At 38.2% G+C, this 62,700-nt stretch overlaps 1 protein-coding gene across 2 annotated transcripts; it reads right to left on the bottom strand.

The window, feature by feature from the left end:
• Positions 1–2,185: 2,185 nt before the first annotated feature.
• On the bottom strand, positions 2,186–30,793 carry PALMD (palmdelphin). Of its 2 annotated transcripts, none has more exons than XR_007507080.1 (8): positions 30,503–30,793; positions 25,153–25,233; positions 18,897–19,027; positions 9,513–9,627; positions 8,593–8,626; positions 8,393–8,503; positions 2,459–7,651; positions 2,186–2,363 (listed from the first exon to the last, which is right to left on the bottom strand). XR_007507080.1 is itself a non-coding variant. In XM_049809024.1 (8 exons), exons 1-8 carry the CDS (start codon positions 30,545–30,547, stop codon positions 2,320–2,322), a joined length of 1,653 nt encoding a protein of 550 aa, XP_049664981.1. In that variant the 5' UTR covers positions 30,548–30,792; the 3' UTR covers positions 2,186–2,319. The 2 variants fall into 2 exon arrangements, 1 of the variants encoding a protein (XP_049664981.1); XM_049809024.1 differs by having other exon boundaries at positions 6,560–7,651; positions 30,503–30,792.
• Positions 30,794–62,700: the final 31,907 nt, after the last annotated feature.

Here is a 62,700-nt window from a genome sequence, read left to right as displayed (position 1 = left end):
ATGACTGCTGCTGTATTTAGCCATTTCACACTTCTGATAATCTTCATTACTCTTCTCTATTTGTCTCTTCAGAGATGGGGTGACCAAACTCTACCCAAGTTGTAAATAAGAAGTGGTATGACAGAGTTCTATTTTGATCTGTTTTCCATGCCTTCCCTAATGACTCCTAAAGCTCTCTTCTTTTTCGTGGCTTCTGAGCACGGAGTTGATATTTTCAGAGGACTATCAAAAATAATGCCAAGGTATTTTACTTCCTAGCCAAGAGGTTTGTAACAATGACTTAACAGCCACTTCTTGTCCTGTGTATGGTTAGGGTTATTTATAATTTTTTTTATGTTACTTTTCATCTATTTGTAGTGAATTCATCTGTAGATTTACTACACATTCACTATGGTGATGTCTCTCTTCACTCTCTGTTCTTTCAAACTACTGTGAATAATATTATGTTGGCAGCAGCATTTTTGCCCCCTTTTCCAGATCATTTAAGTTTAATAGCACATTGTATTGGGGAATGCAGGGGATGAGTGCTTCTGTTAGAAAAACTGTTCATGACTACTACATATCACTCCTAATCTGTCATTTTTTTGGTGTATCCTGTTAAGAACCTTTTGAGGAGATGTAAAAATAAATAATAATAATAATTAAAAAAAGTTGAGGGTAACTCCCTCTGCTTTCAGAACCAACAAATAACAGAAGAAACCTAAGACACACACCCCCACACTATAAAACAAACAAACCAGGATAGACATAGAGAAAGTGTAATATAGTGAAATTTATTTGTTCTTATCTACTATTCCACTCTCCACGTAACCATCTCTGACAAGTCCTAAAATTTGAGATTACTACCCACTTCAGACTGGGAGCCACCTAGTGTTTAGAGGCTACAAGTCAGCTAGCTGATTACTACCATTGTGCCTCAGTATGAGGTAGTAGCTTCAGTTTCCTGCTTTGAAACGAGGAAGACCGGCAAAAAAGTTATGATTGTTTTTTGCTGGTGCATAATTAGAGTCAGTTATATTAAAATAACACAACCTGAGCTTTATCTGTCTAGTGATTCAAACCGGGCTAAGACCTAGCAAAATAAAGCTATCATCCTGATTTCTAATGTAAGGATGTAGTGCTATGAGGCACTTTTCCCCCCCCAGAACTACGTACTGGAAAAAACTGACTTGCATGTGATTTTTCTAGGTATAATTGTACCTTATGGCTGCTTTAAGGGCCCTTAGCTCCTCCCTTATGTGGAAAGAATTAACCTGTTCTTTAGTGGGAGCCTTGGACCTTGCTGGAGAGCTGTGCCCAGCAGTGGCTGCATCTGTAACAGACCTTCTCTTGCAGCTGCAGGACAAGCCATTGGCAACTCAGTATTTCTGATGGGAGGCTTGCACTGATTTTTAGCTCCCTGGCCAGCTGAAACCTGTATACTAAGCAGTTTTGGTTTGTGTTATGGTTTTGGGGTTTTTTTGGTTGTGGGGGTTTTTTTTGATGGACAGGCACTGCCTGTCTGGCAACCACTTTCCTGGAAAAGCAGGGCTTTCTGAGCAAGCTAGGAGGTGAAACCATGCTTGGGAAGTAAGGCTGTTCATAGCGTTATGCACAGGATCAATCTGTGAGGTTGTGGGTGGACAGCATATATGTGGCATGGAGAAGGGAGCAGGGTCTGATTGCTATAGTGTCATACCTAAAATAGAAGGGTGGGTGCGCTGTGGAGGTCCAGAAGGTGGCCAAATATTTAAATGCTGACTTTACTATTTTTTGTTTTGCTGTCACTTAAAAAGGAATGCTTTAAATTTTGGATCAAAGTGGTATGCTTCAAAACTCAACTTCTATATTTACATTTCTTTCTGTTCCTATCACTCATGTCTATTTTCTTATTAACCAATGCTTTTACCAGAAAAATGCTGGGATGGCTTTTTCAATCAAAGCTGGGTAGATTGGCACACTTTGAAGTGAAACAATGTCCTGTGAAGTTCTGTGGAGATGGGTGTTTATCCATTCTGCGTATATAGCAACAACGTATTCCTGATTGTGGGAACAGGTATGCACATGTCTTCAGACTTGGACATACACTGCATTTATGGTCTTACGTAACTTTCCACTACTTTCAGCAAAATCTAGGATATGATTTGTGTGTATGTGGCAGTTGGTCAAATCTAAAAGTCTGTTAATGTCCATTGGATTATGCAGAGGGCAAAATAACCCAGATGCATAAAACAGAGGAGCAAAACAAGCATTATGATCCAAAAAAGGTGTGTTGAAGAAACTCTTCTTAGCTTTATTCTGCTTTGAATAGTAAATTTTACTTCCATGTCATTACAACTGTTAAATCACCTTTTTCCCCAGCTTTGCCATTCTCATCCTCAGAGCTGAAAAAAGAACACAAAGCCATTATATTTTAAGATGTAACTTTCTATTTCTGATCCTAAATCTCCTTATTTAGAAAAATGAAGAATACACGTACCTCCAGTGGTTAATCCAGCAGAATAAGCATTGGTTTAGTGTTATAGAAAGAAATCAGTAGAAGGCATTAGTTCTGGTAATTTTGCAATAAAGCGAGTATATTAAGAAATTACTCCATTATCACTATTTGAAAATTAGCACAGCTCTTTTCTAACTGTTTTGTTTCTGTTACCTTCACTAACGTGTTGCAGACAGTATTGTCCTTGACTACATGCTGACAGATTAAAAGCATGAATGAATAATTAAACAAACTCTTTGTTTAAACTAAACTCAGTGGGAGCTGTAACTGTTTGGAAGCCTTTTTCTTTTGTGTTGATGTTCACGGAAAACTTTCCTCTCTTCTTGGTGTCGTGAGTCAGAGTGGGAGTTAGTCATACTCCTGATTTAAGTCTGATGGAGTAACTTAGTATCTGTATAAACATCAGTATGGGTATTCTCTGTAACTGGGTATAACGTGGGTTAGTTTGAAAGTGACAGTGCAGGGCAGATGATTAAATGTTAACGTTATTTTTAGAACAGCAACATAATGTTGCTGTTTGATATGTAAGAGCCTCCCCCCATGATGCAGTTGATCTGAGAATGCAGTGGGAATAATCTCCAGCTCTGTGACCTGTGAGTTTGAAGAGTCACCCAAAATAGCATGTCTCGTTCCTTCATCCCGCATATGTCTCTGTACTGAGACAGGGGGTCAAAGCAGCTGTTTACTTGATTTATGCATGTCAGCAAATGTCCAACTCAAGCTATGTTTTCAATGCCGAAGTTGTTGCAAATCAGAGAAGCATCTGCGTGTAACTTTATATCATAGGGCCACTGATATTACGCTTTGCTCTTAAAAGACCCTGCATAGTGTTTGCAGACTAAGGAATTATGAAGGATTCAAGTCCTGGTTGTGGTTTGAGAGAACAATGTCTGATGCTTCACCTATAGCCAATAGTCTGGTTTTGCCTTGCTTTATGCATTACAGAAACAGATGGTATGCATGAATTTTTCTCTGTTAAAAAGGATTTTTTTTATGTTACATTCTTCAGTGCAAATGGAGCTAAGTCTCCATTGCGTTTTTTGAAGGTTGCACAGCTTCCAGTGGTAAGGAAAAAAAATTAGCTCATTTAGACTAGCTACCTGCCAAAAGCCTTGGACCTTTGCGTCCCATGAGAGCCTCTTCCACACTGTCAGTAGGTTTTACTGCCTATTCAGCTTCAGTTTTTCCTTTCCTTATTCGTTCCACTATGTTTAGCCTTTGTTCTGTGCCCCCCCAAGGACATTCCCTAATGAGTATTGAATCTTCAAAACATCTGCACACTAATTCATTTAAGTGAAATTTAAAGAAGAAAATAAGCTCTAATAATGCAAAACACTGGTGTCCTAACTATAGCATTGTCATCCTTCTCTCTGTATGTTTTTTCTGAGGGCACATACATTGAGATATTGGTCCCCCACCAAGCTCATGGGGAAAGGAAAATTGCTCCCATATGGAAAGAGATATGTTCTATGTTTCTGTCAGTTTGGAGGCATGCTGAAAGCTCCTAATTTGATCTGATATTTCTCTATATAGACTGGCACATGGAACAATTCCTCTGCCTCCTACTTGTCCTTGGCCATCACTAACTTTTTTCAGTAACTTGCTCTGAAGGTTCATTTCTTTCCCAAAGCAGGGTTGTTATATAAGGGACTGTCTCCCTGGTCTGTCCTGTGTGCTTCCTTGCTTTCCATTCTCTTTCAGAGAGTCCTAAGTGCCTCTTTAATGTTCAGATGCTGCAATTGCCTCCCAAAGCTTTCATTTCGGAGAGGATTATTTTTTCTGTTGTACAGTTTGTTGGTTTAGTAATGAATGATGAGGTACCAAAATAATTTTGACTCCTCTCTTTTCACTGGTGGTGTTTAGGGTGAACCTGCTAGGCTGGGCTGTTTTGAAAACAATTTATTTCCCTAAGAAAAAGCTTTGTGTAATAGATTGTTGTAGATTTAAGAGGCTTTCCTGCTTTTGTTTTCTTTTTAGAAGTCACAGTAAAATTACAGGACTGCTTGGGAAAAATCAAGTCATTTCCTGGCTTTTTCCACTGATTAGAATGTCCCAGGGAGTAGCAATAAATAGTTGGAGGGGTAAGGAGGAATATGGCTTAGTTCCAAATTCTACTGGGCATTTAAAACACTCACTTGGAGGCAGTTGCCAAACTGCTTTTAATTTAACTGGGACCAATTTTTTCCTAATTGGCTATTTTCTCCTTGGTAGAATACTTGTAAGTAAATGGGTAAGACCAAATACAGATTAACAAAACAGATTCTCAAATGTCTTTGCCAGATTTGCACTTATCCCCCTTCCCTGAAAGTCAGTGTTTGTTTTCCACTAACCTCAAAAGAGAAAGAACCCAGATTGTTCAGAGTGTGTCTGTGAGTGGCAGGGGAAAATGAAGTTTCAGATGCTTCTTTCAGGAGACAAAAATAGGCAAAGATTGTTACAGATAGAGGTGCTCAGTTAATGTCTCATGGCCTGTATATCCCCCCCCCCCCAATAGTAGTGCTAGCTATTAGTTACTTCTTGGAAACCTCTTTCTCAGGATCTGTTCAGGAGCACCCATGCAGTGGGCTGTAGGATGAATTAATTGTTTCAGTAGCAACCAGCTGGTGGGTGGGTGAGTGTCGCTTCTCTGTTACATGCCTATACATATATGTGATGGGTGAATTAAGGGACAATCACCCAAATGTAATGGGCTGGAGTAGTTATTGGTTTATTTTGCCTATGCCGGCTACTTCTGCTTTCAGTTGCTGGCATAAGAGTTGCTGGCAGCAGCCTTTGGTCCTGGAGGACCTAGGGAAGTGTGCAGATGGCAGGACTGGTGCTTGAGAGAAGCAAAGGTCCTCTCAAGTGATAGAAAAATGCAGTGGTCTCATTGATCAGAAAAGCTGGGCAGCACTGCTGGAATATTTCAGGCTGTTGTGTGCATGACTGCACAAGTTTGATACTCCCATAAATGGAGAGCCTTACTTACTGAACAGCTCTTCACAACCCATACGTACTGATGCAAAAATACTTGAAACTCCTTATGCGATCCAATGACTACCCTCTCTCCTGGCTTTACCTGTATTGTGAAGAAATGCTGGGCTGCCAATGCAGCTTTAGGCAGGGCCCAAACTTACAATTTTGCGGCCAAATTGCAAAATTATTCAGAATATAGTCTAGAAGAGGAGCAGGGAGAGAATGTGGGATCAGGACCCCTGATCTTCCTATAATTCAAGCACAGTATTCTTTCCTTGCAGTGGAACGTGACTACTGTCTGAAATCTGCTCTGTAAATACTTAAATACAGTTTAACTGTATGCATTAAAGTGCAACATAATCATAAAGAAGAGCTTTCTGTGTTTTTGAAAGATCTTGCTATTGTTCTTTCCACCTATTATTCTAAAACTTTATATTAAGAAATAGACACCTTGAGTATTAATAGAATACCAAAAGTGTTTAAAAAAATAACACTATTGACTAACTACATGTACTGATGAAAACTTTCATTACCTTTCAGAGGCTATAAAAATATCTAACTCAGATTAACAAAAAAAATGTAAAAACTTGCATAAACATTGTCAAGGCAAGGTTGGCAATGCTGATTCCATAAAAATGCAAAGTAAAACTGGTTATTAAACAGTCTTTCTGATTTAAGGAGCAATTTGGATTATCTAGGAAGTAGTTAGAATGCAGATAGACACAAAAACATTTCAGTGAGGAGACAGTGTTAAGAAGCAATGCTGTTAGTTACCTGGTAGAAATTAAAACAAATTTTGCTGATTGAAGTACTATTAATGGAACTTTTAATTGTCACTTGAAAGATAACCACTTTTAATCTTTGAAGGTTACAGAAATGGCTTTTCTGAGATAGTTTATTTTCCAAATTTTGATACGGTAACTAGTGCATTGCTAAAGATGAAATAATTCAACAGTACCAAAATGCAGATTGGCATTTGTTAACAAGCAAAGAGCAAAGAAATTATTAGTAATTGCATATTAGTCCATGAAACAATCCCAATACTAAAGTGAAACAGTTGCTAGCAGATAATAGTATCAGTTTGCTACATAAGTGAACAGCAGTGACATGATTTTTCTTTTCCATTACCTGTTAGTGAGTGATCTTCTGTACCATTGCCAGATACCTGGCTGTGAAGATGAGTATGGTGTGTTGGTGAGCTTAAGCGCTCCTCTTGTTCTCGCAAGGAGATGGAATTTTTGTGGGGTACCTTGTTCAGGCTTGCACCCAGACGGCTCACAGGGTTCGTCTGTGGGACTTCTGTGACTTTCCTGCTCGGTGGCTGATAAACCTGACTATAGTGGCCTATGGGATGATATGCTGGTTTCTCAGATTTGCTGTCATCATCATCGTCATCAATGATGACTAATTCTGCATGGATAACCCCATCATATCGTGACAACTTTTGGTCTGTTTCTGCATCGTCATCATCAATGCGCTGATAACCCATGAATATCATTGTTACTGGTTCAGAATCATCCACGTAACATGGTACAGCCTGGACAATGCTGTATTGAACATCTTCCTCATCTTGAGGTGCAGGGGATATTTCATTAAGATGGCAGGGGCTTAACCTTGTCTCATTATGTCTTTCACTTGTATTCTGGTAAGGTTTTAATTCCTCATACACAGCTTTTCTTTCTTCATTATGTGCCATCCTGTTCTCAGAATTAGTGTACACTGTCTTCTCTGAATGGGGAAGTACTGGAGAGGGAGACTTTGGCTGCGTTACCTTTGGAAGATCAAGCCCATTCTCTTTACGTTGCTGCATAAAGGGCTCTGTTTTGGAGGAGAATTCTGTCTGATGATTGCTAAATCCATTAATCTCTCTTCTGTGAGCATCTTCCAGTTTTGGTCCAGGGACTAATTTGTCTTTCTGAGGAGTAACTGGCCTGCAAAATTTGTTTGCAAACACAGGCTCATGATACTCTGTGGGAGACTGAGAATTTTTTTCAGTTGCCTGCCGTAGCAGGTCCTCCACCTCAACAGGAGCAAGTTCATCCATGCCATTTTGTGTTGTACTGCCATTTGGGGACACTGCATAGACTGACTTCCTGCCATCATCATACACTTTAATCCCTGTCTCTTTAAACTCCTTTGAGGGAAGAGGTATTGTTGATAACACTGTGTTTTCTCCTGTCTTCATGTCTTTTTCAACTTTAATTTCCATGGCAAACAATGCTGTTGAAAGAAACAAGTGCTTAAACTGATGATGCAGCAGCTGCAAGAAATATTACAGAAGAGTTCTGACAGTGATAGAGAATGTCTGTCAGAATTAATTATCAAATATGTGAAATTATTAAATACATAACCAATATATTGGATTCTTATTTTGAATGCTCCCTTCCATCCTGTCAAAATTTGAAGTGGAAAAAAATATTTTTCATTGGATCTAATTCTGTGAGGAAAGAGGAGCCAGTTTTCATTACGTGATTGACTGACTGAGAAAGCCAGATTTAACCTTGGCCCCTGGTGTTGTGTTGGGCAATAGCAGTTGAAAGAGCTCAACGTGCTACAAGAGTGAAGAGTCTTAAGCTCTCAGAAGGGTTAGGAGGCTTTGTAGTAGTTGGGAAATAACCAGACTACTGCTGGCTGCCCAGTAGGTATAAGCATGGATAGAAAATGTGAAATGTATAGTATGAAGGGAGAAGCTACTTAAGGTTATGCCAGGTAGAGGAACAAAGTGCTGGAAAGAAGTGTCAATGTTGAAAACACTTGATCCTTATTCTCAATGGCACATACCTTACACCAGTGTCTCACGTCTCAGTTTTGATGACCTCATTGATAACACAACACAGCTTAAATGAGAACAACATTGTCCCATATCTGTAATGTTTATCCTTCCCTTAAAGTGTATTAGATTCAATTTATAGGAAGTCTTTGCACGTATTGACACCCTTTGGAGTTACTAATAAGCAGTACCTTTTCTCTTTTCTTCATCATCAGTGGCAGCATGTGCAGCACTTCTCAGTGCGGAAGGCCTGAAATACTTGGGAAGGTCAGGTATGCTGGTGTATATGTAGTCTGCTGCCTCTGAATAAAGAAGATCCACAAAGCATTTAGTATGTTTTCACTGACTTCTACATGAACCTTTTTAAAAATTTTTTTTTGACTAAACATACCTTTTGCAACTCCTGCTTTTTCAGTCTTCACAGACTAGGAAAGAGAACCATTAACAATAAATGTCATTAGTCAGTTTTAAGATGTTAACTAGGCAGTGTTTTGCTTTACCTGATAGTTTTAACTTTTTGTGTGCACAGCTTCATACTGAGAAGGGGCTTAAAGTGGAACATGCTCAGTTGGAGCATGGCAGGGGAGAAAGTGAAATTTTTCTGGTCTTTTTTGCCAATATGATTCCAACTCACACAGGGAAGGATAGGACATTACAAAGTGTTAGTCAGTGACACAGCCTCACACTGTGGCCTGAACTGATTGGCTTCAAAGATTTTCAAAGGCTCTACTGTGGCTTTCTAGTTGTGCTTATCTTCCTACATATCTTTAGAGAGAGTGTGTAAGATCAACTAGAGAATTGGAGTTTAGTTTCATCACTATATTTTTCTGAGATAGTTTAAGACGATTTTCAAATATCAAAATGACCTTTTGACAAAGACTAATGATGGATAATATTAAGTCATGTTTCACTAGAACCTCTCTCAGGGACTTGAGGGAAAAAGCATGATACGGTTTAGCTGGGGACATCACCTGATGGAGTATGAATACATCAGCCTCTACCCACTCTGTACCTGTTATGTCTGTCTCTGGCTGAGATGCAAAGTTGCTGGTTAGTGCTAGTGTCAGCACTATTTTTTTTGAGACGTGTTATAGATGAATAATGATAGGAATTGCTCCTCCACTCCCATAAACAAGCAAATGGAGACATTTGGCCACTTGAACAGTCTAACATCTTGACCCCTCTTGTATCTGAACTACTGTCACTTTAGACAAAAGCTCATGACCACTCAGGATCCAGCTAGTTCCCCTTTTGCTGGTTTTTATGGTGAACAAGTAATGAATTCTACTTCTGGAGTAATTTGGCACTAACCTTTATTATGTCTTCTGTTGTTTTCTCAACAGACTTAAGTTTCTTTAAAATTGCTTCTTCCTTAGCTGAGATTTCCATTTCCTCTCTTTCCAGAGCCTCAATTTCCTTCTCCAGTCTGCAATCACAATTCCCTTTGATTTAATACCAGGCAGAGAAAAACATTGCCGATTCAATATATTGTGAATGTGAACATTAGTGGGGATGGTTCTACTTACACGGACAAATTTTGGTCTAATATGAGATCAGCATATAATTTCACATGCATCAGGAAATACTGTGAAATAGTATTCTCATTTTAAAAAAAAAAATCTACCTGCTGTAGATTCCTTCTGAGCCTACTTAGAAAACAGTGGCTGAAATTAACTTATTTTTCAGGAGCAAATAGATAGGGAATATAGGCCCCCACAGCATTTCTTCATCTCTAAGCAAATTTTCTGTCCTACATTTTCTCAAGAAATGTGATTACGCTGTTGTAATTAAGGTGTAGGAATCTAGTATACAGATGCCAGGATTATGACTTTGTTTCTTAATTTTGTATGTGTACTTGTACACATGATGAAAAGAAGCAAAGTCTTTTGTTGTAAAAAAGAAGAATGTTCTTGTACGTGGTGGTACTGCAAGGGCGAGAGTACATCACCTCATATGCTATATTTTATTAAATGTAGCCAAACTGTATTCAGGAGGGTCCCCCATGAAGGAAAGTTCTAGTCAATCTATAACTAGAAGCTACAATTCCAGAAGAACCACCTCAATCAATGGAAATCAAATTGTATTTGTGTTTCTGAGGGGTAGACCTTTTTTGATAAAATAATAATGGCATTTTCAAGTACTTTCTGTAGGTAAAACAGCTCTTAACCATTTTTCAATAGGAAAATTCATATAGCTAGAAATCATTATAATGATGTGCTTTGCAGGCTACGTTTATGAAGTAGTAACTTCAAAATTGTGTGGATTTTGAAAACTAAGCAGCCTGCATAGTGGCAGGATGCTCAAGAGACTAAAGTCTGAAGCTTTTTTGTTTTCCAGTCCGTCTGAGATTGAGAATGAAGAATTTACAAACACATGATGATGAAGGGGGTTTCTGAGGCAGGGGTGTGTGTGTGTTCAGCTCCAAGATGCCAAGACAGTTCTCCAAGGTTTTGCATGTGTGAACATGGGTCCTGGGATTTCAAAATTCTTTGCTTTGGTAAAACAGGTGTAACAGTGCTTGACTGACAGCTTGAAGCTTGATTCTTTAGGAAAAAAAATCTTGATTAAAAATGCAACATATTACTGTTGTGGGGTGGGTGTTATTGTAGCGGACCTGATAGACTAGACCAGAGCTTGTGTAGTTACAGACTTAAATATAGTAGTAAATTTTAAGGGCTCCTCTTTGGGGCTGTGTACTAAGGCTTTTACAGACATACAGGCATTCTTCTGAGTCACTCATCAGCATTTTGTGTACTTAATTATCTGTGAAAAGTACTGAAATCTTGTTTCTGGAAAGCATTCCTTTTCAGCAAAACAGCAGTCACGCAAGACACACTGGTTCAATGCACCTAGGACAAGCAGCTGGGAAGGTTAATGTTTGCAGTGTTTGCTCAAGTAATATACTTACAAGTATTACCAATGAATTTGCAAGAGAAAACTTGGTAGTTCACATAGCTGTGATAGAGGTTGCATCAGGTGCTAATAGCAATCACTTTCTAGGATTGCAATTAGGTGAGATTTCCAACACTAAGAAACAATTTTTAAGGGTCTGTTTATTAGTGGAGGAGCCTTGATTGTACCCAGGTCTAGTCAGTGAGAGCTTTGTTTTACAAACACTACAAGCCTACCTCTTATGAATACCAAATATACTAACTTTGGATATTCTCTAAGATATCAGGATATTCAGCAATTGACTTATCTCTGTCAGATTTTAACAGTGCAAACTATAAGTATCTCGCCAGTTAAGACTTGGCTTGGCAGTCAAAATTTCTTTTGGGCTATTGACTTCTGCTGTAGGTTTGTACATTATTTAAAAGGGGTCACAGCTCCCTTTCCCTCCCCCTTTTGTTACATGTTAAATCTGTTACATAGTTTCTTGTATGTTAAAGCTGAGTACAATGTTTAAGGCATCTTTTTCCTAATTAGAAGTTTTATTTTCTTAGCACTAAGATGTTTGATTAAATACTTCTAGACAGAAAGGTGCAGGATAAAATATCTAATCTCTATGTATGTGAGAGAGGGAGAAAGCTATGCCCAGTTAAAGCACACCTCTAAGTTAAAGTATCTCAGGCAAATTCTTTTCTCTGGTGACTAAGGCGGTGACTTAAGCAGGTGTCCCGTATCCTATTTATTTCCTCTTTCTAGTCAAGACTGTTGCTTTCTGCATAAGTGCATATTTGTTGGGTTTTAGATAGAAATTTGCCTTATTTGCCTAGTAGTTGGGAATTCACTTTTCCATGAAGATCTAGAATCAAGGCCAGATTTAACTCTGAACTGGGACTTGAACTGGGTCTCTGATGCTGTGAGTGCCATATAGCTTCAGTCTCGTGGTTCATCTACCTTTTCTTTTTGGGATCATTTTTGGAAGAACTTCTTTTAACTTAAAAGAAAAAAACAAATGTAAATTTCAAAACTTTCCATTTTTGAGTGAAACATGTCTTCCATTACTTTTGAATCCATGTCAGAAATTGATGACTGTAGAATTAAGGCAACTGTAACTGGTATCACTAGTTGCTCAGATCAGTCAGAAGAGAGTTACAACTAGATGATCTGAGACAAAGTTACATATAGAGTAATGATGACCTATAACCCTCATAGAAAAAATTGTTTTATGTTTTGACTTATTCTTTAGTATGTGCTAGGATCCATGATTATTACACCGAAGTCAACATTAATAATAGAAATCTGTCATCCCTTTAAAGTAAGCAGACCAGAAAAATTGAGTGTAGGCTGGCAAAGAAGCATTATTTATGTCCTTCTGTGTGACTGCTTGAGGAGTCTGAATTAACACTGTGGATCTTGCCCTATTTAAACTCAGATTTGTACAACTACAATAATAGGATACCATGTGGACTTTTATCTGTTAGTGAGAATATTCTCTTTTTTGAAACACAAAGGTATCACAGACCTCAGAACTGAGATGTGAGGAAAAATGCATTCGGGATGAAAGTAAAAGCTGAAAAAAATATTTAGAAGCAGATAACACTTTGGACCTGAGCTCTGCAAGATGCCCTTAGGACCCTGCTCAAAGGTACTGATTATAGTGCTAAAACTTAAAAAATTTGTAATGAGGGGGATGAATATTCTTGGAGGGCTATAAAAGAAAGTAATGCAATGACCATGTGCCATATTTCTGCACTTCTTACGGAATAGTATTTGTTTAATATATCAAAATGTTGTACTTTTACATGAGACTTGATTGTAATATTATCATAATGCAAAAGTTAATCATTAAAAGATGACAAACATAATGAATGGAAGAATCATTAACTTCTACTATGGGTTTATTTCAGTCTGGACTCTAAATGCTCATAGACACACAGGTGGAAGAGAAGAAAAAATCCTGGAAAGGTATTAAAAAAAAAAAAGTGGGGGTGGGGAGAGAGAAAGAGAAAACACAACCCCAAATAAATCAAAGATGATAAACCCCGTATAGTTATCTGGGAGATCAAGAAAAGTATTATTTAAATTTATGTATGCTGTCACACCCATACCAACACCCACTTCATATGGTAATTAAGAGGACTGATTCAGTGGTCAGTGGGGTTAGGGAAAAATTCTCATACTGATGTAATGGGTGTTGCATCTAGACCTTAAGTATCTCTTTTGCACTCATACTTACATATAGAGATAGATTTTTGTGCTTCATTTTCAGAGGATGTTGTGAGTGTGCATGCTGGAATTTGTTGAAAGGAAACTTTTAAAAGATGCACTTTGTATGGTTTGAAGAAATCTGAGTCCTTTTGACCTCGTGCAGTTGAAAAGTTAGGCCAGGATCTTTCTGGTGTGTTTAATCTTTAGAAACTTCTAAATCAATGACATTTTTATGAAGTTACATCACAGTTTGTATTTGTCTTGAAAGGGTCTAGGAGCTACACTAGCAATTATAAGAAACTATTTTTCGATGGTGCTTCTGTGTTTTGTAGAGAAAAGGAAGCATAACATAGCTACTGTATTAAATTAATCCTTTGGATATTTGTCCTTCTCTCCTTGAGTAGAGCTCATTATCTGAGAGGGTAAAATAAGCAGTATGGAGGTGTGGATGAAAGAAGGAGTCTTAGAAGCCAAGATACTAAATTGGAAGTTTCTCTGCGTGACTGCTGCTGGCCACCAGCTGATCTGCTGGGCTTGGCACCACTGCCACCCCAGGAGAAAAAATAAATGGCTTAAGAATGAAAAGCAGATAGGAGGGTACCACCCTGGAAAATACCAGACTGAGAGGAAAAGGCAGTTTAGCAAGTCCTCACACGTTTTGAGGTGAGTCAAATGCTTCAGCAGCTCTGGAGTCCATCTAGCCTTAGCCTGCCTTCATGTATCACATTACAAAACATTGAATAGACCTTAGTTAACATGATGTTGTTTGTGCATTTTTAAGTATGTTGTTTAGCAACTAATTCCATCAAGAATGAGTGCTTAGCTGAATATTAAATGAGAAAACGTGACTCATAATTCTTCATTCAGCTTGTACCCTGATCAAGGACATGCTCACTTTGCTCACTGTAACTTCTAACATGTAAAGAGGGTGAATAGGACAGATAATGTAAATGCTAGTTTTTGTCCATAACCACAGCATTCAGCTATTTGTCTGGAAGGTGGTTCAGGCCGTTTGCTATTCACTGTTTTGTTGCTGATACAAAGAATGGAACTCTCCCTTTTATCAAAAAATGCTCAAATTCAAACTGATTAGCAGACATACACTAGCTCTATTCAACACCTGAGTAAAGAATGTTTCAAAACAGAGGTCCCATTTAGGAGGGTGATGGAAAGGCCCATGCCACTACTGTAAATATTCTGCCTACAACTGTGATTGTCCTCTCAGCAGAAAGAAACAAAGACTGGTCTGAGTGTATTCAAAAAGTCTTCAAAGTGATGTAGATTTTTTTAACTGAAGACAAAACCACGTAGAATAATCATCAAAGTGGAATCTATCTGAATGAAGTGAAGTTTAATAATCAGATGCCCAGAAGAAAGAATTCTACAGAGCTTCTGAATAATATGTCTTACTGCTACTGCATGACATGTGTCTACATGATCAAGTTTAGCAATCTTTGATTTACAGGGCAGGTCAAAAATATGACTTCACATAAATGTAGTCAAGCAAGCTTTTGTTAGCTTGGGTGATATCTATGGCATAGCAAAAGCACTGTGCGAGTACTGTATGGTGCGTATTTTGTGCTTTTTAGTAGACTTTGTTCATACTGAACTCTGTATTATTAGGTTTCTGTATTGCTGCTGCCTGGTTTGAAACTGGGCTGGGTATGTCTAAACAAAATATAATGATATCTGGAAGACAGCATGGATGTTTTTCTAGAGGCCTTTGCTAGACAGCTATTGAAGAATGGTAGGAAGTATAATTTATAGCAAAAGATGCTTGATGTGAATAAACCTGCTTAAATTCCTAGTTCGGAAGGAAGTTCCCACATGACTCCAGGTATGTTCTTCTGCCTTCGTTCTCCCTATATAAAGTCAAATGTCCTTGTCTGAGTCCTCTGTGTATTGTGAAGATAAAAGCTGCCAAAGACTCTAAGGTATGTAGATTGTTTGGTTATGAGAGTAAGTATATCAGTAATGAAAATATTTCTTTTGATATCAAGGCCTTACAAACCTCTAAACTGTCTTTAGAACTTCAGCAATGGTGAATTAAGTCCTTAAAATTCAGTGTGAATCAGGAATGTAATTAGGAGCATTTCTATATCGATTTTCATTTCTAGGATGCATTATACCTGTGAAGTTGTTAATATAAGAGTGAAGACAGTGTGTCACTTTGTGTTAAACTTTTTGTCAGTTATTCTTTTCATTTTATGCTGATGTAATTTGTCTGATTCATTTCACTACAAATAAATCTGAAGTATTCCAGATGTATGTCAAGAAGTAGGAATCATTTTAAGGAGGAAGCAATTTGGTGGAGATTCCCAGGAGAAGGTCACAGAGAAGAAACATTAGTTGGTAAACACTGGTATTGACAACAAATGGCTGTGGAAATACTTAGTTTGGTATGAAAAAATGAATTGCCATGAAAGAGCACCATATCTAAAAATATAAGAAGAACCATTCCCAGCTTTTGTTAAGCAGGTGTAGTAAAACAAATAGCCTTATATTCTTGGAAAAAGAATAATATTTTTAGTAAGAGGAGGGAGGCCAGCAATTACAATCAAACATTTATTGCAGTTTTTTCCACTGTAGTGCTTACAGTTGCAAGTGAATTTATTTCATGTCATTTTCATCAGCATTTAAATTGCTGGTTTATGGTCAGAATATCAGCTATCTAGATAGACAAACAATACTTGTGCTTGTAATTAACTGAATCTGGAACTATGTAGGAAAAGAATTCATACCTAATACATTTCTCCTAAACGCAGGCATATAAATAGAAAGCATTAAAACAAAAAAAAAAAACAACAAAAGAACAAACCACAAACCAAAACAACACAACAAAACAAACCTGTCATCCCTGCATCCCACCTACATGGGAAAGGAATTCTAACATGTTTTTTGCTTTTGTGCATGCTGAATGTTAACCAAGTCTCTGGCAAAGATTTCAGTGGGAAGGTAACAGGCATATTTCTATACTTAGGCTGTTACAGGCTCAGGCATACATCAAGTGTATGAGTTGAGGAATCTCTGCCTTGTTTGGTATAATGTGTGTGCTCTTGGTCATGTGATGTGGTATTAAATGTGCAGTCTCCCCATTCACAGTATATCTGCATCTAGTCCTTGTAATTATCAAAAAATAGAGATGGGCTGAGATGTTACTCCAGGATTCATGCTGTGATTTAAGAAAGCAATCAGGGACAAATAGGAGGTTTCGCACTTTCATTTCTCCTTCCTTAAAGCACAAATGCATTTAGAAATCTTCCTTTAAATGCCTATGGGCATCTTTTAACAGACCTGAAAGCTTCTAATTCAGATAAACTTTAAAATTTATAACCTCTTGTCAAATTTGGATCCAATCTAGAATTAAAGCAGAGGGAATATTCCTTTGTGATGCTTATTTACCGGCATGAATTAAAGGAGTTTTTCAGGTTTGAAGCACCAGTTGGATTACTGTTTTACTATTTGTAATAGTGATAAATTCTAGTCATGATAAAAAAAATTTTATGTGGCTATATTCAAAGAAGTAAAGCTCACTATGTGTGTTCAGTTTTGGTCTCTGAGAAAATAAAAACTAAGGCCACTGAGCTGATGACAAATTCAGGACAATAATTATAAAAACAGTATCAAAAGACTCTACAACTGTAGTTACAAATGCAGGATTCTCTGAGACATGGAAATGACATTACATATGTGAATAATCAATCCTATTTGCTGAAATCTCCGAACTAGTATTGTAGGAAGGTTTCTAAGTCCTAATCCTGCATTCCAAGTCTTCCCAGGGATAGGACAGAAGGGACCCACTGCCAGCATTGCTGTGAGATAGCTTGATTACAGTGACTCAGGTGCAGACAACCCTAAAAGTATGTTGTGAGGTGACAGACTAGATTTAGATGCTGGAGATACAGTATGCTTCCTGCTAAAATGTTTCACTGTTTTTTAAGGCAGTCAGTATGTCAGGAGTTCAGTAGCTTTCCTTTTTGGTGGCATAGACATTTACAGACCTCCACTATAATGGCATTGCTTGTTCTTTACTTGGGTGTTGTCAAACAAATTGGCAACAGTATAGGTTATGTCAGGAGAATAAAAGCATCATTCCCACAACATAGTCACACACCAAATCCAGTTCTTGACTTGGTTCTGAGACTTAAAAAAACCCAACAGTCATTTTAAAGATCTCCCATCACCAAAGTACTTAGGGCATAAAGGAGATCTCGAGTAAACCTCCAGCTCTTACTCGAAGTCAACAGGACTTTGAAAATCTAGTCTATACTCCCAGTGCTTGGAGAAGGGCTGAACTTCCAGTGGGCTGGTGGGGAGTTACTTGCTCAGTGCAACTTCCCTGTTGCTCCTGAGCCAGCCCTTTCCCACAGGGCTCGCTCTTCTGGTGATGACACTGTCGCAGGGACCCCTCTTGCATGTCTTCATAATCACAACCTGCTGGGATGTTTTTAGAGCACAGTGTCTACCTCCTACTACTACAATAAAGAATTCTACAAGGGTGGGTGAAAAGCTGTTCTGTTGAGAAAAGTGCTTGCGAGCAAGAAGTCAGCGTAATTATAGGACAAACTAACACTAGGCTGCTGCCTGTCAGCCAAGAGAATTATTGTTTGTGTCTGAGGGATGGAGTAAGAAGGGAAGTGGGTGGCAGATAACTGGAGGAGGTAATCTTGGTGACAACTTTGCCAAAAGAGTGTGTGTAGGAGGACAGCGGAAGAAGAGAAGAGTATGGAGGAAGATGCTATTGAACTGAAATAGAGGAATAAGCCTCAAAAAAGGATGATGAAACTTTCCAGAATCTAAAGAAACAGGAACACTTCGTCTTTCTGTGGGTGCTAATGGGTAGTACCAGTCAGTATGCGTGGACCCAGGGAAGGAGCTGATTGTGTACAGAGCCCTGTGGTATTTGGGAAAGGCTAACTGCAAATAATAAGTACCTAGAATCATGTCCATAGTAAATAAAGGAGTCGTATGTGAGACTGTCTATGCAAATTGATGTTAGCCCTATGTGATAGGGATACACTAAGCAGTGAGATTGTAGGAACATCTCTAATAAAAGGTAGAAAAAAACCTTTGCTCTAACAGGCTTCTGGAAATTAATTGAGGACAAAACAGCATGGAAATTAAGTGAAAATAAGGCAAGTGATACTAATGGTGCTAGGCAGCTTGTACTGTTCTAAAGTGCTGTGTTATGGTAGAAGTCAGGTATTAAAGGCTGTGCAGGACCTAGTGAAACTGAAGAAGTTCTAAAACTATTTACTGTTATTTTGAAACTCTGATTCAACAATTTCTATCTCAGGACAAAACCCATGTACTGTGGCTTATATCTATTGACTATAGCATGGAATAGATATCTGGAATTGGAGGAACAAATATTCTGCAAGATATTTATTGTGTAGTTTGATAAAATTCACAGTATGGAAGCTTGCATTGTGTATTTTCTAATTCTAGCTGACTAGAAAATATAACAAAAATTGCTTTATTCTGCATGTAAAACTGTGTATGTTTAGCCCTTGCTGACATATTAATTTTTTACAAAATAAGGTAGGACTTTTAAGAAGGGACCATTTAAACCTGGACAGAAGGGCAGGGATACTACCCTACCTGAAAATGTCTTGTTCCAGCTCATCAGTCCGTTTTTGGTCCTCCCGATTCTGCTTTTGCATTTCTTCTTGCTCTTTTGGAGTGAGAGAACTAAGGCCATCCAAGAGCCATTTTTCTCGCAAGGCCTTTTTCTGATGGGGAAGAATACAGACAAGTAAGAGTACTTTAAAAGTTAGGCTAGTCAGTCATTTACTGTATTTGTCTTGATGCCATAGGCATGATCCACATTCTTATCCTGTATCTAGCATAAGGCAACCTGACAGCGGTGAGTGCCACTGAAAGAGAAATACTAAAAAACATTTGTGTTTTGAGATTGACTTAAAACCAAACTCGTTAAGAACAATGTCCCTTTTTATTAGTCCACCCAACAAATACATAGAGGATGTCAGTTGGTACCTGTAACAGATTAATATTTATAAGTGGATCCAGTGGTGTGTTTGTCCTCAATAAAGCAAAACAGTTTTATCAAAGCATACATATTACAGACTTGTGCGAAAGGCACCAGTCAGAAGCGTTATAGTTTTATTTCAATAGCCCTGATTTCTGGGGTCATGGCATTGCATAAATTCTGGGATGGAGTATAAAAGGTGGAAAGTTTCTGTAGATAAGATTGTATAGGGGGAAGAGATCTCTAGGGAGTTAGTGGTGCAATGCTATCTGAGGAGTTTACAAGGAACTTGGGTAATTATGGTAGTGAACTTGCATTTCATGTGGCGAGGATGTGTGGGGTAAAGAGCGGGACTAGAAAGGTGTAGCATGGGTTGCTGATTTCTGGTTAGTGTTTCAGCAAACCTGATATGTATTTAGAACTGCTGTTGTATGGGAAATCCAGGGCTTGCGTATTTAGGTCTTAACCTGTTTAGTACCTGTGGAGTTCTTTCTGTACAGCAGTGGCTTATAAATGGGTGTATTGCATGTGTACAGGTAAGTGGATCTCTCAGCTGTGTTTTCAAATTTTGAAAAATATGGCTGTATGCACTGATTGCTTCCTACAGCTGCTTTACAATATGAAAGGTGGCATCTGAAAGTTGTCAGAGCTCTCTAAAGTATTCCTGGTGTAAAAAAGAAAAATTAATGGAGATAAGTTCATATCTGCAGGCTAGAGATTGTAAACCATGCAAACTTTCATGCACTCTTTTTACTCCATTCAATCTAACTTGGGAATATTAATCTAGTTCCTGCCTTGGGGAAAAAGTGGGAGGCATGGGTCCCTAGAAAAACTCTTTCAATAGGGGGGAAAAACCCCACTCATACAAGGTTTTTAATTAAGCATGAATTTTCCATTTGTAATTTAGATTCCTTGAGCTGCTTGACTTCCATGTTAGGGTTTTTGGAGTTTTTTCCCTATATAGTTTCACTAATTGTAGTAAGTGGATGAAGATTAAATTGGGTTTTGACTACTGCTGCGTTGAGGCAGAGCTGTGCCCAGCACTGGTGAGAAGGCTGCATTAACCTCAGTGCTGCTTGCAGCAGCTGTTGGAATCTCTGCCTGCATCCTGTGTGTTGAGTCACTTAAACTGTTGCTCCCTACGCTTAGAGAATTTAGAGTTTAGAACTTAGAGTTTACTGTATACTTTACGTAAGGTTATTACTGAGGCCCAAGTGATGGAGGAGGATGCATGTAGGACTTGAAAATTGCATTAAAATGCAGTCAACTTGCTTGATGTGTGACATGCATGATGTGATAGAAACTGTAGCTAAATCAGGTTCGTTGGGAATTCTGTGGTACTCCATGGTACTATTTTTTTCCTCCCCCCACCCCCACCCCCCCCCGGAACATAGGAGCAAAGGAGCAATGTTTACAGTTGCCTTAGCCCCTGCAGGCTCTCTCTCAACACTGGATCCTAGGAAATCTGTGGGAAACAAGGGCTGCTCAAGACTGATGTCTTGAGCCTTGACTCTGGCTGTAGGATCACTTGGCAGCACTTACTGGCAGTTGTGTCTTAGGCAGAAATGAAATAAATGCAAATTTTAGTAGAATGGCTTTATCTGATCTGGTAGATGCATGTAATCTTGTATTGGCACAACTCTTACTGACCACAAAATACTGTTTTCTCAAGTTAGAGGGAACACAGTTATTAATTCCCTTTCAATCAAGCTGTTTAGATTTTAGTGATAAGCAGGGCTCCTAGAAGAAAGATTTTAATCCTGGCTGGAACTGAATTAGTGTAGCGTTGCTGTCTCCAAAAAGAAATCTATAATTCCTTGTGAGAGTTACAGCAAGACTGGCACTGTAGACCTCAGAAACTGATAACACCCATTGAAATCAACAAAGGCTGCATGTATGTATAGGGTTAGGCGGAAGAAAACAAACTCCCTAAATACAGGCATAACACAATCGTGTTGGTTTTGCCTTTTCTTAGAATAGTTTGCTGCTGCTCCCAACTAAATACCATGTAATCATTTTAATTTAATTAGCCACTTTTGAAAGAATGATACATGGTGTATTGTGGAAACAGCCTTTGAACATCAGACAGTTTCAAGGCTGCTCCACTGAGATGGGAGCACAAACCAGTGCAGGAGCAGCTGCTTTGGGGCTGTCGGGTTCTTTCCACTGTCTAGCATTTCCTTCTGCTTAAAGCATCTCTAGCTCAGTACTAGGTTGTTCATGTGTTATAGCACTTATATGAAAGCACTTTAATTTTGCATTAGACTAGGTATGTTAAGGGAAAGGTATACTTGTACCTTGTGCTGTGATAAGACCCTGAGAATGGCCAGAGTGTTGGAAAGCAATCACTATCTTTTGTAGTTCATGATCACATCAGGAGTACTGTGACAATATTCTGCAAATTCTGTGAATAGCATCCTATGCATGCTCCAGGTATAACTCCACTGTAATTCTTAGCAAGGCTGGACTAACACTGAAAGATTCATCCTGTGCTGGAAGGCACAGGTGTTTTTGAGTTTGTGAGTCTTGCTCTCCCAGTGGTATGGCAGTTCACCTTATGGCACATTGGGCGAGGCATAAATAATTTTCACAGTTTTCACAGAGGTTGTAGTTCAACACTCTTAACTCCTAGAATAGGAAGATACGTGACCAGCACCTACAAGGTAGCACTAACAGAGTTCAGGCATGTCAGAAGCCAAAAACTTAATAAGCTAAACTAGAAAAGCTCTTGTAAAATACATGCAAATCAGTGCTGACATGCTTTCAAGCAACTCTCTGGTCCTTTCGCTTGTTGCCTCAGTGAGAAGGATTCTAGATAGGAGGAAGAATTACTTGCTGGTGCAGCTAGAATTACTTTGGAATAAAACTTCCTTTGATTCCTCACTAGCAGCCCCCATTACCCCTTGTAGTTCCCTGAAGTCCTTGCCGCACAGGTGTGTGTTTTCTTGCATGTCCTCTACCTTATGTGGTAGAAGCGCATATGTAGGGAATAAATATTCCTTCTCCAGTGCTGTTCTACTGGATAACTAAGACCTGCTATGACACCTCACCTGTCTCTTTCTAGTAAGAAGTTAGCTTGGGGACAACAAACAAAGTCACTGGGAAGCTGGAGCAGAGATTCCTATTTACAAAAAGGAAGTTTAACAAACAAACAAAAAACAACCAAAAAAAAACCCCCAAACAGAACAACCTTTTAATAAACCTGTTGCTAAGGGTTATAAATAGGGATGAAGGACAACATGAGGAACAGGATAGTGATATCCAGCTAACAGGAACATCTCTATGACAGTGAGATTTACTAATCTGCAGTAGTTTCCTAAGGGACAGGTATGAGTTATGTTGAATAGGTCATGGAGCTCTAGATTTCACCATGTACAACTGGTAGGAGTATAAATGAGTGGAATCAACCTGACTCGCTAGGGAAATGAGCTCTCAATAAAATTTACTGAAGTGCCTAAACACTTTAGAAGTCTAAATCTCTTTTAAAGCAATTTCTGCACTAGATTCTTTTGTTGTTTGACTCCATTGAAATACCTGAATTAGTCTGAAGCATAAATGTTCATTAAAGGACAAGGCTTCTGGGGCATCAAGCAGAGGACGTTCATATAGTAATGTTGCATCTGATATTAAGTGACAGTCTTAGTACTCAGCTGGAAAAAGTAGTCTCCATTTTGGGCACTCAAATGGCTAACAATATGTGTGTATTTATACACCATATATATAGATTTAAATGTATGCTTTATCCCTCTTTGCCAAGTGAATTTCTTCTACAGATCCTTGATTTGCCTCATACACAATATGACTGATTTTAATTTTAAAACTGTTCTGTATGATATCTGTATGACTTCTCATAGAACAGGCAAACAAATCACACCCTCTGTCCTCTTCCAAAGGAAGAGCATTTCAATAGTATTTTTCCAGGAGTGTTTTAGCTTCTGTAAAATTCCATAAAACATCTTCAGAATAAGTGTAGGCTGGGTTTTTGTTTTGTTAACGTCTAACTTCATTGTGCCTATTAAAGTTAGCTGAAGACACGTACTAAATCTGTAAGGAAACTGCCCTCGGACTCTGTCTGCACACCGCAGTAGGGAAGATTAGCTGGTTATCCAGAACAGATCAGTTTATCCTTCTTAAAAGAAGGGCAAAGGAGTCATTCTGAATCTATATGCATAAAAACCTGAAAATAAAATTGCAGTACTCCATGTAACTCCATGTAACCATGTACTAAGATGGAGGAAGGCAGTCACATTTGCTACTCATTAGTTACAGGAATTGGAAAAGATATGTCTCTTTTAGGCAACACGTTACACAATTTGTCAAGCCTGTTCTTATGGTCACTACCTTCCAATAAAACCTAAGCCTGGGTGACTCTTGTGTTGGCTTGCCTGGCCCAGTGAACTGGTTTATCATAACTTCTCATTACTTTGGTGTCCTGGTTTCATCTGGGATAGAGTTAACTGTCTTCCTAGTAGCTGGTACAGTGCTATGTTTTGAGTTCAGTATGCAAAGAATGTTGATAACACACTGATGTTTTCAGTTGTTGCTCGGTATTCTTCAGACTATAGTCAAGGATTTTTCAGCTTCTCATGCCCAGCCAGGGCACCTGACCCAAACTGGCCAACGGTGTATTCCATACCATGGGACGTCACATCTAGTTTAGGAACTGGGAAGTGGGGGGCAGGGAATCGCTTCTCGGGGACTAGCTGGGTGTCGGTCGGCGGGTGGTGAGCTATTGCCCTGCGCATCATTTGTACATTCCAATCCTTTTATTACTACTGTTGTCAGTTTATTAGTGTTATCATTATCATTAATATTTTCTTCTTTTCTGTTCTATTAAACCGTTCTTATCTCAGCCCAGGAGTTTTACTTTTTTTTCCCCCGATTTTCTCCCCCATCCCACTGGATGGGGGGGGAGTGAGTGAGCGGCTGCGTGGTGCTTAGTTGCTGGCTGGAGTTAAACCACGACATTTGGCTTGACACAGAAGAAGAGAGTGGATGAAACCCAGGATCACATGTCTATCTTGGAGAAATCTGTTTTAAATATGTTTCTCCCACATTTGCTCAAGGAGACACACTACACTCTGATATTGGATTCAACATTCTATTCTTGAAACTGTTTATCCACTCACATGATTAAAAGGGTATGTAAAATACTAAGTTTTGCATATTTCTAGAAGCATAGATTTTTGTCTTATCTCCCTAAATGACATGTAATGCCAAATTGCAACAAATATTTAAAGAATGGTGGTGTTGGGTAGAAATCGTTGCAATTTCAAGTGTCTGCAGAGGTGGATCTTTTAGTTTCTTAGTAATTTGGACTTTGTAATCCTAGGTTTACCAGGCCATATTTCAGGACAATAGTTGCAGCATTTATGGTTTGGTTGGGTTTTTTTTTAAATATACAAAGAAACAGCATTATTTTACCAAAGAGTCATTAAGCAAGCTGACAAAAGGCTATAGCCAAATAAAAATAGGCTGCTTTTTTTCTCCACAAAAAAGTGCAATTAGACCTCAGATTGTGCTACACCCTGTACCAAGTGAGGTTGCTGTAGTGGAATTAAGGAGTGAACACACCCAGTCTGAAATGTGAGGCTTAATTTTCAGCTGTGAGTTATTCCTGGTTATGATCTCATTTTATGCCATGAAAAGTGATCAAATAACATTAGCTCCTGAGTGTAAATTTTTTTTCAAAGGGTGATGCTTATTAAAGTCAAATGGAGTCCTGGCAAAACTCCGAAAAGCTGTGGAAATTTGACAGTAAAAGCATGACTTAAATGCACAAAGATTTGCATTCCAAAATCCAAAACTTTATTCATGCTGAACGACTTGAGGCTATTATTAGTTACATAAATCCAACACTTTACTTACCTTTAAATGTTGATGTTTCATTTTTTCCTCTTCCACTTTTAGACGTTTCTGTGTAATTTCTTCTTGCAGTTTTCTTTTGTCCTACAAGTTAAGAGAACAATAAAATTTTGTTTAGAGAAATTACTTGTTGCTAAAAAAATTAAGTTGTTCAACAGGGTGAAATAAATACATGCAAATAAAGCCTTATTTTAAAGCTTATATGGTGCTTAGGCAGTGCATAATTCTTAGCAGCAACAGCTCGTGTTCTATGCAGGTATGGTTTCTATTACTCCTTCTCTGAAGTACATTTAAACATGTTAATGGCCACAAAGCAGAGATAATCCAAATTAAAAATAATTTACTACTGGGAAGGGTAGGGAAAGAAAATAGGAAGAAATAACATTTGAGCACAATCGTACATGCAAAATGAGGTCAGAAATGGATCCTGCCCAAAATTCCTAAGGCAGCCCACACATCGTTTAGGAGAGGAAAGAGTCTGCATGGTCTACACTGTGCATGCAGTTGTGATACATCACTAAATGAAATGGGCTGTTGGTGAATCCAGCACTGAGTTTATGTATCTTGTGGCTAATAGCTGAAATAAATAGGAGTAAACAAAGACTTAGAAATTTATTTCATTAGTCGAATAGTGGTAAAGATCAACACCGAGAAATGTAGTATACTTCATATATGTTGTTGTTGTTACCTCTCAATTTAAAAAAAAAAAAAAAAAAAGTCCGTGCAAAGGCTGGTTTTGTGGCTGCTGAACTTTAGAAGGGAAAACCTCAAGTAGCGCTGATCTATCATAGTGCCACCTTCATCCACTTTGCTACAGATTATAGAAAAAAGGAAATGGGTGAACAATTTCTGAATGCTGGCAACACATATGTCTTTGGATAGCTGCTGTCACGTGGAGTATCCTTGTGGCTCCTCTGTATGAGGCCAAACACTGATTTAGTACTTCGTGTCCTCAGCAGCCAGTGGGAAAGAAATCATGCCAAAGGAAACTAACTCCTACTCTTACAAGCTGTATTAATAGGCTATTCTCCTGGTCAGCCTTAATGCTATAAAATCCTGTTATTGGACATGGCAACTTTTGCACTTGTTTCTTGGTATGTTTTAGGGAAGTAAATTAAATATCTGTTGTCTTGTGCAGAAGTGTTTGACTGGGGGCTAATCCCCCTTTCCTTTCAATTAGAACAGATTACTGACAGTTTTTTTTAACAGTCTGTTTTCAGACAAGTATGGTTTCGGAGGCAGTTAAGTTTTTCACAAACATAGAAGAGGACTTGCCCTTTCAGCCCACTTGAGGAACCAGCTGTGTGTACGGAGTGTAGAAAGTCAGTAAGGAAGTGCTGGGCATAAGGCTGGGAGTTGTTCCCTGCTGTTTCCCTAGGATCTCGGATTTAGAAACAGGAAGAGCTGTAGTGTGCTTGGCTGAATCACTTCACTGTTACTGGAAATGAGCAGTGGGGCCACAGGCTACAGGGATGCTTTGCTGAAGCATAGGAAGTAGGAGAAAGCACCTGGCCTTGTGGAGATCAAGGGCAGGACTACAGGCTGGCCAAGCATGACTGAGGGTATGCTGGGGTTTAGTAGGGTGGATGAGTGTCAGTGATCTCTTCTTTCTTGCAGTCTGTAATGTGCAGTAGCCACCTATAAATGCTATCTGTACTTTACAGTTTTTCCTTGATGGTGTTAGTCTGCCTCTTTAATACACCAAAAAGAGCAGGTAGGGATCTTGCCTCAAGATACATGCTACCTTCATCTCTGTAGTGATTTTGAGTTTTGCCAATGCTTCTTAACACAGTTAACAAAGCTACTGATTTAGGATCACTACAACGTGTAATTTTTCTGCAATGTCCCTTTTTAGAGACTTTAAGAGCTTCTATGCTGGATTTTACTCAGCTAGTCCTGGTTTTTGGAGACATAGCATCTGGTCTTTGAACTCTACATCTTTCCTTAATTAGGAAATATTCCTGATCTCACTGTATAAACGGCCTTTCAATAACCCATCATTAGATAGCAAAGTGTGACAACAGCTTGTGTTTATAGATTGTTACCGTTCTTAGGAGAACTGCTTTTTTCTCTTTACTAAAGTTCTGGAGAAGATTCTTAGCCAGAGAATGAACTTTTACTTGGCTTATACTATTAAAAAATATTCTAAATCAATTTAACTATTCTTTTTGTACCAGTGGAGATGTGTACTAAGACTTTGAGCAGTCTGAAATAACAAGTGGTACACAAAAATACTGTGCAGAAAAAAAATTGGAATGTAAAGGCACAAATAAATACATTTTAAATTAACTGTGTAATAAGGAATCTATTCAGTAATGAAACTTGCCTGTTTCTTTTGTTAGTGATCTATGTTTCTTTTGCATCTGATATTTTTTGCTCTTAAAATTTTCTACTTGTATCTTTTGGTGTTCTAGCATGTTTTAATTTCACTGGTTGGTAATAAACATCCATTATAGAATTATCCAGATTAAATAGGTTGAAATAGATTGTCTTTTATATATCTAGTCAAAGAAAGCTGAAGGTCCAATGCCAGGAGCTGAATTTAAGGAACCTTTTTGAACCTTGTGTTGCCAGAATAATTTTTAAAACCTGTTAGGACACTTCCTACAGTGTATTCTGCTATACTTTGTCTGTAAATCATGTCTTGCTGTACAAAGCTTTGACTATACATCTGGTGGAATAAATGTTTATTCTTTGATAGCTAAGGGATCCATACTAATAAACTTCATACTCTGTCCCTGTAGATAGTCAGGTTGCTGGCAGAAGTCCTCTAATCCTCTCTTACTATGCTCTTGTTAATGTGGGCAAGATTTCTTTTTTATGAAAGAGCACCTTCATCCCTTCATCTCTGTTGTGCATCAATGCAAGGTGAGACTTGAGCCTTGGTCCTAATTTTTATTCTTACTGAAATGTGTAGGAAACTTACCTGACTTTTGAGCACAGAAAAGAATTGTGTTCTAAACTGGATCTGTCTGAAAGGAAGGGAAACACATCTATGGAGCAGTGTGTTCCTAGGAACCTTGTGTGCCAAGTCCATTAGTTTGTGTCAGTGTTCCACAGTGGTGCCAATGTTGGTCTGCTTGGTCCCATGGCAGATGCCATGTACTGTCAAAGCCAATGCAGCAGCTAATGTTTGCATACAATTTTCCAGAGGTGACGCTTGGTTATTGAGGCATCTTATCTGGAGGTATGGACACTTTAGTCCAATGGCATGAGACTGCAGAAATGTCATAATTCAAATCTTTAATCACAATTCAAATCTATCATTTTTGTTTTCCTATAGAATAGAGGATTTGATGAGAAAGGATTAAGCATGAGGTTCCTCTTTGTTTTGCTTTTGTATTTTAAGATATGACAGTCTCTCTAGCAAAATGGATGCATTTGATTTTTTTACTTGTTATATTCTATACACCAGCAGCAGGTGGAAGCTACATAACAGAAAAAAACATGTCTTTTTCAGAGCTGTGGGAGCAGCTAGATGCTGTGAAGGAGCTAGGCATTTAACATCAGAAACCAATCAGGTTTTAGCACAAGTGTAGTTGTTTACTGCTCTGAGTGCCCCTTGCTATCCTCTGTTAGATCCTTTACAACCTACATCTTGTAGGTAGCACTTGAAATTCCCCAGTATGTTGCTTGGGACAAACCTTCCCAGAGCCACTGATTAACTTGCGATTGTAATTATATTGTGTTGTTTTCTTGGACAACTCGTACTGCAGATTCTTAAACCTGATAACAACTTCACCTTATTTAGGGTCCTTCATTTCTGCAGTGCATTGTAACAAATACGCTGAGTGTTTCAATTAAATGCACTCAACTATGAAAGTAGAAGCAAATAGTTCCTTTACATAGCAAGAGTAATAAATGAAGGCATGGCCAGAATCTACACATGATTTTCTATTTCCTGTAATGCAAGGCACTAGAAACTGTCACAGTTTCCTAAAAAAATACTTCTGCAGTATTCGTCTGGAGGCAAAGATGCAGCCAGAGGATGCTAACCCTGGTTACGTTTGCAGGTGTCCTTATCAGGCAAGTGTGCTGCCCCATTCCCCTGCTAGATACCAGGAAGTATAAAAAAATTGCAAGGCCTGGACTTCGTTGGAGTGCCAAAACATTTCTTATCTTTTGAGCTCATACTCTAGAGACAAAGTCCAGTTATAAGTCTGGTTCAAACACCATTGCAGTTAAACAAACAAACATTCTAATCCCCCCTAAAATATTTCAAATTACCTTATTGTGGGCTTGAGTCAGGTCTCAAGTATATACAATAAATGTGCCTGTTGGCTTTTATCATGTGTCATAATTAAAACCCAACCAAATTAAAAACCAACCTGTTCAACTCCTCGAGATTTCCAGTTATTCCTTCTCACATTTATTTTGGCTCCAATAAGGTATTTTTTGACTCTGCCCACCATTTATTCAGCCAGCAGTGTTCGTTTCACAACTAATCTATCATGCTAAGAGTGTGAAAAATATCTTTGTTCCCATTATTTGTTTTTAAAGATTGTCTGTGACAGTGAATGATTCTTCTGCAGTTTTCCTTTCATCCCAAAGGGTCAAATTTTGTTTCAGTATAATTCTTTTATAATGAATAATTTCAGTGGAGACCAAATTAGAGGAGAATTTGGATTCAGCCATTTTTGTTACATTAGGTTATATTCCTTTAAAAAATAGCTCAGTAGTTCCTCTAAAACATAATAAATCTTTTGAATCAGATTTCCCTTTAGAAGAGAAACTGAAAATGTTTTCTAATGTCTTCAGCATAAACTATACCGAGTCTGTGTCCCCTGTCGTCCCCCCCAAAAAGAAAAAATCTGACAAGTAGGAATTTGCTTAATCCAAGCTTGTCCTTTTTTACTTTTCAGACAGCAGTATTTATGATAAATCATCAATAATTCAGAAATTGTATTTAATTCCACAATGCAAAACAAAAAATCTTTCATCTCTCCATCTTGTTGTGAAATGGGAAAATTTATTTGTTCTGGAATTCTCTAGCTGCCTTTTGACGTGCTGTCCTTCAGGCAAACATTCAGTTGTGATAGTAGTAATATGTATTTTGGACTGTCTAGTTGTGATTTGCACACATACTTTCACTGCTTTGAATTTAATTTGAAAGTGCAATACAACCCGTAATGAAGTCAGTACATGCAACTTTGCTATCATAAAGCAATAGCTTATAAACCAGAATTAAAAAGTTAACAATTTCAAGCTGACGTCTCTTTCCTTTTTTGTCCTGGGATAAATCATTCTTCAGAAAACACACATTAGCTCATTAACACAATACTACTTCTAAGCCTTTTTTTTTTTTTTTTTTTTTTTTTTTTTTAAACAGCGAGTTATAACTATAAGCACTTACTGTTATGGCCTGGAATCTTTCTTTCAGCAATTCGGCTTCCTCCATTCTAGAAATCAAAAACAGACAAGTAGTGAAGGAAAACAGAATAAGATCATAAGCAAAACGCCTCCTGGTGGGGCTACAAAAAAAGCTGAAGTGATTTGATCCAATTCCAGAGCAGAAAGAAGGCAGAATTTTTGACTTGTCAGGAAAGTCCCTGAACAGATGAGCAGATCAGTCCAGACAGACACATGTAATGTGGGTGTGTAGAAGAGGCAGACGTGGCAAGTGCTGGCACGAATTGACTGACAAGTTGGAACAGTGGAGCACAAGCCCTTTTCCTTCAGAAGCTGCCAACTCTTTGTTTTAATGTGCTCAGTTAGTGTGCCATTGCTTCTTTAACTGTTAAGTGCCCAAACCCAAATCTTCCAGGACCATGGTAGAAGTAAACTTTTATTATATTGCTATTTCTCTTTCTTCCCTTTGTGTATGCTTCTGGTGATAAACAGGTATTTTAAAATTATTAAGTATTCCTGTTCCTTATGAAACTTATTTCACCTGTTGTAATGTTAGCACTGTAGATGGCATGGGGGTTTTTTGAGACAGCAGTTTTAATTTAGTTTCCTAGATGAAATTTTTAGAGAAGCTGTATTCATAGCTGGAAGAATGTTTTAGAATGGCTAACTTAAAGTAAAATAAACTTTAAGCAATCAGGTCTGTCATTGAATGCAAGTGTTAATCTGTGCAATTACTGGTCAGCTATCTAGGACTCAGGGGAAGCTTTGTCTAAGTAAGGATTTCAGGATCATCATTTCAGTGTTACCAAGATGAGTCTAAAATGCCAGTGGCTCTTACACTGGATTTCCATTCAGCTGACTTGAAGGTTTTTTTGCTGTGGACTTCTGCTGAAAACAGCATTATGCTTCTTAAGGGATGGTGTACATTTTGACCTTTCCAATTATATGAGTAGGAGTCAGCCTTCCAAAATCAATCTAGGAAACTTGCAAAACAAGTGGAACTGCATCTAGTAAAATCCAGTTGTGGAAAAAATTCTAAACGAGATAAAGCTGAATTCAAACAGCATAAAGATGTAATGTGAATCTGGAATCCCTTTGTTACTCTCAGTATCATGTAACTTAATTCTTTGTAAGGACACCAACAGGGGAATCGGTCAGCATGTTTGGGTTTTTTCCTGCTAATTCATTGAGATGACTAAACTCAGCAGGAGTTGGTGAGGGGTATTATTTTACATGTCAGTAGAGTGATCTGAATCTTGGTGGCAAATCAGGCTCATTACTAGCAAATTCTAAGATGTTACAGAGTTGAACACTTGATGATGAAGTTGCATACTTATAATTCAATATGAATCAATATTTAATTTCAATTTCCACCTTTCTAGTATGTCATCACTCATCCATGTACACAAGCAGACTACCCATCTCCACACTGGGATTAAGGATGCATTAATGTTTTGTTTACACTGTGATGCACCCTGAGGTTTTGTTCAAACTTGCAAAGGCCCCATGTTTTATTCTCCAGTGAATATTATTTTTAAAAAATATTAATATATGCCTCATTTAGTCAGCACCTGAAATTAAGAATGTTACCACATAAAAGCAAATGTGAAGTTCAAAGGCAGGTGTACTGAGGTATATCAAGAGAAAGATTACATGGGAATTTAAATGCTTTCAGTTTATGGATTTGAGAATAAGTTCAACCACCCCACTGAATTAAATATATTCTTGCTGCAGAAGCCAATAGAGAGACAGTGTTTCTGTTTAATCTTTCATCAGTTAGTATAGACTGCCTTATTATATTTTGAAAAAAACCTCACAAACTTATTTCATCTTTGTCTTCTGCTAAGTTCATGTTAAAATTTAAGTGCATATGTGGACTTAAAAATGTTTACAAATATTTAAAGAAGAAAATGATTACATCAGAAATAAGGAAGTCTGTTTGGGGCCAGAATCTGTACTCTGATATAAATGGGATTCCATTCTCAATGGATGGAGAAATGAGATCAGTATTTCAAGTACAAATTAGAATCAATGGAATTGCATTGCTTTGAATTTTTATGATTTAAAATATTTTCCTAACTTTATGCTCCAAAATTATTTAAATGCTTTTAAAAACCTTACTTGTGGATGCTATATATTTACAGACCAAAAAAGTATTTAACATGCGTTTCCCTAATCTAAACCCCCAGTAAATTGAAGTAACCTGAAGATAGTTTCTAAAATGTTGCTTCCCTTTTTAAGTAATCATTATTAAGAGAGTATTTAAAGCCCACTTTAAACATTTTAAATTGTTTAAATCATATATATCCCCTTGCTAGGTAGGATTTGTTGTTCAGTCAATAGGTTGTTTTTTCAGTTATCTTAATCCTATTTTAAATGGGATTTATGTGCAAGAGAAGAAATGGACCAGCTGTCACTTTGTCTTCCCTTTAAGCCTGCTTCACCAATAGGAGTATCCTCAGTGTTGTAGGTTAGATCAGTGGATCTGAACAGCTGTGTTTTCAGTCCACAGGATTCTTGGAACAAGGTTTTTCCAGAGGAAACTATCTACCTATTCTGGAAGTTTAAGAAAAAAACAGAACAAAACAAACAAACAAACAAAAAACAACCAAAAAACCCCCACAGAACTCTTGGAAGAATAATGTGTTAGCCTGCATTTCTGTAACTGGCAACTGTATTTTTCTTTTGGTAGAACAGATTCTCTGAGTTATGCAGAAAACTTTTATTGTATCACATGGTGAGTCATACAGGTCAGATTTTTTTGGCTTCACTTCTTCCTTTGTTTATTTTCATTTTGCACTGGGTACCTAATTTAGGAGTAATAATGAGAATCTAAAGCACAAGGTGAAAGAGTTGCATTATGAAGTCTTACAGAAAAGTAGGTGGGAATTCAGAAGAATGCAATATCCTGAACCAAAATCTAGAAGTAGGACCACAGAAGTACTTTCACAGCTGGAAATGCAAGTTCAATTGTCCATTTCTGGAGCAAAGTCTGAGTAAATCCTGTCACTCCAGAACTGTAGTAGCTGTCCCTGGCCATACTCTACAAACATAATCATTCTCACTCAGCGCACTGAGATTTCTTTTGAAACAAATCATTAACCTAAGGTAATACATGTATGGTGAGTTATAGATTATTGTAGTAGCAAAAAATTGCTTCTAAGAAAAAACATCTCATTAAAGGGAAGGAGCAAGAAGCTTTCACTTTTTGAAAAAGTGAGTTTGAAGTGAATGGATTCAATCAGATTGTTATCAGTTAAAAATATAGCCCATACTTTCTGGAAAGAGTGGTTACTGTGTTTATGAATACCGTTTTGTGCATCTTAACTAGTCTGATTATTTTACATCATGATGAGCTGCTTTCTGTAGCTGTGTTTGAAACAGGAAAAGGGCATTTGGGACTTCGTATCAAAGTGAATTTTATATTCTTACAGTGAGCAAATGTACTGCCACTGTATATCTGTCTGCATATAGCCTTGAATCTCTGACAGCAGAGGAATGGAGAGGAGATAAATTTTATTGAAGGTCCCTCATTGAAAATGTCTACTGCAGCGTCTTGCCAATTGACCCAAAGGTCCAGTGTGTGGGATGCCTCAGCTGATTGAGAAATGGTCTCTCCTCTAGCTAGAACCAAGATTTTGTATTTTAAAGATGAAAAATAAGCCAACAAGAAATAGAAATTTGAAGATCTAAACCCTTTTGTTTAATTCCAGATGAAATGCATACAAATAGACAACAAAAGCCTTTGGGTAGTTGTTCCCAAAACTTTTTTTTTTAGAGAGACTTTCTCTTTAGCTGTATGTTATTTCCGAAAAGAAACAAACTTCGTTTGTCTCACTCAAGGGTTGGTTCTGAAGGCCGTCTCTATCATTAGTCTGTAAATTACTTCCAGCTGTTTCAGTCAACAGTGCATTAATGTTGCACAATAAGCAGCAACAGTTTTTGTGTAGGATATATCCAACTAAAGAACTCTTCTGGGGTTCATCATGGTGCTTTTTTTTTTTTTTTTTTTGGCTAAAAAGCTTAAGACAGTTACACTTCTCACCGAAAACTTAGCCCTCAGTAAATAAAAGGCTTGAAGTCCAGGGAAAGAAAACTAGCAAGAAGCAGCACCTATTGCATTATTTTTTTTTACTTTAACCTCATTTCTTTCATATTATAAAGAACATATATTCATGTATCCATCAAGTCATAAATTCCAATATAAACTGGAAGATGTTTCATGAAAAGTGTATGTGTTAATAAAGGAGAAAAAAGCTTTAAAGTGAGGATAACCTAGAGACACAAGGTTAAAAACTATCCCCATAATATAATTTTATATGCATGAATTTGTATATATATGCAATATATCTATTTTATATATATATAATAACTAGTAGTAATTAGTAAAGATATTAGGTATCTTTATGGGTACTTGTACATGTTTAAATATTGCATCTAGGGGTACATATAACTACAAGACTAGCTGTGTGTAGCATGTCTATGGGTAGACTTTCTCATTGATTGTTTTCCTTCTGTGGGTCATACATCTATAGCTTTCTAGCATTTCAGTTTCTGTTGGTCACTAAATCTTTAATCTAATGACCTGTTTAGCGTGTGGGATTGCCTGACACTTATCAGGTGAATAAAATTTAAGATGCTTTCTTTTAAGTTTAGTCGGAGTGCAGGTTGTATTAGCCAGTATGCTTAAAGATATGTGACAAATTTGGGGGCCTCATGTTCCTCCATCAAATTCTACAACATTAGAAATTATAAAAAAATGTGTACATTTTTAGGATCTTAGAGGAAGTTCATACCAAAACCTCTGCCAGCTCTCAGGAGGGATTAAATTTTGCCTTGAAGGCCAGTTTTGGAGAAGTAATTCCCTACTAAACAGGTCTTTTAACATAATTAATTTCTTGGGTCCTCTCACTGAAGCAAAACAATATCTGAGTATCTCAGTTTTATGAAGCTAAATTCTACCTTCTTTACTTGAGTAGACACACACCCTGAATCTCTGGGAGGAAAAGCCTGGAACTATTATGTTTCTGTTGGTACAACTCCCTTCCTGTGGCTATTTATAACTATGAATGTATTAAGTCTTTAAAATCAAACTAAAGAAACAGCTGTTGTTCATTGCCTTCAATTGTTTTTAAAACATTGATTATTTTAATCATATTTTATACTAAATCTGCTTGTCAGATATCTTTCAATATTAGAGAAGTTTTAGAATGCAGCACAGGCTCCGCTGTCTCTTCCATGGTAGGTGTGTGTATTATATGCACAGCGGAGCCTAGCTATATATGCTGTTGTGGTAAATATAGATCATCTTGCCCCTGTTTACACAGTAAACTTTGTCAAAGTCTATTGATTATTTTTTTAATCAGTTAAATATGTTTTTTGTAGCCTTTTTCATGTTCCCAGATACTTGTCAATTCTTGGCCTCATGTATTTTGGAAATGTTTTATGAAACTCTGAACATAGGAGGCTTTCCAAAGGAGCTTTAACAAACTCTGTTGTCTCTCATTTAAAAAATCACACTTCAGTGAATAGTTTAAGTGTAATTAATGTGGTGATATTAAACATGAGAGTCTTAACAGAATGTGTTCAGGTGCCCAGATAAGTGATAGGATTGTGGGTTTGGTTGTTGTTTTTTTTTAATTGTAAACTGAAATAAATAAAACCACAAAAAGGCTGAAATACTCGGGATCAAAGCCTTAAACATGTTGTGGAATGCATTTGCTTGCAACCCAGCATTTTCCAGCTGCTGGAGATACGCACTTCTAAGAATAGTGCAGAGTTTTAAATCCTACCCAACCAACTGTGTGGGGAATTTTTAGCAGAGTTCTGAGAACCAGCTTTAGTTATTGTGTAGTTTGTTTGTGTTTCATTAAGTGAAACCAAATACCCCATAAGCAGGGCCAAAACCTGGGGAAAGTAACAAAACACACACAGGTACTGTGCTGTCCATAGTAAGGTAAACTGCATGACATATTCATCTGATTCTTGTTTTCTGATACTCTCGGAGAACACAGAGAGAACTGTAGTGGTGTCTGGGTCTAATAGGCCTCAGTAGGATTGCAGAGCAAAATTAGGGCTTTGCAGACATATTTTTGTGAACGCTTAGCACCAGATGTGGTTTCTCCAAGGACTAGTGCTGCTGGTGGAAGCCTTATAGATGATTTGGTCTAGAAGACAGAGCTGAAGTAGGAATTGCTTAGGAGAATACTTTTCTTCCACAGCTGGAGCTGGGGCGGGCGGTGCAGAAGAGGCAGGGACAGGACTAGAAGTGGTGAAGCCATTCAGCATGTTCCCCTAATGACCAGCCTCTTGTTTGCAGGCTGAAGAATAGGAGCTGTGTATGTTACATCAGTTGATTCCCATCTCCTGAGGCATGGGCAGAGTGCTCACCCTGCTCCCCTGGGAAGCTGCCTAACCAGCCTGTGCCTGTAGCGAGGTCTACCTTGAGCACTGGAGCTCAGGTGTTCTGCAAGATGGGATGAACCTTATCTGATAGCTCTCAGCAGAGCAAAGAGGAATTACTGCTTTCTCCACCCACACTTCTAGCCACATTTCCCAGCCACTTTCCTTCCTCTGACTATTCTGTGAACCAATTGAATTTGCTAATCTGTCAGGAAAGCAATTAAAAAAAAAAAAAACCAACCCAAAACCAACCCAAACCTAAACCCCTAAATCCATGAGTGTCCACTATGCAGTAGCATTAGGGAGTAAGAAGAAATGGGATTCTGGCTGCAAGATGAGCACAGAGAGGAGAAAGATGGAGAAAACGTGACCCTTCTGACAGCAGTGAGTTGCTAGATGAACTCAGCCATCTTGGAGGCCTCAGGCTTACCTTACCACAGTGGTCCAGGAACCATGAGACACCTTATACTGACATGTATAATAAACAGGTATGCTTAGCCATTTATCTGAAACTTGAAACTGCTGTGAAAACATGATGACTTCAGACTCTGGCAATGCTTCCTGTGCTTCCAGATATCCAGTATCCTGCGCTGTGGGTGGGCAAAAAATATCCCACATAAAATTTGTTTTGCGTAAGCCTCTCTAAGTATTAATGGAAAAAAATACATGATAAGATTATGCAAAACTTTGTTGTTAGCAGAGCTGATCAGATTACTTATGGCAGACAACACTTGTTGCAAATACAGGCCTATTTTCTTAGTGAGGATGACCTATTTTTTTGCTGAGGAGTTCGTTATTTGGAAGCAGCAGCTGAGAAAAACTCTCAACTTGTCAGTCATTCAAACTGTTAATTTCAGCTGTCCCCTGTTCGTTTGCAGTGCTGGCTAGGTCATCTGAATAACACCGGGACTCTGAACGGCTGACGCCTGCTGTGTGGAGTGCCAAGCGATGCAGCACAAGCAGCTGAAGCTGAATAGTCATCCGGATGCCTGTGAGAGTGTGTCACCAACTTGTCTTTTTCAACAGATTCAAATATTTCACTTCTGTTTCTCATAGCACCATATATTTACTTAACCCCTCACCTTAGAGTGGTGATTATTAACTACAAGCAAAAAAACTTGGTATAGTATGGTTTCTTTTATTTTTCTTGTAAGATTTGTTTTGATTGTCAGGATTTCAGACCTGTTTCATAGCTACATTTCCTTACCAGAAAGGTAATATTATCTTCCTTCTTTTCAGCTGAATCTGAAGTCAATCCTCTGAGTGATATTATACTGTTTACTTGGTATTCATTTAGTGTGAAATTACATGAGAATTTTGAACTTATGTAACAGCTGTGTGGTTCTGAGAAGAGGCACCCTGTTTCCCTCCCTCTCAGTCCTGGACATGTATTCCCACAGCTTATTTGCCTGTCTGCTCACTGCATGTGCTCCCTAAACTGTCAGGGAATTAACTAAGCAAAAAGGTGGCTATTGCTGAGCTGATGAGTCAAATCATTGCCCAGAGAAGTCTGATGAGTGCCAAAACATGGTAAAGGAAGAGGGCAGAGGCTGGAACTATGGCAACTGGAAAATGCAAAGGAGGGGGAAAGAGCAGGGGATGAGGAGGGAGGAGTAGGAAGTAAGGGAAGTGGTGGTAACCTGTTAGATAAACTAAGTTGTTAAATGTAAATTTACCTTTACAGACTATTTAACATAATGTGGGGAAACTTTTTTTCTTCCTCCCCGAAGGCTGAGTAGGCTTTTCAAAGATTGTTGGCAGATCAAAGGTTAATATTTTATTACCATCCACAAATAATGCAAAAAATAATCTGGCTGCAAATTGTATGAAATAATATTTTGGGGAATGTAAAAAGCTTTTTTCTTGTCATATCTTCTCAGATGCAAACAAGTTCTTTACCCAGTGGCATCAGGAAAGCCAAACTAATCTGCAGCTCATGGTACTGCTTAATTAATTAAGACATAATTTCTGAAGAGTGTCTTTGCAAATTTGTCTTCAGCCTAGCAAGCAGGATCTTTGGTTGGTTGGGAGATCCATTATGGTCTTTATAGATTTCTCACTGTCTAAATGCTCCTGGAGACTGATGGCCTGAAAAGGCTGGAGTTAGATCCTATTTTAATCATCTATTTTAGTGAAACATTTTAAAATTTGAAAATATTACCATTGCATTTAGCCTGTAGGTGAAATGACTTTTTGAAAAGGGTTTTGATGCATAGTGTTATTCTGGAAAAGGGGCTTGTCAGGTAATTTCTCATTTCACAAAGTATTATAACAGCTTGCTGTAAAGGGGATCTAGCTATATTGTCAGACTTACAGCCGATGCAGTTAGGAGACTTCAAGAAGTCGATTCTTGGGGTTTGGATTAGAAACTTAATCCACATTTTTTGCTTATAATCATCACTTGATTGGATACAATTAATTTAGGTGTTTGAAGGAAAGATCAGAAATGCTCCAGCAGTTCTAGTTAACTGCTGTCATCCTTTAATTTAGTTGGTCTGTTCTCTTATTTTGGTTAATGCAGCTCAGAATTGTAATCAAAAGTTGTCATTATCTCATGGCTGCTCAGTGGTTGTATGAGAAGTTTTATATTCTCAGTTTCCAGTGGATTGTCAGCAATGGGAGAAGAACCAAGGAATGAGTAGCATGCACAGTAATCTGTCCTTCCACTGAAGGAACACCACATGTCGGTGTACGTAACAAAGTCTACACTTCAAACACCAGTAGAAGTTAATAATGGATTTATTTATACATGTATAATGTTTTTCTGTTGAGATTCAAGAACATTCTTTATGAAAATACCCTTTCTCCAATTTTATGAAGTATGTCATAATATAGGTACATTCATATTAATATTTTATTCTCTTAGGAGACAGCCTCTTATATTAGTATTGTTTGGGATTTATACCACAAATCTCAATAACTGTTGCACTGAGTTGTTTAATGTTGTAGCTCAGAAATGGAAGAGCTGAAGTTAGATAGATCAAACAACTTCAGTAACATCAATTTAGACCTCCACCTGTCCAACTGGCAGAGGAAGGCACTTTTGGGGACCAAATGATCTGTCTGAAGGAAATGGGGACTTAAACACAGCTGAGGGATCTTAGCTCTCTTTGTTCCTAAGAAATGTCCTACATCAAGGTCATATTATTTTACCAGTTTGAGTGTATGGAATTTATTTCATGGTTGAGACAGTTTCATTTCATATATGTTGGTCATATCTAGAGAACTTCATGCCTTTTAATCATATAGGCATATTTCTTATATCATCTCCTACCCTCTCATAGATTTCATAATTCTGTAAATATCTCAATAAAATTCTGACAAGCCATTATTTCACATTCCTATTTTGAATATTGGCTGTAGCATAGTAAGTTTAAAAAAAAAGAATTAATTTGCTTTTTTTGAGAGCATACCACCACCACCACCACAAATTGAGGAACTTCTGCAATTAAGAGATCTCTTGAGGGATACCTGTTCTTGACAGAGGCAGAAGATGGCTTTTATAGTAATCATTTGGTTTCAGAGAACTTCAGAAACAAGTTTCCCTTGTTGGGAGAGCTGATTGCTGGCTTTCTGAAGCTAATTAAACCAATTTTTTTAAGGTATATGCATGAATTCTCAAGAAGTGCAATATAGATCAGAAAAGGAGCAATTTCTACACATTTTGACCACAACTCTCAGCTATGTTTAGCTTAGTTTGGCTATGTTCAGATAGTGACATGGGGACCTGTCCTGAAAAATAGATGTGTTGGGGATGTTCAGAGCTGTGTGAGTGTCCCATGCTTGCACTAACTGTGTTGTCCAAAGCTGATCTAACACAGCCAGCTGTGAGCTACCATATGCAAATTAGCAATTAGAATTGATGATGCTAGTAGTGGAATGGGTCTGTTCAGTGGCTCCTGCTAGGGGGTTAAAAGCAACTTTTCTTCGAAGTCCTCATTCCTTTGACTGCAGACTTTTATCTTAATTGCCTTACCATTATGACAGCTTCAGCAAAAGTGACAGTAACACCTGAGCCCTTGGCTGGTACTTTCTCTGAACTGATAGCATCTGCTTTCCAAAAAACCTTGTGTGAGCCTCAGCCTCTTCCACCTCCTCCTCCCACTTCTGCTAGACATTATGCTAATCCTCAGTCTTTCTCCTATCTTATATTAATCCTATAAACCCCGAGCAAACCTGCCTCTGTCAGTGTTTGCTGAGGGAGGTCCAGGGTGACAGCTCTCAGTGTGCACAGCCTGCACTGACAGGGAGTCAAAACTGACCACAGTTTGAATCCCCCGTTTTAGTTGTGCCCAACCTAAGCAATTATGAAACCCTCACAACAGCTTTAAGCACTCCTAGGACATTCTGAAAATCCTCCTTACATACTGGTCCCTTAGGTTGTGTTGTGTATAATGTTTGTGGTGTAGGACTGTTTTTCAGTGAGTGAAATTTAAATGCCAATTTTGAAAACAACACAAATAATAGAAGAATAGATATATAGGACAGACTTTGAAAGATCATGAGCATGACTGAAGCAATTGGTATTTTACTCTGGTTAAACAGGGCTTTCAAAGAGGAATGTGAATCGGCAAAAAATCTTGACTCTTGATTCTTCTTGTTTCTCTTCTAGAAAATTACTTTAAATTCTCTAATTAACTTTTCCTTGGAAGTACTGATTCACTCATCATTTTCTAATTCCTGTAGGTAAAAGCTATCTGTAGTATAGCTTGTCAAAAACATTTGGTATAAAAGGCAAACTTACTAGAGATTGCCACAAATCCTCCTGTACTGAAACATTTTCAGATCTACTTACTGTTCTGTTTCCCTCACACACACCATGTACTGCTATCTGCATCCTGTGAATGAATACTACAGTTATTACATCCTACAATCTATTATCCTAGATTAACCTCTTAGCTGTGGTTTTTATCTAGTTTTACCTTCAATTTACTTACTTGAACTTTTCTGTGATTAGCCAACAAACTTCTGTCTGATTTACAGGAACACTCCTTGCTAGCAAGAACAATGACTAATTTCTCTAATTTACAGTTACCTCTCTTATCTAGATACCCTCAGTTTCAGACATGAAAGTAGGATAAGAATTATGTTAATTATTTGGTTTGTACATCTTTGATTATTCAATTATTTTGTCACTTAGTCTAAATGATTGGATCCTCCCAGATAATGAGAAGGCTTACAACAGTTCATGAACAAGGTACCATCTCTTTCCTCATAGATGGGGGATGATTAATAAACAGTTTGAGATCTGTCATGCATTCTTGTTTATCTGTATGCTAAATTAGTAATCTGCCTGGGTTAATCTCAGCACTTCAGAAGTTTACAGAGAGTGATGGTATCTGCCTCCAATCTGCTTAATTACAAAACAGTTAGATTTGCCTAATCAGGCTTTTGTTTTTTTTCCTTTCAAACTCTGGTTTGCAAGGCTCATATCAATAACAAAGCATTATGTAGGAATAGCTGAATATCTCTATTTTCTTTTGGACTTCTGCATATCGTGAGGGTTCTTCATTAGCACTGTTTCATATTTTTTCTCTGGCAACAATGCTTACATGTGGCAAATAGACCTTTGCAGCGGCCCTCTGCAATTCAGAAATGACGAACTGTTCCATATGTGTTTTGTAGTTCCAAAAAAGTGAATCTTATTTTTTCCTTAAGGCTCATAGGTATAGAAGACATAATGTAAATGACAGTACTAGTTTACAATTATTATAATTCAAAACCAGTACTGCTTAGAGCTAAACCAACAGTACTGTATTCATGGTGGTTGAGATTTTGATGTGCCATTGTGCAGTAGGAAGGCTATGCTTGTTAAATCAAACTGTAAGTGGCCTTTTGTTCTCTTCAGTGTTTTGATCTGTGGCACTTTTAAAAAACAGAAACTGATTGAGAGCAACTGAATCTAAAACCATCTCATTCAACTGGTAATGTCTTCCTGTTGGGTATCTTGATCAGACAATTCTTGCTTGAGGATTAACATATTGGCTGGGAAAATAATGTAATCATTGCAAATTCTTTGTTGTTACTTTAAATAAGAACAAAAAAAATGCTAGCAGCTTACGATTTATCTTCATTGCTGTATAAAAACTCTTTGCAAGAGAATCTTGTGCTATAGAAGTAGAGGATAAATTAACAACATTTTGAAGAAGAATTGAGTGAATACCAAAATTAGGTTTTTGTGTTTTTTCTCACCCCTCAACACCATGAGGGATCAGAATTAGTGTTCATAGTCCTGCATTAAGTGAAAAACAAGTAATGCTACACAGTCAATAAACAGTTTATACATCTACCACATCACATTAAAGTTTGACAGAGTTTCTACTGACTTCTAACAAATGGTGTAACTTTCCAACTGAACTGCTGTGATATTTGAAGACACTAATAGCTGCTTTCACAAAACCTTAAAGCCCTGGCTGCAGTTTCTCTCCTTTGCAGAAGTGTGGTCTTCAATAAAAGTTATTGATTTAATCTGTAACATATACTGCAGTTTAAAATTCCTGAGAGAGATGTGCATTGCTATTAAAAGTGGTAGATAGTAAGACCCAGATTAATTTTTGGCTTCTCAGTCTAACATAATCAGTTCCAGGCAAAGTGTTGGTTAGCCTGGTATGAGATCTAATAATGCATTAAAGGAAAGTGATATAGTAAGTACCAATACATGGGAAATAAATTCTGTCACACTATTTTGATGTTACTTCTAGAAAGGTAATAGAGTAGATACATTATTTTTATTTATACTTTCATTAGGAACCAAATTTACATAAAGCCAACTCAAGAACACAGAGGTTGTGAGAGCTAAGAAGTAAAGATGACAGTTCACTGGCATGGGGTGATCTGGAACACTAGCAGATTGTATGCTCATAACCAACATCCACTTCAATACTGTCAAAAGCAGGGTTGTGTGTTTAGGAAGGATGAAATTCCTCAGGTTAAGGCACTGCCCTGAAATTTCGTGATGCTGAGATGATCTTGGGAGTCATATTGGATAATCAGATGAATATTAACTCTGATAGCAAACCTGTAGCTAAAATGGCTAATGTTCTAAAGAGATTTAAAGTTCCTCTGTATTTGGGAATGAATGCAACTGTTGTGTGGAGAAGAGATTGTCCAATTTTGCTGGCAATGTTTCAAGAAGGATGGTAAAAACTGACTGGAATGTTATGAGAAGAATGATAGAAGGATTTAATAAAAACTATGTTCTGCAAAAGGAGCTTAACTTAGAAAGTGGTTCTTCAAGAACACTCTATAACAAATAGAAATTTGACAATAAAAGGCCTCTTTAGCAAAATGATAATAAAGTTCAGCGATTGGATGTTGAAGGTTGAAATTTCTGCATACTAGAAGAGATTTTTAATAGGGATATTAAGCAGTTAATGCAACAAGGTCTGAGTGCAGTCTCCATTGCTGCAGACTTAAAAAAGCTGATTCCTTTGGACTTATAATCAATGGACAATAATTCTGGGACAATGGCAAAAGCAAAATGATGAAACCTCTGACAAAACCTGATAAATTTTTTAACATGCTTAGGAAAGTGACAAATCAGATGATACAAAAATGGCTTAATCAATGGTCAGCTGAACTTGTTAGTACTGTTTTGAGCATTTACAGAAATAAGGGTATTAAAACCCCCTGACATAGGGCCGGTGTTCACTTGTCCCCAGCCATTCTGCTACCCCAGCCATCAGAAACACTCTTTGTTCTTCCACAGTTTCTCTAGAATTGTTTTCAGGTTGTGAGAACACCTAAGTTTTTCTTAAAATTTCAGACAGCTCTTTCTAGTTTAATGAAACATTTCTGTGTTTTTCTCTGAAGATAAAGTTTCCTAGTGGTTGACAGACACAAGTAAGAGTGCAGGTGGGAGTGAGACTCTTCCCTTAAACTAAATTTAGTTTAAGATTTATACCTAAACAATATACTTAAATTCAACTCTTCATCTATCACTTTTTTGTAATTAGTATTAGATGAATGAAGACAAGCAAAATTATTCAAGTTATTTAGAAACAAATGTCTTGCTGAATAATTGAAAACACTTACAGGACAATTTAAAAAGATTTCTTATTGATATATTGTTCAATTTTCTTCTGACTTTTCACATTACCTGAAGAAATTTTTTAAAAATCTAACACGTCAGAATTTGCTATTTGTCACAGGTGGATGGTGTTTCTTGCAGTTAGCTATCAGTATTATAATAGCATCTACAGTCCTACTGTACCAGTTAGAGAACATACAGAACATGTTTGTTGTGACAGTTGCTGAATCCACTTGCTTGTGACCTTCCTTTTGGAACTTTCTGAAAAGCTGTCTTTCATAATCCAGAAACAGTGATTTTCAAATGGGGACCGGATTTGCTGGGTTTTTTGGTAGTCTGAGTATAAGGACTGTGTCTCTTCACTGTCTTATCACAAGCCTAGACAAAGTGTGAATGAGTTTGTGTAAATCAGGAAAATCAACCCTGCTCCACTGTGTATTTCCTGCTTTCCAGCTGACAGATGGGAAGAATGGTACTTTCCTAGCTCACGGGGAAGAAGTGCCATTGTTGAACATGGACTACTCCTTGCACAGTCATTTAGATGAGATTTGAATTCAGGATCTACCTAAAATGATGGTTCGTCATTTGGTAAAATAAATGCTGGAAAAATTATAACTTCAAACAGCCTTTCTGATTTATAGATGTCCATGCAAAATAACAATTGCAACCAACTATAGCAATAATGGAATATTGCCAAAACTGTGCTACCAAAATGCAGGCCATCCCAGCCCAGAAGAGAACTGAAACAGCTGCTTGATTCCTGTTGAAAACCCTGGAAGTCATGAACAAGCGCTCACTGTGAAGTATGAGCTGCCTATGTTTTAAAGGGTGTCTCTGTTCTATTTTATTTCTGTTGCAATTTACTGCTGTGCCTTACTGATCTCCATAACTTTATCTTTTAACAAATTGTTTTGGATGGCGCAGACCCAGCAGCAGCTAATATACTATAGTCATCATTAACAAATGTGATTTGCCCTTGAACAGTGTCCTATGCTAATTATTTTATGCTACTACCATCCTTTTTCAGGATTAGCTGCACTTGCTAAAAGCAACCTGCCCCTGTCAATTTGCTATGAGAAGGTCCTGTCATATGATTTAGTACCTCTCAAAAAATGTCTCTGTGTGGCTTGGCTGCCTTCTCAATTCTTTACATGCTGAGACTGAATACAGCAGACTGACTATCTTCACAGAGGGCTATAGTTCAGATCTCACTTTAGTGTCCTCTCTAAATCAGCAACCAGACTGATGTCATGCATTAGCAGATGACAGCACTTGGTTTGGTGATGAGGAGTCACATTTTTCACACTGGGAGACTGGAGGCTGAGCCAGGGGGCTGCCATTGAATTTTTCCTCAGTCATAGCTTGTGCAGGAGTCCCTGGCTGTTTTGATACCCAGCGGAAAAGGCAACCAGTAAGCAGAGTTTCTGGTAAATCCTGTAACCCCTTGCATTCAGAGTTTCCTTAGGGTTCAGCCTGTTGGTGTGAAGATGAACTACCTTGGAGGAACAGTACTTCTCCCACTTGGTAGAAGTACCATCTTTGTTATATTGCAGCAGTATCACTGCCTCAGTTTAATCTTTGTGACAAGGATGTTTGCTGCAACGACACAACTGCTCATTACAAATGCATTGCTTGCGTCACAGGCTCAGCACGCTGGGGCAGGTTTTCAAGAGGGCTCAGTTGGCTCTTGTGACAAAGGCAATTTTCTGAAGACTGGGACAGTGAGCTCTGAAGAGGGAAGAGCTGTAGAAACTTTGTTGCTGTCAGCAGTGTGGGACGTCTGTTTCTGTGTGCAGCAAACATCTCTTCGTGCAAGGAGCAAGTTCTCTTGTTTTCAGACGGGCTTTTTATTGGCTTTTGAAAGGAAAAATGTGACTTGTCAATAACTGAGCTTCTAATTGACATTGAATTCCTTCTGCCTTGATAAGTGGTAGTTGTTGGCGATAGATTATTTTATAGTATATATACAGCACAAGCCACAATCTTGGGCAGAAGAGATAACAACACCTCTCTCTAGCTGCCTGCACGTATTAGCAAAGTATGTATCTATGAATGTAAAATCCACAAATCCAGATATTCCTCTTATGCACCTATCTCTATAAATAACCCCTCCTTCATTCAGAGAACTGATCACTGACAGAACAGTCTGTGCAGAGTCTTTTACAGCCAATGAAGCACATTGTGCTCCAGTCATACTAGGTGTTTCACAAACACTTAGGCAGGTGATGGTGCCAGTGGTAAGCTTATAAACTAAGAAAATAAGAGGCCTTCATAAAAGGCTTGGCTTTGAATCTGTGATGCTTCATATATGCTACCTTTTCTGATAATGTTAGAGACCTTTTCCATACTGGGCAAAGTGTGCTGTTAGAAAACACATATTTGGTGTACTTAACATAACATGATTCAATGCTTACTGTGACCAAAGATCATGTAAAACTAGTTTTATGGTATTTTTAGTGTTGCTTTTTCTAACAATACCTTCCAGTTTTGGAAAAATACAGAACATTTCACTGCCTGAAAAGTTACAAAATTTAATGGGAAGGGTGGGGCATAGTGGGTCATGGTCCTGAACACACAAAGTATGAGAGTAAACTGATGTTTCTAATGAGCAGTCATAGGGGATTGGCAGAAAAACACATCTGGTAGTGGGAGATTTCTCTGGGCTGTAATACTGACAATGAGTGAGATGAGGGCAAAATTAACCCTAGAAAGGATATTTAAGGCCATTAAAAAAAATTTTAGAAAAACATACAGGAAGCCTACTACTTGCTTTTGATCAGTTTGATTTCATTTTACTTTTGATACTATTTCATGTCAATGACTAACTTACAGATGTGCCTTAGCACCTCTGGAAACATTCAAATAGTTCATGCTTGAACTTCTGGAAGAGTTGTTATTACAAATATAACCTCAAGAACACATAAAACAGGGAAGAGATCATGAGGATCAGACGTCATGATGAACACTAAGAAAAAGTTAACTGATACATGAGAAAGTAAGTTGCTGAAGAAGCAGTATACATGATCTATGGTTTGGTCTTTTGTCTAGCCATCAACAGGTACATAATAACAAAGCTTGAAGGCTCTTTGATCAGCAGTTCAGCTTCCACGCTGGGAATGAGGCAGGACTTGCTCAGCTGATACCTCATTCTGACAAATTGAGTTACAGGATGGACACAGAACAGGATTCGTGTGGCATCAGTAAGAACAGTATAATAGAGTAAACCTCTACCAACCACTGTTTGTAGGAGAAGTAAGAGCATGGAATGGTTAACGAACAGCACATCTAGTATTACTTGTTCAGCTGGAGTAAAGGAAGCACTTTCAAAAAATAAAGCACAGAAACTGGCCTTGCTCCAGGGACGAACCTGCTAGGGCTTGTAGATCTCAGCTGTCTGTAGTAGGCAGGTAGATTCTATACAAGTTTCATCAGATCCTGGCAAGGGTCTGCACTGCCTACGAAGAAGGCTATGTTGTGTTCTGACAGGTAAATATGGGATGACACAGTAGCTTAAGTGTGGAAACAACACAGTGACACAGTCATCAGACTGCATTTAAACTTGGTGAGATCAGAAAGGCACTGCTTGAGCTGGGATTTTAATGTAAGGGAGAGTTCTCCCCTCTTCTGAAGTTCTGACCAGATAGTGGTTCTTTCTGAGGGTACCAGCAATTCCCTTCACATGTTTTTGTACTGGATGAAACGAATGTTGCCAAGGAAATGTCCATAGGTGCTTGTATACCATGGCTAGCGCACACTTCATAGTTACTGTGATCCTTCTAGCCTGCAGCATATGGAAATTAATATTAACAACTCAATGTGGCTAGGACTTAATTATATGGAACCTGATCCTCAATTTATAGAGCCTGATCCTCTGTGTCTGTTCACCAGTTCAGATCTAGCCTAAGTTCCCCAAATCTGATGTGTAACCTTGACAGAGTTGCTTCAGGTTTCTGTCAGCAGTGCACAGAGTCAGGCCTGCTATTTGTGAGTAGCTCAGGGCACTGTTGACCAACAAGAGGTTCCAAAGAGCTTTTAGTCCCCTGAGTTACAGCACAAAGTTTGCTCCTGGGGATGGTGGGGTGGGGGGGAGTAGCTTTAATTATTTGTAGAGATCAAATTTATTAAAGAAGGTTCTGGCTGTGCAATGTAATTTCTTTATAGCATCCACTGCAATATTGCAAGCTTGGACTGAAGGAAGGGCCAGCCAAACAGGTTAGCATCTCATCTGAACTGAGGGAGCCAGCCAAAAGAACATTATTCTTGTAATGCTCAAAAGTGACTGGAAAGCTAGAAGTGATTTTCAGTGGCATGCATAAGGTAGGTTTTGCCTCATTCATAGACTCCTGGGGGTAGTTTTCTAAAATAACATTTCTTGTGCATATCTTTCTAAAGACACACATACAATCTTTATCCCCCTAGCATCGACTTTGTAAGGAAGATTGAGTATCATTGTCTGTTATTTTGATAGATATTGTAGAGTTATGCTAGGAATAATAAACAAGCTGGATCTATCCTCTACCTGGGACCACTTGAAAAGCTCTGTGTAGATGGGAAATATCACTTCTTACTGCAGTCCCATTCTTACCTCAAAAAGGTAGTTTCTGTGTACTCTGTGAACCTCTTGGAAAGGAATTGTTTATTTTAAAACAAAAATTCTTGAACTTCAACCAAAAATCCCACTTAGGGGATGGACTGCATCCATCTTTATGCTCAGTTTTGCATGGATCACGGTGCGTATCCCAAAACAGCAGCCATGTGTTATTAGTTTAAGCATCCCTATAATATAATTCTTAAGTAAAGTAATAAGTTGGTAGATAGATACAGTTTAGTTTTTGTTTCACCCTGTAGAAGAACATCTTGAAATATAAGGATTGATTAGAAAAATTTCTCATTTCATTATAAGGAATTTTTCTTATGGAATTTGCTGACTCTTTTTGGATTCTACTGAGCAATCCCAGGGCATAGTGATCTCTAATTGCAGGACCTGAGGAGGCAAAGAGCACCTAGAAATGAAGTATTTGTAGTTCAAAACATATAATTACAAGCTCTGTCTGGGCAGATTCAAGGTCAAGCTTGTTGCCTCGAGACAGAGAATCTTGATGGGAAATGGCAGCTAAGGATTAAGTCTATAGAGGAATATATTTGCCCCGTTCCCAAATACAAGACAAACTGCATAAATGTGCTTCAGTACATTTAATTTCTCTGCAGTGCAACTAGGAGTATCTGCCAAGAAGTTTATTTGAGAAGATAAATCTAATATCTAGCAGCAGCATGTGGACAAATGACAGTCAAGACACACATCATCCTGGCTGTTCTGCAGTCAGCTGGGATCTCTGCACTTGCTGCATTAGGGGAAAAAGAAATAAAATTACCCTGGTGTTTCCTGAGTCTTTCAGCTTTCACTTTTGACTAGTCAGCCATTACCAAAACAAACAGTGCCAAATTCATTCTTTGAGTACCTTTGAAGTCAGAGGAGTTATAATCATACTAAGTCCCAAGCTTCTTAGTATAAAGGCTGTACTGAATCTTGCAGGAGAATCCCCCTTTGACAGCTCTTTTCTAACGGAATGCAGTGTTTAGCGTGGCTTTTCATTATTCATCATGAGTCATCCTGCTGCCTGTTCAAAAGCTGCATGTGCAAAGATGTGGTTTTTCTTTTTCTCAGTTTTCAATGAAACTTGAAAAAAATCTCATGAAAACATGTAAGAATTGTGCTTAGGCCCAGCAGTATGTTGTGGATTAATGAGGAGATGGGTCAGCTAGGCTAATGGTCATTCCAGTGGGAATGTTTTGGTTTTGTTACTGCATTTAAAGGTCTCCTGATGTCCAAAAGATGTCATAGGGTTCCTTTTGCTATTACAGTGCTGTCTCTTTACCTCATCCTCTCTGCTGTGTGTAAAAAGTCACAATAGGCTTGGTGTCTTTGCAGTCTTTGACCTAGGTTACAGCCAGGGTCACTAGCAGCGAAAAACGTCTGTTCTCCTTTCCTTTGACTCTTAATGTAGGCACTGATTTTATCTACCTCTGAAGCTGATACAAAAAGAAGTAGAAGTTGCTTGCACAAATGTTTGCATGATCCCACTAGGATAAGCATAACCCATGTTCAGATTTTTCCACTGGCTGCTTCATATTCCTTCTGATGGCTTTTTCCTTGGAGAATCAAATTGTTTTTTCTGCGCTTGATAATTCCTACGGTAGATTTTCCCCAATACTCTGACTTTAGCATCACTTTATGATGATTTCAAGAGGACTGACTCACATCACTTGCAAGCAAGTTGCAAATACTTGGCATTCCAGTCTATGTAGCAGACAAATACTTACCTTGAAGTACTTGCTTTTGGGAGGCCATCACAATGAAACTCTAACTGATGGACAAACCCAGACTGGGAGACAAATGTTTGTTAGTTTTCCCACTTTATTCTCTTTCATGTAACAGCTGCTATATTTTCCAGCTTACTGTTTCCTCAGCTAGCATTGCCAACATTAGCTGTTTCCAGACCAACGGAAACTTTCTTCTGAATGAAGTAAGTTGTACTGCCATCTATTTGAAAATGGAGAACATTTGTAATCTTTACATACGAAGAAATGGGATCTTGCCGTAAATATAGAAGCAAACCACTGTTTGTGCCCAGAGATCAAATACGTCTTTGAAATAGCTGTGAGCTGGAAAAATGTTTGGGAATGTGAAGGAAGATGAGTGCTCTAAGCATCTCATGATGAAATGCAAGAAGTTGTTCTTTTATTTTGCTTCTTGACTTCTTTATTCCCACAGGAGATGGCCTTTTGAAAAAGGAAATACGGCAGACAGGAAAAGAAGGCATTTAAGGAAGAAGCACAGCTGTAGCCTGAATTGTTGGCTTGGCTTTATCACATTCTAGATAGAGGAATGGAAGATGAATGGATTCACACCCAAATTCCACTGCAGTCATCAGCAGAAACTTTAGAACTGGGCTCAGGGGACACATGTCCATTTCCATGTGCAGCTGCTGAAGTGCAAGGATCTCTGAGCCTGTGTCCTGACATACTTTTAGTTGGTTGATCCTGTTCTATAAATGGGAGTGGTCAGGTATTATGGGTGTAACCACAGTGACAGAGATGTCTGTAACCTACCTAGGAGAGGTCTTGTGTAATTTTTGTAGCAGGGATTCATGATCCTACAAATCTGGCCTTTTTTGTTCTCTAGTCAGTTTTTTTAGGCATCTCAAAAGAGCATAACTGCTGTCTTCATTCTTTTTCTGCAATCTGCAGCTAGAAAGTTGCATGGTATTTTGTTCAGGATATAAAATGCTTTTGAGTCATTTCTCAGATTTATCTAGTATATGGAATAACTTTATAGTTAAGGCAGTTTTGCACACTCAGAAATGCCTCAATTAGAAAACAGAACTGCAGAAATGAAGCTACAAGTACATGGACATGGAAAAATATTCCAACTTTCTGTAACAAGCTTTAGACAGACCAGATTTCACAATTAAGATATTATCACCCTGTCTTAAAACCAAATTACGAAATGGAAATGGATTATCAACTGAATGAATTGATTATCATTCTGTTTATGTATATATATATCACAAAGTGAGACATGCTTTTCTGTAACTTTCATGTGGCAACTGCCAGAAAAGAACAAGTAAAGAAACCAGCAAAAAGTACTGGTTTATATAACTTTATTATATAGACTATGTAAATGCTAGAAATGGTTGCTTTGTAGGAATAGTGTGTGACAAGTCATTCATCACTTGATATGTGGTTCCTCAGCAGACATTTTTGAGAAGTTAAGGAGCTCTGCAGTAGCTTCTATGTGGTTTTTTTCATAAGAACATTTCACTGGCAGGCCTGTCAAGTGCTTGCTGCATCAATGTTCTCTCCGAAGTCTTTCTTACATTAGTTAATTGCCTGCAAATTGCTCTGGTATGCTCATTTCAGGGATTTTATTATGGGCCAAAGGTAAGTACAGTGTTATAAAGTAAACAAGGAAAAAAATCACCTCTTCTCCCATGATTTAACTTGTCCAGAGGTCTATGTTGACTTTTTCATTCAATGCATGGCTTGTCCAAAGTAGAAAATGATATATGCATTTGAGAATTAAACTATCAGCATAGCACCACTGAGTTTTAGTTCATTTATACCACAGTGAATTCATAATCAAATATTTTTGAACCTGTTCACACTGCTCAACAGTCTTTAAATGTTAGACTAATATTATTACCATCTATTACGTGTAAGACCTCCTATGCTGGGAATATTCCTTATCAGATCTGTGTGGTCTTCCTATAGAAATACCTCTTAGTCAACAGATGGAGTGGGAATCTCCCTAGCTAATGGCTAACAGATAAGTGCTGCTCATTAGAGGTTTCCCTTTCATACTTACCACTTGCCATCTAGCTTTGGGAAACTTGATTCTTGTAATCACTATGGACAAAGGTACTTCAAGGTGTGCAGGAATTAAATAGAATAAGAGAAGTATGTTGGCTCTAGCATAAGCAAAGGAAACCTTTCCAAAATTATAAGTAGTGAAGGTTTGGTGCTATAGGTAGAAAAAACCCTATAACTACACCTTCATAGTGTTTGCTAGGAATGACATAGTCCGCTGGCATGTATGGAAATATACAGTAGTGAAGAATCTGACACTATTTCCACAGCAGATTGTGAATTCCCTCTGGAATTTCAAAACTTTAGGTGTCTTTAAACAAACAGAAGCAGGTCTCTTGAGTCTTAGGTCATGAGCATGCTCTGTGAGTACCAGGTTACTCTGATTCAAATGCCTCCGTAAAGTTACTCTGTTTTGTAACAGAAAATACCATCTGGAAACAGCTGGATAGGTGTTGAGTTATGATTACTACCAGTGAGTCCTGCTATGTAGCACTGCTGGAAATTGGGTGCACCGATAGACCGTAGTCAAACAGACTATTATTGCTGTCAATCTGAGTCAGTCCAGACTTCCCCTCAGCACCCAGCCTTCCTACCCACCCCTGAACCCTTCTACCTTCAGACTTCCATGACATGACCTATTATGCCTTTTCTTTGCTGCTTCCAAGTACTTAAATTAGTGAAATCACACAGGCTCCTGTTGCTCTGTGTGCAGATAAACTTTGCTATCTGTTGCATAGCTGGTTGCGACTGATTTATACAAGTCCCAGCCTGAAGGTGATATGGACAGTGCCAGGAAATTACAGCACTGCTGTTCGCTATCTGTCTGCCTTTTGCTCTATATAGCCATGTTCTGTGCACTTGTGACACAGTCCCACCAGGAATTATTTTAAAAAAACTTTTTTTCTGATGAAAATTGAAAGAGGAATGACACTAGAGCACTGCTGAAAAACTGGAAAACCTTTATGTTCATCTAGGTCCAGGATTTCCAAGAGGAATTTACTATGACACTTCAGCCAACAGGACCATGCAAACACTGGGACAACTTTATATGTCCTTTTTTCAGGAAAAAGGCTATAGAAATCAATGGCCATTTGTTGGACTGAAGCTGCCAGAATTTCATTTAAGCCTTCTCTGTGTCTGAGGTTGGATTTATTTTCATTTTTAAAATGAGTGATATTTTTAAAACCAAAGTCAGTGAAAATCTTCAGTGTGTATTAACCTGCATCTGCTTAATACCTCTCACAGGAAGTTAGCAGAGCAGTTCTTTGTTGAGATAGACATCCTGAGATTAAACTAATTACACACCAATGTTGTTTAGAAGTTTGCATCAAAGTGTCATTCGACTAATTCCATGTACAAGTTTCACTATAAATGTAGGGTAGATTTTAGATTCCCTCCGCAGTCAGTGGAGATGGGCATCTCCAGAGGGCACTTTGGCCATTCCTAAAATAGATGAGTTGCTTTCTGGAAGTGGCTGACTCCCTCTGCTGACTACAGAGCCTCTTTCTGCTGTGCTAGTTTTCCTAGTGCTAGTTGACAAAACAATGTTCTTGATTCTTTGTATTAAAAAAATAATAATGCAGGTTAGAACAAGTCTAATGTGTGGGCAAATGAAAGTCCACAGACTCTGAAAATATATTAAATCAACATTTTAACATGAACAGAAGCATTTGTGTTGCGTTTTCATGTTAATGTATATTCTTTATCCCCTCTAATATGACCATTCAGGAGCGTTAGCCCTATTGGACTGTTGACTACTGTCAAATCTAGGAAAAGAGAAACACCATCCTGGAAGGGAACCAACCTGGGTCTATGTCCATTATCCCTTTGATAACGCTGCGCAGCCTAGTACTGATACTTCTGACAAACGCCTACCAGCTGCAGAGTAGGCAGATGAGGAATAATCTGCCCTTCATTCTCATGGGCCTTAAGTGATTTCTAGCAATTAAAGATTGGCCTGAATTTGGAAACATTAAATATTTTTTCTACAAAGCTGATATCCTAATTATACTTGAAAATTCTGGGAATAACTACTTAATCCCTTTCTTAATATTGAATCATAGGTTTCAACAGCCTCCTGTTGAACCTGTGGCAGCAGGTTCCACAGTTTGATTACACTGTGAGTGTAAAAGTATTATTTTGATTTTCTACCTTTTATGAAATGCCTCCTTTTTTTTGACCAGAGATGCACAGAGATTAGGAGTTTTTTATCTTCCTTACTTTGACTGATCCTTTCTGCATTGTTTCTAAAATAAGTGATTTTAATATTCTCTGTTTTTCAGGGAATAAGGTCTTTTTTTTTACCCTTCCCCAATTCTGTTCTAATTCTCCAAAAACCTTTCCACAGATGCAGAGATCAGAGTGCATATAATCTAGACAAAGTTGTGCTAATGATTTCTATAAACATATTCTAACATTGTTATTCACTGTTTCAGCCTTTATATATGTTCTTTGCATTTTTGGCTACAGCTGTGTACACAGTTACATCTTCACTTAACTAAGATAATGCTGATGTCAATTTCTTGACCAAATACTGCCATATAAACATATCTACAGCTAATTCAGAGTTCAGCAAAGTGTCCTGGTAATTCACATCACGTTTATCAGCTTTGATTTTCTTTTCTAATCTTTGTGTCCATTCACCTAGTGTGCTTGGATCCCTTTGTGTAATAACTTAAATTTTTATTGTGATGTGCGGGGTGTGTTGATTGATAGTGGAAAAAAGATTCTACATTCCTAGGTAGAAATAATAACCAATGGTAATCTGGATGGGAACACTATAACTGAATTTGTAACTAAGCATATTAAAGAAATGAAACCCCTAAATATTATGTTATGTATATGATTTAAGTGAAATAATGAATACTAACAGCTACATTTAACTGAATTAGTAAGAAAAAAGCATGGGAGAAACTTGGTAATTTCTAAACCAGTTCCTAATTTGTCTGCTTATTTCTCTAAAACAGACAGATGTCTCTACCAAAACAAATCCAAAACTATGGATGTCCAGGGTTATAATGTACCACAAAGCAGGCAAAAATAACTGTGTTTATTTTCTTCTCTGAGATTTCAATCTGAAATTAATATTCTGAGCATCACTATTAAAGCAGGATGCGAGAGTAATGTAAACAGCCGGGGGAGACTTCTCCATCATGCAAAAGGAAAGTCCTTTTCAACAGAGAAAATTGGAAGAAGAGAGATTGAAATAAAAGAGCAATCTGAGGATATAATTTAGAGAGGCAAGAGAGAGAAGATTGAAATTATCTGTTTTCAGCAACTTAAAGAGAATATTAAGGTGCTAGAGTGTTTGAAAGGTGAAATAACCAATTCTGAGAGTGAGAGAGGCTGAGCAGGATTTATAATTTATGGAGGTTAGGGACTGGGAAGTTGGTTCAAACGTGCACTTCATGAGAATGTGACATCTGATAATGGAATCATCACACAAGACAGTAGAAAACTCAGTGTGGGGGATGTTTAAGGCAATCCATTTCTGGATATAGTGCTGATGTCCAAAGAAAATGCACAAAGCAAAGCAAAAGTCACCTTTGTTTATACTTGTTTCTCAGTGATGGCTCTCCTCAGAATGCTTCTTGATACCTTTCCTGACCACACAGGATCAGGAAATGATCTAATGGCTAAACTGGCTAATTAAACTCTCATATTAAAATAAATAGTTCTAGTTCTGACAATGAAAAGTTGTGGTTTAAATTAAAGCCAAACCACACGATCTGTGTATTTATGTAAGCTGTGACTAGTGCTAAGCATGGCTGCTTTGCTGATGGCCAAATCAGCACAGTGACCACAGTGTTTCTTCTGTATTCAAACTCACTCTCTAATACTGTTTAATGTCACAGAAGCAGGTTTAGAACTGTTGGATTAAATTCAACTACATTTCAATATCCCTTTCTCCTTTCTTCTTCACCTGTCTTTCTGTCCTCTCTCTCCCTGTTTCCCCCCTGTCTCCCAAGAACAGCTATAGTCACAGTCACATGGATATTTTAAGATTTGTGTAGTTCTAACTTTGAAATAGATGCTCATCTATTGTGAACAGAAATGCATTGAAGGTATGCTGGATTAATAGAAATAGTTCTCTGTTCTGTCCTCCCACATCTGGAAGCACAAGAACACATAATCCAGATCCACATCACAATTGTGGATGTATAAACTAGAAAATTTTTTTTACTAAGAAAGCGGAATGAAGAACAGTATCAAAATACTATGGAAAGACAGATTTTGATAGTCACATTTCTTAAGACCAGTATGCAGCCTAAATAGATTTTAAGAAATTGGGATCTTACCTTTTTTGTCTTTGATGTTCAGAAACCAAAGTGTCAGACTGCATTTTGATGTCAGATTTGTCACTACCACTTTGCAAATGGCGACAAGGTAGAGGACTGAAAGAAGTGCAGTCTGAAATGATGAATCCTTTTGATGCTGTGTTATTGTGCTTTATTCATGCACATATCCATCCAGGTGAAGTTTGACTTTCTTTTGTGGGATTAAGAAAAGCAGATGGAAAAAGATATTTTATAAATGTCCATGGTGGGGCTAAGAAACACTTGCTAAAGACTTTTCCTTTGATAAATCAGTTGTCATCTAAGGGACCTACTTGTGTTTTTTGCCAGTTATAATCTAGTAAATATTTAACTTGCTAAATAAGAGACTTGGGACTGTGTGATTTATAAGCGGGTATAGCCCTTACTTTGGCATTTATTGTGGCCCTTTGTTCTGGATATAGCCTGACTAAATTAGCGGATGAGGTAAAGATTGTAGTGATTTACTGTAATTTCTGGACAGATAAAAAAGCTAGGCAAGTGCTAAAGGTTGCTTTTAACAAAAATTATAAACTTTCACATCATAAACTATCTTAAATGAAATAAGTGTTTGACACTTCAGGAAAAATCACAGCAAATACATTCTAAAATTGAACTTCTGTGATCAGGAATGCTAAATTTTCTTAGAGATATAATGGGCATACTATATGGGATCAATACATGTTTTGTTTCATGCAAACTTGCTTTGAAAGCAATAATTTCATGGCACCTGTTCAATTTTCCCATGTTAAGTTTCATGACACCTTGATTTATCGGTCTAGTGGTGTGTGAAGAATGAAAGGAAACGTGGCTCTGTATTTGACAGGATGCCATACTTGCTCTCTGAACCCTATCTCAAGAATGTGCAGGATTCGGCATACATCTCCATAGCAAAGAATTTCTGCATCAAATCTGCAAAGGATTTCGCCAGAAGAATATACAGTCTCAAATATTCAAGTTGTATATTAGACAAATTGAAAAATCTGGAAGAGCTACTTCTTTAAACAGATACATCAGGAACAAAGAGTTAAGGAAGCGGGGAAATTGTGAACAGGTCAGAAATGTGAGGAGCCATTGCCACTTGCAGTGGAAGTTTCAGGGGTTGGGGAATCTGGCTTGTAAATCTCTGAACTATCACAGAAAGAGACGGTCTTTTTAGTTCTTTCCATTTTGGTGATGTGGGATCTCTCCAAGACATGGAAATACTCAAAGGCCAGCTGGGGTATTGTTCTGTGTTTTGTAATGTTAAGTAAAGGCAAGTTGGCACAGGCATTGCTTAGCACAGGAACACCACCTGTGTGGCAATCTGAGTCCAAGTCTATGATACTTGTGCTGGCTGATACAAGCTTTTTTCTGCAAACAGCGTACCCCATTTCCCAGAGGTGACTGACTCCTGCAGCGCAAGATTACCAGCTCTGAATAAGGTCTCTGCTCTTTGCCGATGGGGAGATCTGCTGACCTAAGAGGCTCACTAGTCCCAGAGCTTTGACCTCCTACTGGCAGTGCTGGAGGCTGGTGAGCTGTGTCATGGTACCACCTCCTGGCCTTCCTTCTTGACTTCTTCCCATCTTCTTCTTCTTCCCACCTTTTGGGTACGTAAACATCAAAGAACTGGAAAATATAATTTTGTAGGTGTCTTTTCTACACTTGGGCAGGTGAAACTCCTAAAAATCCCTTGCTTCAGGAAAAGATAAGAAAAATAAGTATCAACTCCTATATTCAAGATTTGCCTCTTTAGATTGCACAGGAACCCAAACGTTGTAATTTTAAAAATATTTCCTTTAAAAAGAATGCTTTACGCTTAAATCTTTCCGGAATGTCTGTGGTGTATCCGGCTGTAGCGTGGCCTAGGTCTCGCTGAAAGTGCTTTCGAGAGTTGTATTTTAAGTCCCTCGCTCACACGGTCCGGTACGGCGAAGCCTCCCTCTGACGGGCTCTATCGGGTATTGCAGGGACGCGCGCCGAGCCCCGCGCCCTCGCGGGGCGGGGCCGCGGGGCTCGGCCGAGCGGCGGGGCGGCAGGGCCGTGAGCCTGCGCGGCTGTCCTCCGGTAACGGTGGGCTGGCCTGCGGGAAGTCAGCGAGCAAAGGTGTCCGGCGCCGCTTCGGTATCAGACAAGAAAGAAACCCAGGCGCAATCCCGAATCCCTAGTGCTGCGCGTTTTCTCGACACCTCAGAAAGGCAGCTGCCAGCAGAGGCAGAGCGCGGAATCTCGAGCTTCCTGATGCACTGTTTAATGTCTCAGGACGCAGTTATTTTTAGAGCAATGTGAGAGTCCTAATTCATCAAAAGTTTGCGCTGCTTACTTGGACAGAAGCAATATAGCTTGTTTTTGAATATTTCTCTTTTGTATTGGTTTTTATGATCTATAAAAACATACACGTGGAATTACTATTTGCTGTAGGCCTGCCAACCTTTTAAAAAGGGGGCCACAAGAGTAATTATGGTACTAGACTTATATAATTTGTGTGCATCCCCTATATGTTTTAATAAAGACTTACTGTGTGCCACGTTTACACTGGTTTAATTCTGGTCTACTGTGAATATTTTGGTCAAATTCAGGCAAAACAATACCTGAATAGCAACACTAAAAGTGGGATGGGAATGTAACGAGCATACACAAATATTCAGAAAAGACTGGACAAAACAGAGAAGTAGCTGCCAGACTGTGACTGCTAAGAAAATCTCCCTTCCTTCATAACATAAAAATTTTCTTGTTTATTCATGAAAGCATTGTCTGGGTCTATGCTATGCAAAAGACAGGAACATGCAGTTAGTGCTCTACAGGTTTTATTTTGGACTGTCAAAAATATGCAGAGATGTCCATTAAGGACCACGAACCATGTTGGCTTTACTTTATATTGAGACTTTCATCTTCATATAGTAGTGTCTGTAGCTTGAAATTATCTTAATATTATTTGTTGTACTACAGGAACTTTGCTTGACTGAAGAGATAATTTTATTCCCAGAACTGCTACACAGTATTATGGATGCGATGATACTTTCTTGATTTCTTTCTTTTGAGTCTTGCTCCTATTGAATTTTAACCCAAAGCAGATTTAAAGCAAAAGAATGCCTTTTCCTCAACTGTTAAGATACCATCTTTTTAAACTGTTGCTCAGTTTAACCAGAACAGCGAAGCAGTAGCATGTTGGGTTGGCAACTGAACAGCTCAGGGCAGCTGGTAGATTTATGCTTCATTATTTTTTGTTCAGCTGGTCAGATATGAGAGGCAGTAGCAAAGTATGTGAAGTCTCAGCTTTTCTACATAGTTCTCGTGAAGTGCCACCTAAATCAGTCAAGACCTGTACATACTTAGACTTCCTTAAAATTGGGGTATTTTTTGGACATGTTGAAATGCAAATTTACAGCTTGACTTGAAGTCTCTACAGATTTGCAAATATCACCAATGATCATTAAGAGCCCATCTACTGCAATGGATAAAAATTGCATTTCGTTTGGCACAGGATCACCTTTCAGACAAATATTCTTGAAAATAATTTAAATTATATGTTTAATAATATATTGTTCAATTTTGTGTTACATGAAAGTGACCCACCCTCAATGTGTCATTTCCTTTGCGTCATTTTCCTACATGAAGTACTGCCAAACTTTCATCTGAAACACTGAAGTGCCACTCTGAATTTGATTCCTGGCAGTAGAAACCTGGGTGCCTGCTTCTTAAGTGTGTTGTAAATGTTTCCAAACAAGTATATACAATTGTTAATGTCTTCCAGCCTCTCACAGACTGCTGAAAATAGATTGCTTTGAAGTTTTGTTACTATATTTAATTTCTGCCAGAATAAAAATAATTTTATTTCTATTTAGTCATGTCAAAATACCTTTGGTTAATTTTGTGTGACAAAGCCTAGATACAGAAAAGCTGAGAGTATCAAAGGTCTTAAGCCTGTAAAAAAATCCTGATCTTTTTTCTGTCACTTGAATGTCACTGAAGATCCAAGACACTGGAGGAGACACTCCTCTTGGTGCTTAGCTCTGTGGCTCATGCTGCATAGCTGCTCTCATTCGATTAAAATGTAAAAGCAAATTTTACTCTTAGAGGGAGTAATATTACTTTAAATGCCCCATTCCATGATCTCTAATTAAAAAAAATTGCATGCCCATCTCTTTGTCTTTCATATAGAATCACCTTCACTTTGAAAGATGCATCCTGATTCCACTTTCCAGGGTTGCATCTCTGGAAATAGCACAGGATCTATTTTATTTCTCTGCATATTCTACTGTTAGGGTCTCATACAGAAGAATTTATAGTGTGTCTAGATTAGTCGTTTAGTTCAGATCAGGAATGTGCTTCTGCAGCCAGTCTGCTTGTCCCTGCTAACTATGCTTTGATTTACATCATGGAGCAGTCTTGGGGTGCTTTATTGGATCTCTTTCAGATGAAACTGAAGAGCACGATCTGTTCCGAGAGCACATTCAATGCTCACCAACTGCATTTCAGTCTCTAATGGTACTTGATTAGTTCTTGTTTGAGGTAAACGCCCATGAAATATGCATAGGTTGTCAGCACCTACTGTTTCGTTCCACAGCTCTGTTTCTAGTGAAGCCCAGTCCTTGCTGATGTGTACATGGCCTCTGTCTTGTTAGTATGATTCCTTTTAGCAGAGGTTTTATCTGTCCCTTTGGCCTTGGAAGTCCTTGTGGAAATGTCTCTCAACAATTACGCTTCTGTGAGACAACACACCCGATTGCACTTTCTCTATATTAGGAGGGAAAATCAGTTCTTTGTCAGAGGCCAGTTTGAGGTTTTACTGAATACATGGCAGATTGCTCAGTGCTGGGGTACTGCTTTGCCTAAACTGGGAAAGCTGGAACCAACTGTGTTTGGGTTCAGATATCCCCAGAATCCAGAAAGTATTCCCCAGGTACTCTCTGGAGCTTAACTTCAGGCTTGCCCCTTCTACAAAAGTAGGGGAGTGGAGAGAGAGACACAAACGGAGGTTTGCCGGCTAGCAACAGGGAAGTGACAAAATGGAGCGTTCTCTCCTTATGCCATATAAATAACTGTTTCTGGAGTCTTCTGGGACACATTTTCATTTCCATTTTCTTTCTTGCCTTCCCAGAATCCTCC

Source organism: Accipiter gentilis, chromosome 8 (genome assembly GCF_929443795.1).
Source record: "Accipiter gentilis chromosome 8, bAccGen1.1, whole genome shotgun sequence".
NCBI lineage: Eukaryota > Metazoa > Chordata > Aves > Accipitriformes > Accipitridae > Astur > Astur gentilis.
The sequence above is the reverse complement of the archived record's forward strand: the minus strand, read 5'-3'. Positions and strand labels throughout refer to the sequence as shown.

Bases quoted from the DNA above. Each gene is read 5' to 3' on its own strand.
- PALMD (XM_049809024.1), bottom strand. From the start codon at position 30,547: ATGGAGGAAGCCGAATTGCTGAAAGAAAGATTCCAGGCCATAACA. The intron at 25,234-30,502 runs GTAAGTGCTTAT...CTTAACTTGTAG, and splicing joins AAAGATTCCAGGCCATAACA to GACAAAAGAAAACTGCAAGA. The intron at 9,628-18,896 runs GTAGGGTAGTAT...TTGTGATTGCAG, and splicing joins CTGGAACAAGACATTTTCAG to ACTGGAGAAGGAAATTGAGG.